At 46.7% G+C, this 72,089-nt stretch overlaps 1 protein-coding gene across 1 annotated transcript; it reads right to left on the bottom strand.

The window, feature by feature from the left end:
* Nucleotides 1-27,969: 27,969 nt before the first annotated feature.
* On the bottom strand, nt 27,970-28,458 carry LOC138283584 (uncharacterized). The gene has a single exon (XM_069221522.1). It carries the CDS (start codon nt 28,456-28,458, stop codon nt 27,970-27,972), a length of 489 nt encoding a protein of 162 aa, XP_069077623.1.
* Nucleotides 28,459-72,089: the final 43,631 nt, after the last annotated feature.

Here is a 72,089-nt window from a genome sequence, read left to right as displayed (position 1 = left end):
AGTTTGGCAGAATAAAGTTTAGAAGATGACCAATGCCAACAATGTAGAATTTTGAAATAATTAAATTTTAACCTCACATCATGAAGGCCCTGATTATGATTCTCCAGAACTTTAGCCCACTCTTTATCTGAATATGTAATATTAAGTCATGTGGACCACCATGTTTTTAAAATTTCGGATGTATCATCTGAAAAAGATTGATCTATTAATAAAGAATATAAACTGGTTACTGTCCCTTTTGAAATTTTTCCACATAAAGATATAACAAGCAATGGATGATTGTATTATAGGATCTATATTCAAGTTTGTTATGGAGTTTATATTAGAACATAATTATTAAATTGTGATTTCGGAAGTTTATACGTCTCTTGCAGTTGTGAGAATGATTTTAAGGAATTATTCTATGTGTATAAATCTGATAAAGTATTAATTTTATGATTTCTCCAGACAAACCAATTAAGTTCCTTACCTTTATTAATAATTGCAGAATTATTCCATATTGGAGCATTTAAATGAATGTAGATATTACACTTTATAATTTTATGTGCTTTTTGCCAAGCAATTTGAGAGGAATAAATGATTGAGTTTGAAGACTGTGAACATTTTGGACATTTGGGCCCATATTTATACTTTTTTAGCGCCGCTTTTGCGTCATTTGTTTGACACAAAATCGGCGCAAACTTACAAAATGCAATTGTATTTTGTACGTTTGCGCCGATTTTGTGTCATAAAATGACCCAAATGCAGCGCTAAAAAAAGTATAAATATGGGCCTTGGTATAATAAGTAGCCATGGGAGTAGTAGTTTTCAATAAAGATTGTTCCAATTTCACCCATAGGGGTGTATTATCATTTGTGGATATCATATATGTTGAGTGTGATAGTTATTGTGCTATCCAATAATTTTTTTAATGTGGGAGCCTTGGACCTTATTTTAAAGAACATGAATGCAATTTTGAGCTACTTATACGAGGATTCTTTCCTCCAGAAATAAAGCGGGATACCAAGGAGTGGTGCTTTTGAAAAAAATTGCAGTAAATGGAAGTGATAACATACTGAGCATGTAATTAAATTTTGGAATTGTATTAATTTTAATAATCTGTACTCTACCCCACAATGATAAATTTAAATGAGACCATCTTGTAAAGTCTCTTTTAAGTTAATCTATGATGGGATTCAAATTGTCTATCATAATATTCTTCAACCCAGTGTTAAGTAGAATCCCAAGATAATTAAGATGTGATGATTTCCATTTAAAAGATAAATTACCTAGTGAGGTTGGTGTAATATTATTGTTCATTGGGAGAGCTTCACATTTAGACCAATTAATCTTATATCCAGAAAATGTTGACAATTGATTTAATAGATGAATCAAAATGTTAACCGAAGATTTCGGGTTAGATAACGTTAGTAAAATATCATCTGCATAATAAAAGGCTTTTACCTCTCCCGATGAGGTAGCAATACCTTGTATATTAATATTTTTTCTAATTGCAATAGCAAGGGGTTCTAAAGCAATAAGAAATAACAATGGAGGAATTGGGCATCCTTGTCGGGTACCACAGAGAATTTTGAAAGAGAAGATGTGAGACCATTACAAGTAATAGCAGCAGTTGGGGATTGATACATTCCCTTAGTTAAAGTAATAAAATCAGTATCAATACTCATTCTATTCATGGTTCGAAATAGGTATCCCCATTCTACCCTATCAAATGCTTTTTCTTCATCCAGGGACAATATGATATTTTCTTCTGTTTTTTTACGTTGTTGCCACAGAAAATGTAAAATCGTTTGAAGATGGTTTGGGGCGGATCGAGATGGAACAAAACATACTTGAGAAGAATGAATAAGTGATGTAATGACTGAATTTAATCGTATCGCGATTATTTTAGCAAAATTTTTAATATCAGAATTTATTAGAGATATACGTCTATAACTAAAGCATTCTAATGGATCTTTGTCAGGTTTAAGAATTACAGTAATATGTGCTTGTAAAAATTCTGGGGAAAAATGACCTTTTTTTAAAGCTTAATTAAAGAAGGATTGTAACAATGGGATAATTTGAGCTTTTGTGTTTTTATAAAATGGGGAAACCGTCTTCTCCGGCGGCTTTATTTGTAGCTAGTTAGTCAATAGCTTCTGCAATCTCTTCCGTTGTTATGTGTCCCTCTAATCTTAATTTCTGTTCTTGGGTTAATTTTGGGATCTTCAAATTAGTGAAAAATCATCTTCCTCCTTAGTATCTTCACAGTTCAGTGATATATAAAGTGTTTCATAATAGGTCTGAAATTGAGCCATGACATCTGCTGGTAGTGTAAGCAAGTTATTTGAAGAATTTTTAATAACAGGTATCGTTCTGGGTGATTCCTGTTGGCATAGTTGATATGCTAAAAGACGTCCAGCTTTCTCCCCTCTTTCATAGCTACATCGGTGAATTAGAAATAGACATTTTTCGTCATGAGAAGTATGCAAGTTATTGAGTCTGAATTTGGCTGAAAGTAGATTTTTTTAAAATCTCCGGGGATTCTGATTTATTGTAGTCTTTCAAGAGTGATACAACCTCTTTTTCCAATAATATCCTTTCACTGTTCAGTTGTTTTTTAAGAATATAAGAGTCTCTCATAATCATTACTCTAATGACTGTTTGCCAGCACCCCATAATATACCAGCATCTATGACTCAGTCCTTATTCTCTTCAAGGAATTGATCAACATGTTGACATAAATTCAATTTGGCTTGAGGTGAGAAATATTGAATCTCCCATTAGGTTTGGAAGTTTGTGTTAGTCCAGTATTATTATGTATATCTATTAAATCATGATCTGAAAGGCTACAAGGAACAAATCTTGCATGTGTTATTGATTGTAACATTGCGGATGAAGTTCAAAAATAATCTATTCTAGAACGGATTAATGTGGGCAAGATGTGAACGTATAGTCTCTATCACCTGGGTGTAACAAACACCATGGCTCCTGTAATGCAAAATCTTCTGTAAGTTCTTTTAAAATATGTCTGTCACTTGTATGATAAATATCTGGCTTGCCTGATCTGTCAATGAGTGGGTCTATAGTAACATTCCAATCTCCCCTGATTATTACTCTTGTAGATCCAAAGGAAGACAGTAATCTTGGAGATAAATATCGTTTTGGAATCATTGGGTGCATATATAGTGCCTATGATCATAAAAGAATTTCTAACACAGATTTTAACAAATGCATATCTGCCTTCATCATCTAACCATGTTTGAATAATTTTGTATGTAAATTTTTAAGAAACAGAATAGCCACTCCACACTTCCGAATATACGTGCCATCCGTATTAGAATTATTTTGGGATATGCTAGCATGTATAACTTGACCAATCCAATCTCTTTTCAATTTTTCACTTTCTGAATCATTAAGATGTGTTTCTTGTAGTAAAGCTATATCTGGTTTTTGTTGTCAAAGAAAATTAATTATCTTCTTTCTCTTAATAAAATGTGTCAAACCATTAGCATTCTAAGATATAACATTCAAAGGTTTCAACTTATAAACTGGCATATTTAAATTAATAAAACATTATCAATCCAAATTCTAATAATAACAGAAAAGGATATAAACTAAAAATAAGAAGAAGAAAAAGAAAAAGAAAGGGAGGAATAAAAATAGAAATGAAAGGTTATAACATTTCAAATATGTCAGTATATAATAGTGTTAGGAATGGATTTTCAAATCAATTAAACTTTTATAATAAATCAAAATAAGGAATGATTATTGTCAAAACTATCAAATACCTAATACATTGTCCAACACTAGTGATAGGACAATTATGTACACTTAAAAACTAAAACTCTAATCTGGGGGTATCAGCCAAAGTGTCATGGAGAGGTGAATAGAGAAGAGGAAGAAAAAGCCATTTCAAGTATGAAATAAAATATTCAACATCATAAACAGATATGATCCTGTGAAGAAATATATATTAGAGGGGAAATAGGTAAAACATCATTATCTATGATTAATAATTCAACTTTGTTCAGGATTTCAATGGAGATCTAGATTTAACTCTTCGTTGATATTTTTTCCATGCTTTAAATTTACCACCATGTGTCCAATGACGTTGAACAGTCTCCCATTCACCTTGATCTATATCCTTTAGAGTGTTAGAAGGAGAAAATTATTTTGTTCGTGAGGAAGAAGAAGTCTTATGTTCCATCTCAGAATCCTTTTCATTAAGTCATTCAAAAAAGATTTCAAGTCATGAGGATCTGAGTATTCTTTGGTTTTCCCTTGAAAAGTTACAATCATAGTGGCCAGTTCCAGAAGACCATATTTTATATCTCTTTTCTTTAGTCTAGTACGTCGATTTAAAAATTGTTTCCTATTGAGATTAGTAGGTGCGGAAAATTCTGCTGTGATAATTACTTGGGATTTTTCATATTCATATGGTCCGTGTTTTTTAGCTGCCATGATAATCTGACGGGCTTGTTGATGTCGTAGACAGCGGGCTAAGTATGTCTAGGTCTTGTGGAGTGGTCCGTTCCACTTGATCGAACACGATGAGCTCTCTGAAATTCTAAAGGCATTGTAAAAGTGATGTTCGTCAGGGTTGGGATTAAAGTGGTCAAAAATCTAGAATATTATCTTTCTCTATTTGTTCTGGAAGTCCTATAATTCTAAGATTGTTCCTTCTACTCCGGTCCTCTAAATCGATCATTTTTTGCTGTAGATACCAAATATCTTGACCAGTATCAGGTGTCTTATCGAGGCGGGATCCAATATCCGTACTTCGATTGTCCATTGACAGCATGCAGGATTGAAACTTGATAACATCATTCCTTAAGCCTTGAACTTCCACAGTATTGGTAGAAACTGTATTGTCCAGGGATGCAATGGAAGATTTTATGTCTAGTAATTCTTTCAAGATAGTATCCATAGCTGTCGAAGGTGGTTCAATGGATTCAGCCATTTTATGTTTGGAACCAGTGGTATCAGGTTTGGATATTACGGCTGCACGATATGACAGCTGTTTTACAGCTTTAGGATCTGACATAGGAAGTACCTGTTATCTTCCAAAATTCTGTTTGATGGTTAATTGATTTTATTCACCATTATAATACCTACATTACAGTATGCGTTCCAACTCTATTTCAATACACTTTCCATCACAAGAACTTGTTATATATGTACAGGATGACACTAAAATATGGAGAGTAGTATGAGACAAAGTGTGCACCGCCATTTTGACTTCATCGATCAATGTAACTTACAGCATTTTTATGAACTGCAGAGCGAATGGATCACAAGTCTTAAATCGTACACCATCCCACTTGTGGGACACCCCCGCGCCGCACGGCCACCAGCTGCTGTGTGTGCCCCCTCGCCTTGCCCCTGCCTCGCTGCCTGCCTCGCTGCCGGCTGACGCCGCTGGCGTCGGTTTTGCTTGTTTTGTCTAGCATTTGTGCTTGTTTGAACTGCATTTTCCTCCGTGTTAGCAGCTTTTGCCTGACTTTTGTGCCTGTATTTTTTTCTAATCAGTTTCTTCATTTTCCTCCCGTGTTACCAGCGTTTGTCTGACTTTTGTGCCTGTATTTTTTCTAGTCAGTTTCAGCCCTTTGCGTTCTCCTGCCTGTCTGCCCACCTCCCTCCCCGCTCCCCGCTTCCCGCCACCACCGCTGACCACGCCCCTTTTTCCTTTCTGTTCCCTCCCCGCTCCCGCCTCCCAGCTGCCCCGCCCATCCGCGCACTTCGCCTTATATGGCGACCGTGCAACGCAGGTGAGTGTGACCCACTTGTGGGACACCCCCGCGCCGCACGGCCACCAGCTGCTGTGTGTGCCCCCTCGCCTTGCCCCTGCCTCGCTGCCTGCCTCGCTGCCGGCTGACGCCGCTGGCGTCGGTTTTGCTTGTTTTGTCTAGCATTTGTGCTTGTTTGAACTGCATTTTCCTCCGTGTTAGCAGCTTTTGCCTGACTTTTGTGCCTGTATTTTTTTCTAATCAGTTTCTTCATTTTCCTCCCGTGTTACCAGCGTTTGTCTGACTTTTGTGCCTGTATTTTTTCTAGTCAGTTTCAGCCCTTTGCGTTCTCCTGCCTGTCTGCCCACCTCCCTCCCCGCTCCCCGCTTCCCGCCACCACCGCTGACCACGCCCCTTTTTCCTTTCTGTTCCCTCCCCGCTCCCGCCTCCCAGCTGCCCCGCCCACCCGCGCACTTCGCCTTATATGGCGACCGTGCGAACGCGCAGCGGTCACGCGCAGCGGGCGCGCCGATGGTGCGCCGAAGGCGCGCCAAAGGTAAGCCCGTCTGCGCCCGTCCGCGACCGGATCGCGTCCAGCGCCAGGACCCCTGGCCAAAGAAGATCCAGACCGACCCGCCTGACGTACTCCGCCGCCACCCTCATCGCTCTCAACACCGGCCGACTCCCAGACTGCCACCAAGCCACACCACGACGCACCCACGGACCCTTCAGCTGCCACGCCTGCAAGTTCTCCCGCACCCAGACCAGACGCACACCAGCACCCGCCAAGTCGAACACCAGCAGCACCCACCTCAAGTGCATCCTGCTCAACACCCGCTCCATCCACAGACACGCCATCGAACTCTGGAACCTCCTAGACGCCACCGCCCCGGACGTTGCCTTCCTCACGGAGACCTGGATGAACGCCTCTTCAGCTCCCGACATCGCCATCGCTATCCCAGAGGGCTACAAGATCGTCCGGAGGGACCGAAACGCCAACCAGATGGGAGGAGGCATCGCCATCATCCACAGAAACACCATCCGGATCACGACCAGCACCGACATCACCCTGACCAGCGCCGAACACCTGCACTTCCAGATCCAGACCAACCCGAACACCACCCTCAGAGGCACCCTGATCTACCGACCCCCTGGTCCACGCACGCAATTCAGCGAGGACATCGCCGACTTCGTCAGCCCGCATGCCCTCCCCTCCGCTGACTACATCCTCTTGGGAGACCTCAACTACCATCTGGAGAACAACAACGACCACAACACCAGCACCCTGCTCGACAACCTCGCCAACCTGGGACTCAAGCAACTGGTGTCCACCCCCACCCACCTCGCCGGACACACACTCGACGCCGTCTTCTCATCCAGCACAGACATCCTCTTCAGCCACGCCACAGAGCTTCAATGGACGGACCACAGCTGCGTCCACTTCACCTTCAAGAGAACGACGACCCACCAACACCAGCAACAAGCCGCCCACAGAAGCTGGAACAAGATCACAGCAGACCAGCTCGCCACCTCCCTGAGCCAGCACCCTCCTGCCAGCTCAGCGAACCCCAGCCAGGCCGCCGACAACCTCACGAAGTGGATCAGCAACTGCGCGGACGAGCTCGCCCCGCTGAGGACCCCGCCTAGCAGACCCGGCAGCAAGAAGGCCCCATGGTTCACCGACGAACTCAAGTGCTCCAAGAAGAACCTCCGAGCCCTCGAGAAAGTCTGGAAAAGGGAACCAACACCGGACAACAGGACCTCCTACAAACTTGCCACCCGGAAACACCACCAGCTGATCCGCGCCGCCAAGAAAACAGCATTCAAGGACCGGTTGGACAACAACGCACACAACAGCAAGGAACTCTTCAACATCGTGAATGAGCTCTCCAACCCCAGCGCAGGAAACAACGAAATCACCCCATCACAAGACCTCTGCAACTCCCTCGCTTCATACTTCCACAACTAGATCGCGGACATACACAACAGCTTCAACAACCAACCAACGCACACCATGACCGAACAACCACCCCCCACCACCACCCTCCACGCCTGGACCCCGATCAGCACCGAAGACACCATCCGCACGATGAACTCCATCCACTCCGGATCACCGACCGACCCCTGCCCTCACCACGTCTTCAACAAGGCCGACGCTGTCATCGCACCCCACCTGCGAGACATCATCAACACATCCTTCGACACCACCATCTTCCCCGAGAGCTGGAAACACGCCGAACTCAGCGCTCTACTCAAGAAACCAACAGCGGACCCCACCGACCTCAAGAATCACCGCCCCATCTCGCTTCTCCCGTTTCCAGCCAAAGTCATCGAGAAGACCGTCAACAAGCAGATGGCCGCCTTCCTCGAGACGAACGGATCCCTCGACCCCTCACAGTCCGGCTTCCGAGCCAACCACAGCACCGAGACCGCCCTCATCGCCGCCACCGATGACATCCGAGCCCTGATGGACAATGGAGAAACAGCGGCCCTCATCCTCCTAGACCTCTCCGCGGCATTCGACACGGTCTGCCACCGCACCCTAGTACGGCGCCTCAGCAACATCGGAATCAAGGACAAGGCGCTGGAATGGATCATCTCCTTCCTCGACGGAAGAACACAGAGAGTCCGCCTACCACCGTACAAGTCAGAGGCCTCCGAAGTCATCTGCGGCGTCCCACAAGGATCATCTCTGAGCCCCACCCTCTTCAACGTCTACATGAGCCCCCTCGCGGCCATCGTACGCAAACACAACCTCAGCATAATCTCCTACGCCGACGACACCCAGCTGATCCTCTCCCTGACCAACGACCCCGCCGCCGCCAGAGCCAACCTGCACGAAGGGATGAAAGAGGTAGCTGAGTGGATGACGACCAGCCGCCTGAAACTGAACTCGGACAAGACGGAGGTTCTCATCCTGGGCTCTTCACCCTCCGCCTGGGACGACTCCTGGTGGCCTCCCGCCCTGGGCACCGCACCCAAACCGACAGACCATGCACGCAACCTGGGCTTCATCCTGGACTCCTCCCTCTCCATGACCAGGCAGGTCAACAACGTCTCCTCGGCGTGCTTCAACATCCTACGCACACTTCGGAAGATCTTCTGGTGGATCCCCACCGAGACCAGGAGGACCGTCACCCAGGCCCTCGTCACCAGCCGACTGGACTACGGTAACGCCCTCTACGCCGGTACCACCGCCAAGCTCCAGAAGAGACTCCAGCGGATCCAGAACGCCTCAGCCAGACTCATCCTCGACATCCCACGATCCAGCCACATCTCCGGACATCTGAGAGACCTGCACTGGCTCCCCGTCAACAAGAGAATCACCTTCCGCCTCCTCACCCACGCACACAAAGCCCTACACGACCAAGGCCCGAGCTACCTCAACAGCCGAGTCAACTTCTACGCTCCCACGCGCCACCTCCGATCAGCCAACCACGCCCTCGCCGCCGTCCCCCGCATCCGAAGAGCGACTACAGGAGGAAGGTCCTTCTCCTACCTGGCCGCCAAGAACTGGAACTCCCTCCCGACCGACCTGCGCCTGACCCAAGACCACCTCTCCTTCAGGAAGAAGCTGAAGACCTGGCTATTCGAGCAGTAGCGGCACCCCCCCCCCCAGCGCCTTGAGACCCTACGGGTATGTAGCGCGCTTTATAAGTGTCATTGATTGATTGTAGGTTTCTGACAGGTATTCTCTCATTTTCTTAAAGTATTGATATTGGATAAACATCTTTTAGCTCATTCCCCGGTCTCCGTTCTGTTCAGCTCTAAAGAATAGCGCCATCTTCTACGGCGCTTGGCTCTGCCCCCTCGGCAAGATCTAAACCAAGCTCAGAATCTCTGTCTAAGTGAAAGCGTGCATGCTGCTGTGTTATAAGGCTCAGATTTGACTGAAACCTGCTCTGCTCCAACCTGTGTTGTATGTTCTTTTATGCCTGAGATTAGCTCACATTGCAACACCCTGTCTTGCGCATTGTGGTATTTTGAGGTAGATTATCATGTTGCTGCCGGTGGTGAACATCTTCTGTTTGAGGCAAGCAGGCATTGCTCCTACCTCTGTTACATGAAATGCACTTTGAGAAATACATAAGTTGCTGCTGAAGATTGCAATGCTGCTTTTTATTGCAAATATTTTGTTTTAGAGAAGCTTGTAATTTTATTGTCTGTGTTTAATGTTTCTAGTGTTTGTGGGACAGGAACTGTCTTGTGCTGAAACATGCACTCATGTGGTTCTTTGTTTCAGTTCCATTATCACATGCTGCTGTTTGTGTTACACATGTTCTGTGTTTGAGGGGACATTGTACTGCTGCTTCCTCTGTGGCATGTTTTACATTTGAAAAAAGCTTCCACTATTGCTGTCTCCGCTGCACATATTATGTGTTTGAATGAATGAAACTTGTCATGCAGATGTCAGACATGAGCACATTCTGTTCCCTAAGGAATCTTTAACTGCTCTTTCCTGTGTAGCACATGTTGTGTTTGAGGGCTTGCTTGCTATGTTGTTAGCTGTGATTAATGTGTTTTTTGCCTGACAGATGTTGTGTATAGGTTTAGCTTATATTGCTGCTGGCTGAGGTACACATGTTCTGTTGCTGTGTGAAGCAAACACAGCTACTTGCAGTAATGCACATTTTGGCCCGTATTTATACTTTTTTTAGCGCCGCATTTGTGCCGCTTTTTGACGCAAAACGGCGCAAACCTACAAAATACAATGGCATTTTGCAAGTTTGTGCCATTTTTGCGTCAAAAAACGACGCAAATGCGGCGCAAAAAAAGTATAAATACGGGCCTTTGTGTCTGAGACAAGTTTGCACTGCTTTTCAGGGGTGGCTCTTCCATTAGGGCAGAGGAGCAGTGACCCCCGCCAGCAGAAGAAGCTGCAAAACTTTCAGAACGAGAGGATATTAAACTTGTTGTGAAAACAGCGGGGCATCTGAGATGTGGAGCTATGATGGGGAGTGCTGGGCACTCCTCCCTCACTGCACATGTATGTTTGGACGGCCGGCACGGGTCAGCCAAACACACATGTGCGGTAGGCTCTCTCCAGCCCAGCAACACAGAGAGAGACAGCACACGCTCCCAGTCTGCCTGGAAGCACCCTGGCTGGGTGCTCCGAGCCTATCCTGATGCTGCTTTGAGCAGCGTCAGGACCGGCTGCAGGGCAGGCTGGAAGCCTGCGTGTAGCCAGCAGGGAAGAGGAGCGCAGCACAGGATGGCATTGAAAAGGTAAGTGTTTATTTATTTTTTAAAATTTAATTTTGATAAGTTTTAGGTCCCTCTTAACCCCCCCCGCGCGCCGCACCGCCTCACTCCTTTTGAGAGACGTGAGACGCAACTGCTGCTGTTACGTTTTTGTATCTGAGGGAAGCCTTCAGTTCTCCTTCTTCTGTCACATGTGTTATCTGGGTTTAGCTAGCACTGGTGCCGAGTCAAAATGTTCTGTGTTTGGGGGAAGCATGAAGTCTGTCTTAAGTGTGTTTTGTGTCTGAGGATTCATACACAGCTGCCATTTGTGTTCCACGTGTTCTGTATGTGAGTAAAGCTTGTATTGCTGCTGCTTGTGTTGAGCACAAACTCTGTCTAAGTCAATCATTCATTGCTGCTGCCTCTGTTGTGGATGAATAATGCTTGCACTTCTCCTGTTTGCTTACTGCTGCTTCTTTCTTTACACATGATGTCTGCCTGAATGAACTTTGTGTCTAAAGAAGCTTACACTGATCTGATTGTTGCACATGTTATGTGTCTCAGGAAATGTTGCACTTCTGCTGCTGTGTTACACATTTTATGTCTGAGGAAAGCTTGAGCTGCTACTTTTTGGATTATATATGTTCTGTTTTTTTAGAGAAACTTTCACTGCTACTGATTGAGTCACCCATGTTCTGTGTATGTTTGAAGACAGCGATGCTGCTCCCTCTATTGTGCATTTTATGGCTGAAATAAGTTTGCACTTCCTCTGCTCGTGTTTTATGTCTAGTGTCTGATGAAAATTTACACTGCAACCTGTGTTTTGCATGCTCTGTCTGGGAGGACCTGCCACTGCTGACGCCTGCGTTCTATATGTTTGGCTTCTGTTAGAAGCTGATGCTACAGTTCTTTGTTTGGAGAATATTGCACCATTGCTGCTTGTATTGTAAAAGTTCCTGTCTTGGAGAAATTTGCACTACTTTCTGTTTTATTTACCCATCTTCAAAGTCTGAATGAAAGAAGACTAAACTGCTAACATCTGTTATGCACAAGTTACATCTAATGAATGTGTGTACTGATGCTGTTTGAGTAGCACAGGTTCTTCAGACACAGAAAGCTTGCACTGCTGCTGCCTGTGCTGAACACGTTCTAAAGTCTGCAGGAATCTTGGAATGTTTAATGTACTGCATATGTCATCCATCTAAGTGAAGCTTGCACTCCTGCTTGTGTTGCACATGCTCTTCATCTCTGTGGAGCTCACACTGCTGACTTTACTGAAAATGTTGTCCATTTCAGCGAAGCTTGCACTCCTGCTTGTATTGCATTTGCTCTCAATCTCTGTGGAGCTTGCCTGGCTGACTATATTGCACATATTGTTCATCTGAGTGAAGCATGGACTGCTGCTCGTGTTGCACATGTTGCCCATCTCAGTGGAAGTTGCACTGCTGCTTGTGTTGTACAATCTCCCCATCACAGTGAAGCTTGCACTGCTGCTTGTGTTGCACATGCTGCCTAGCTCACTGGAACTTGCACTGCTGTTTGAGTTGCATATGCTCTCTATCTCACTGAAGCTTGTACTGCTTTTTGTGTTGCACATGCTGCCCTCCTCAGTGGAACTTGCACTGCTGTTTGAGTTTCATATGCTCTCTATCTCACTGAAGCTTGCACTGCTACTCATCTTGCCCATGATCGCCATCTCAGTGAAGCTTGCACTGCTGCTTGTGTTGCACATGCTGCTCATCTCAGTTAAGCTTGCACTTCTGTTTGTGCTTTACATGCTGCTGATCTCAGTGAAGCTTGCACTGCTGCTTGTGTTGCACATGCTGCTCATTTCAGTGAAGCTTGCACTGCTGTTTGTGTTTCATGGGCTGCCCAGCTGCCCATCTCATTGACTCCTGCAGTGCTACTTGTGTCGCACATGCTCTCCATCTCAGTGAAGCTTGCACTGGTGCTTGTGTTGCACACATTGCCCACATCACTGGAACTTGCACTGCTGTTTGAGTTGCATATGCTCTCTATCTCACTGAAGCTTGTACTGCTGCTTGTGTTGCACATGCTGCCCTCCTCAGTAGAACTTGCACTGCTGTTTGAGTTTCATATGCTCTCTATCTCACTGAAGCTTGCACTGCTGCTCGTGTTGCACATGATCGCCATCTCAGTGAAGCTTGCACTGTTGCTTGTGTTGCACATGCTGCGATCTGAGTGAAGCTTGCAATGCTGCGTGTGTTGCACATGCTGCTCATCTCAGTTAAGCTTGCACTTCTGTTTGTGCTTTACATGCTGCCGATCTCAGTGAAGCTTGCACCGCTGCTTGTGTTGCACATGCTTCTCATTTCAGTGAAGCTTGCACTGCTGTTTGTGTTTCACGGACTGCCAAGCTGCCCATCTCATTGACTCTTGCAGTGTTACTTGTGTTGCACATGCTGTCCATCTCAGTGAATCTTGTGCTGCTACTTGTGTTGCACATGCTGCGATCTCAGTGAAGCTTGCACTGCTGCTTGTGTTGCACATGCTGCTCATCTCAGTTAAGCTTGCACTTCTGTTTGTGTTTTACATGCTGCCGATCTCAGTGAAGCTTGCACTGCTGCTTGTGTTGCACATGCTGCTCATTTCAGTGAAGCTTGCACTGCTGCTTGTGTTGCACATGCTGCCCACCTCAGTGGAAACCACACTCCTGCTTGTGCACATGCTCTCCATCTCCATGAAGCTTGCACTGCTGCTTGTGTTGCAAATGCTACCCTTCTCAGTGAAGCTTGCACTGTTGCTTGTGTTGTACTTGCTGCCTATCTCAGTGAAGCTTGCACTGTTGCTTCGTGAGTTGCCTAAAATCATTATCTTGAAGGCATCTTGACCTGCTGCCTTTAATTGTTTATCTCTAACATAATCTTACAGTGATGTTGCCATTATTCCACTAGTTCTTACATTTAAGGAAGCTTGCACTACTGAAAAATGTGTTGCAAATGCTCTGTGCTGATGGAAGCTTACACTGCTACTTCCCGGTTTACACATGATGTGCCTAAGCAAGAACCTTCCACTACTAATGTCTATGTCTTATGTGTGTACCACATGGGGAACGCTTACACTTGAGCTCCTAGTGCTGCTCATACACTGCATCTTGAGGGTAGAGTGGACTGCTAATGCTTGTGAGGGACTTGATCTATATCTTGACGGATGCTGGCACTGCTGGTACCTCTGTTGGCACATTCTCTGTCTCAGAGAAGGACGTCTGTACTGATGGTGCATGTTTTGTACAAGGTCAGTGTCTGAAGGAAAAAACCTTGCATGGCTGCTGCTTTGTTGCACACGGTCTATTTCTGAGTCCTGCTGGCATTTAATTTATTCTGTGTCTTGAGGGAAATTGGCACTGCTGCTGCCTACGGTGAGTGCCATTTGTTTGATGGGCACTTGGAATGTTGCAGCCTGTATTCCTTCTGTTCTGTGTCTTGAAGGAAGCTTACACTGCTAGTGTCTACTTCACACTTGTTCCATATCTGAGGGAAGCTTGCCCTGGTGCTGTATATGTTGAACGTGCTCTGTGTCTAAGAGAATAAAGGTAACACAACTGATTCTTTGGTTACTTACATGTCGTGTCTTGAGAGGGATTGTTCTGCTTGTGCCTGTCTTGCACTCTCTGTGACTGAGGGAAGCTTGGCCTGCAGCTCTCTGTGCAGCATGTTCAATTGATTTGAAGAAGCCTGTACTGCTGGTTCCTGCAGCGAACATGTTCTGTGTCCAAGGAATGAATCGTGCACTGATGCTGTGTGTGTGGCACCTGCTCTGTTTCTGGAGGCACTTGCACTGTTACTTCCTGTACTACACGTGTTGTGTCTGAGTAATGCTTGTGTGCACTACTGCTGATTGTGCTCCACATGCTTTGATTCTTTATTAATCTTTCACTTCTGCTTCCCATGCTCCGTGTTGGAAAGGACCTTGAACAGCTCCTGTCACCGCTGCAAATACTACGTGTCTTCACCATTGTGTGCACTGCTACTGCCTGTGGTGACAATGATCTCTGTCTAAAGGAAAGAAACTTGCACTGTGCTGCCTGAGCTACACATTTTCTGTGGCCAAGGGAAGCCTGCAATGCTACTTCCTGGGAGGGATACTTTGTGCGTCTGAGCGAATCCTGCACTGTGGCTACTTGTATATCACATGTTGTGTGTCATAGAAGAAACACGCATTACATTTGTCTTATTTGACCATGTTCTGTGTCTGCTTGAAGTTTAAATTCCTATTAATGCGTCGCATGCTGTAGCCAAGAGATGTGTGCACTGCTGCTCGTTGAATATCACAAGTTCCACATCAGAGGGAAACTTGCACTGTTTCTGCCTTTACTAAAAATGTTCGATCTCTGAATTCAGCTTTCACTGTTGCTACCTGTGTTGCACATACTGCCCATCCGAGGGAATCTTGTACTGCTGCTTCTCAGTCTGCTTATCGTCGGTGCCAAGAGGCATTCTGAAAATACTGCTGTCTGTGTGTATTTATTTCGGAAAGAAACTTACACGGAGGTTGCCATTCCTGCACCACTTCTTTGCCTCAGGGAAGCCTGATCTACTCCTATGCTTTTATCATAGGCATCGTTGCACCGCTGCTGCCTTCGTTGCATCTTCCCGATGTCTTAGCAAATCTTGAACTGCTGCCTGTGGTGTGTGTTTTATGCATGGAAGCAGCTTGCACGGCTGCTGCTTGTGACACAGAAGATCTGTATCTAAAGGGAAGCTTGTACTGATAGGACCTGCATTGAATCCGTTCTGTCTGTAAGAATGACGCTTGCACCTTCCCTTCCTGTACTGCAAATGTCCTGCATCTTGATGGTGACTTTACCCTCGGCTCTATATGTTGTCTGAGTGATGTCTGACTTGCTGCTTCCTATATTATACGTGCTGTTCATAAGGGAAACTTTCATGGCTGCTACCTTGAATTTGTGTGGCCTATAAAGAAGCTTAGACTGCTCTTGCCTGTGTTGCATGTCCTGTAGTTGAGAGTAGATTGCACTGCTGTTACCTGTGTTGAATGTGTTTTGGGTGTACTGGACACTTGCACTGCTAGTGCATGGGTTGAACATATTTTGTGTCTAAGGGAATGAAGCTTGCGGTATTGCTGCTTGTGTTGCATGTTGTGTGTCTTCAGGAACACTAGCATTGCTGCTGCTCCTGTTACACATTTTGTTGCAGAGGGAAGCTGGCACTGCTGCTGCTAAGACTTGAGGAAACCATGCACTGTTGCCATCTGAGGTGCAGCCATTCTTTACCAGAGGGAAGTGTGCACTGCTGGTGCCTTTGTTGAACTTATTCTGTCTCTAAGAGAAGGAAGCTTGAACTACTGTGTCTTCAGTGGTGCTTGCACTGCTGGTGCCTTTGTTTTCCTTGCATCTGATAAAAGCTTGCGCTACTGCTGCCACTGTTGCACAAGTTCTGCCCTTGAAGGGAAGCTTGCACTGCTGGTCTTGGATTGCACAGTTTTCATCTGAGGGAGACATGCATGCCCTGGCCTATGTTGAACGTCTTTTCTATCAGAGGGACATGTAAAATGTTTTGAGGGAAGCTTGCACTGTTGCTGCCTGTTCTGAACAAGTTGTCTCAGACAAGAAATATTGAACGTGTACTCTGACTGGGAGAAGGAAGCTTGCACTGTTGCTGCTTGTGTTGTATTTTTGTCCATATGGGAGAATCTTGCACTGCTTCCTATTTTGCATATATTCTGCGTCTTGAAGAATTCTTGGACTCGTGCCGCTCATGTGTAACAGTACATCTATAGGACAAACTTACACTGTTGCAGCTTTTGTTGCATGTTGTTTCACCCAAGCATGCACTACTGCTGAATGAGCTGCACATGATCTGCATCTGACGGACCCTTGCACTGGTGCTTCCTGTGTGGCTGTGAAGGCATGTGTGTTATATGACATAGAACAGGTTGCACGACTGCTGCTTGTACCACACAGCACTGTACCCTAAGGGATACTTGTACTAATGGTGCCTGTATTGATCATCTTCTGTCCATTTGTGTTAAGCTTGCACTGTTGATGCCTGTGTTGCACTTTGTCGGTCTTGAGGGAAACTGATTATATGTCGTATGTTCTTTGTCTGAGGGAAAGGAGTTTGCACTCAGGGCGCACTAATACTGTTTGAGTTGTGCATGTTTTGCACCTGAGGGAAGGCTACACGGCTGTGTCCTGTATTGCAGATGTTTTTCCTAAGGGAACCCTACTCTGATAGTACCTACATTGAACATATCTTGTCTCTAAAGAAGCTTACGCTGTTCCTTCCTGTGCTGCACATGGTCTGTGAATGAGTGAGGACTGCACCACTGATGCCTTTCTTGAACATCCCTCGTGGCTGCTTGTGCTGCTGGTTGCTGCCTTGCACATGTTGCGTCAGAGTGAAGCACTCACTGCTGCTGAGTTGCACATGTTGTGTCAGAATGAAGGATGCACTGCTGCTGAGTTGCACATGTTGTGTCAGAATGAAGGATGCACTGCTGCTGAGTAGCACATGTTGTTTCAGAGTGAAGCACTCACTGCTGCTGAGTTGCACATGTTGCGTCAGAGTGAAGTACGCACTGCTGCTGAGTTGCCCATGTTGCCCCAGAGTTAAGGATGCACTGCTGCTGAGTTGCACGTGTTGTGTCAGAGTGAAGGATGCACATCTGCTGAGTTGAACATGTTGTTTTAGAGTGAAGCACTCACTGCTGCTGAGTTGCACATGTTGCGTCAGAGTGAAGCACGCACTGTTGCTGAGTTGCACATGTTGCGTCAGTGTGAAGAATGCACTGCTGCTGAGGTGTGCATGTTGTATCAGAGTGAAGCACGCATTGCTGCTGAGTTGCCCATGTTGCGTCAGAGTGAAGGATGCACGACTGCTGAGTTTCACATGTTGTGTCAGAGTGAAGGATGCACTGCTGCTGAGTTGCACGTGTTGTTTCAGAGTGAAGCACTCACTGCTGCTGAGTTGCACATGTTGCGTCAGAGTGAAGCACACGCTGCTGCTGAGTTGCACATGTTGTGTCAGAGTGAAGGATGCACTGCTGCTGAGTTACACATGTTGCCTCAGAGTGAAGCAGGCACTCCTGCTGAGTTGTAAATCCTCAGTGCCTAGGTGGAACTTGTACTGCTGATTCCTTTCCGCACACGTTGCATCTCTTTTGAGTCTGTGGGACACTTTCAGTGATGATGCATGTGATGAACATATTGTGTATCTGAGGGAAGTGCGATTGCACTGCTATTTGCACGATATACACATTCTTTGCCTTGAAGGATGCTTGCTCTGCTGGCGCATGGTTCTCTGTCTCAAAGAAGGGAGGGTGCATTCTGCTGTTTGTGATGCAGAAACTATGTGCCTGCTGAAACATCGTACTCTTGTTCCCTGTGCAGGAGAGCCAACAAATTAACAGAGAGAGCCGAGCCAGACTGAGTCACAGGTTTGCCTTGACTCGAAGATCCCATGAATGACCAGAGCCATGAAAATGTTTAGCAGAATAAATATTTAATAAACATGATGTGAAAATGTGATAAAGTCGCTTCAAATTTGAAAAAGTGAATATCTTTTACTTGTCTAAGTATTTGACCTTAGTTAGCGACATTCTCCTACTGCATTGAGAGGCATTCGTTAAAAGAGACCTTTTTTGTACATGCAAATACAAATATTCTGGATGATAAAGCCATTAGCCAACTAAGACAGAAGTCAGTCCCACGCATTGTCTATATTCATATTATTCTTGGAGGAACTTTATAGATTATAAAATCGAATAAAAGTGGTTTTTGTGCAGCAACCATCTTGAGCTCATATTGAAAGGTGCTTTTGGACATGCCAATAAACAGGAAATAAAAATAAAAGAAGGTGAAATAAAACAGGGCCACACTATTTGCTCAAGAGAGGAAGCCAGGATTGATCCCCGGTTTTCTGGTTTCACATCATCCAGTTCAGTGAATATAGCAGTAGTTCCTTCTCTCTCTTGTTTTATGTCAAAGGTTAGGGTTTGTCTTTTATTCTTGGCATGTAGGTTACAACCTGGTTATCAGATAGATGTTACACGAAAGCTCGGCTTGCTTTGGACTCGAAGATCCTAGAGAAACCTGAGCTGAGAGAAGGCCAGGCATCTGGCCAGACTTTCAGTGGCTCGCCTACCTCTACTGAGCAGGGTGCGATTTGCATTTAACACAAGCTTGCAGTGCTCCCGTGATACACACATTCTGCATTTGAGGTAATGAAGCTTGCACTTCTGCTGTCTGTTTTGCACATGTTCTGTTTCAGATGGAACATTGCAGTGCTCCTGCCTGTACCGAACATTTTCTTTTTTTAGGGGAACATGCACTGATTCTGTTTCATTTGCATGTTATGGGGTTTCTGAGGGACATCTTGGACTGCTGCTTGAGCTGTACATGCGCTGTGCCTAAGGGAAGCTTGCACTGCTTTTATAATTGCACATACTTTGTCAGAGGGAAGCTTGATTTACTACTGTCTTTTTTTAATATGTCTTGTGTCTGTGAGACGTGATCTGTGTCGTAAGGGAAATCTGTGATCAAGTTCTGTCTCAGACATAAGCTTGACAGCTGCTGCTTGTGTTGCATAGGTTATGTATTTCAGAGAAGCTTGCACTACTAATGCATGTGTTGCACATGCTCCTTGTTTCAGGAAATGCTCTACTGCAGTGCCTTGCACGTGTTTTACACAAAGGGAAGCATCCACTGTTGTATGCTCCACATTTGAGGGAATGCTGCTGGCACCATTGATCTGATCTGATTTGTGCAAATTCTCTGTCTATAAGGATGCTTTCACTGCTTTGGCTTGTGTGGTACATATAGTGTTTGAGGGTTGTTTACAATATTGTTCAATTCTCCTTCCTCTGTTACACACGTTGAACATGGGTTTAGCTGGCACTGATGCAGAGTCATAAATGTTTGGTATATGAAAGAAGCATGAATAGGTGCTCAGTGTGTTAAATATATGTTGTGCATGAGGAAGCTTACTTACCTGCTACTTGTATTTCACCGCTAAGTATCTGGGTGAAGCTTGCACTGCTGCTACTTATGCAGAGGCTGAATTCTTTTTGGGGTTATCATGAACTGATGCTTGCTGTGTTGCACTTGCTGCGCCTGGGGGATGCTTGAACTGCTCCTATCTGCATCATAAGGGAACTGTGCACTGCTGCTGTTTGATTGCACAAATACTGTGTATTAGACACTTGTTCCATGTATATACGAAGCCAGGGCTGCTCTGCTTCATATATTGCTCATTTTGTATCTGAGAGAAGTTTGCAATGCCTCTGCCTGTGTTAATTGTCTTGTGTCTGATGGAAGCTTACACTGCTGCAAACTATGCGGTGCATGCTCTGTCTGAGAGGACCTAACATTGCTATTTCTGAGTCATATGTGTTTATTGTCTGGTGGAAGCTTACACTAGTTTTGTTTGCTTGAGAGAATATTGCACTGTTGCTACTTGTTTCACACATTCTCTATGCCTTAGAAAAAATCTCCACCACTTTTGTCTGATTTACCCATCTTCGATGTCTGAATGAAAGAAGACTAGACAGCTGATGTATGCATTGTACGATATATCTGATGGAAGTGTACACTGTTGCTGTTTAAGTAGCCCATGTTCTACATCTGAAGGAAGCTTGCACTGCTGACTGTGCTGAACATGCTTCAGTGTTTGAGAGCAGAAAGCTTGCACTGCTACCTGTATTGCACTTTTTCAATCGCAGTGAAGCTTGTACTGCTGTTTGTGGCGCACATGCTGTCCATCTCAGTGAAGCGTGCACTGCTGCTTATGTTGCACATGCAGTCTACCTCAGTGAAGCTTGCACTGCTGCTTGTGTTGCACATGCTGCTCATCTCAGCGAGGCTTGCACTGTTGCTTGTGGTGCACATGCTGTCTACCTAAGTTGAGCTTGAACTACTGTTTGTGTTGCACATGCTCTCCATCTCAGTGGAACTTGCACTGCTGCTTGTGTTGCACATGGTGCCCAACTCAGTGGAGTTTGCACCGCAGCTTGTGTTGCACATAGCATCCATCTCAGTGAAGCTTGCACTGGTGCTTGTGTTGCACATGCTTCCTACTTCGGTAGATCTTGCACTGCTGCTTGTGTTGCACATGCTATCAATCTCAGTGAAGCTTGTGTTGCACATGCTTCCCACCTCAATGGAGCTTGCACTGCTGCTTGTGTTGAACATGATGCCCAACTCAGTGGAGCTTGCACTGCTGCTTGAATTGCAAATCCTGGCTCTCTTAGTAAAGCTTGCACTGTTCTGTGTGTTGCACATGGTGCCCAACTCAGTGGAGTTTGCACCGCAGCTTGTGTTGCACATAGCATCCATCTCAGTGAAGCTTGCACTGGTGCTTGTGTTGCACATGCTTCCTACTTCGGTAGATCTTGCACTGCTGTTTGTTCTGCACATTCTGTCCATCTCAGTGAAGCTTGCACTGCTGCTTGTGGTGCATATGCTGGCAACCTCAGTGAGACTTGCACTGCTGTTTGTGTTGAATGCTGTTCATCTCACTGGAACTTGCACTGTTACTTGTGTTGCACATGCTGCTCATCTCAGAGAAGCTTGCACTGCTGCTTGTGTTGCATATGCTGTCTATCTCAGTGAAACTTGCACTGCTGCTTGTGTTGCATATGCTGTCCCACGCAGTGAAACTTGCACTGTTGCTTGTGGTTCACATGCTATTCACCTCATTAGACCTTGAACTACAGTTTGTGTTGCCCATGGTCTCCATTACAGTGAAGCTTCCACTGCTGCTTGTGGTGCACATGCTGTCCATCTCAGTGAAACGTGCAGTGCTGTTTGTTGTGCACATGCTGACCACCTCAATGGAGCTTGCACTGCTACTTGTGGTGCACATGCTGTCCATCTCAGTGAAGCTTGCCCTGCTGCTTGAAGTGCATATGCTGGCAACCTCAGTGAGTCATGCACTGCTGTTTGTGTTGAATGCTGTTCATCTCACTAGAACTTGCACTGTTACTTGTGTTGCACATGCTGCTCATTTCAGCGAAGCTTGCACTGCTGCTTGCATTGCATATGCTGTCCATCTGAGTGACACTTGCACTGCTGCTTGTGTTGCATATGCTGTCCATCTCAGTGAAACTTGCACTATTGCTTGTGGTGCACATGCTATTCACCTCATAAAACCTTGGGCTACAGTTTGTGTTGCATGTTGTCCATCTCAGTAGAACTTGCACTGCTGCTTGTGTTGCACATGGTGCCCAACTCAGTGGAGTTTGCACCGCTGCTTGTGTTGCACATAGCGTCCATCTCAGTGAAGCTTGCACTGGTGCGTGTTGTACATGCTTCCCACTTCGGTAGAGCTTGCACTGCTGCTTGTGTTGCACATGCTATCAATCTCAGTGAAGCTTGTTTTGCACGATCTGCCCACCTGAGAGGAGCTTGCACTGCTGCTTGCATTGAACATGCTGCCCACCTCAGTGGAGCTTCCATTGCTTCTTGTGTTGCACATGCTCTCCATCTCAGTGAAGCTTGCACTGCTGCTTGTGTTGCACATGCTGCCAATCTCAGTGAAGCTTGCACTGATGCCTGTGTTGCACATACGGTCAACCTCAGTGAAGCTTGCACTGATGCTAGTTTTGCACATACTGTCAATCTTGGTGAAGCTTAAACTGCAGTTTGTGTTCCACATACAATCTACCTTAGTGAAGCTTGCACTGCTGCTTGTGTTGCACATTCAGTTATGTCTGTGAAACTTGCATTGCTTCTTGTGTAGCACATGCTGTCCATCTCAGTGAAGCTTGGACTGCTGCTTGTGTTGCATATGCTGCCCAACTCAGTGGAACTTGCACTGCTGCGTGTGTTGCACATGCAGTTATCTCTGTGAAACTTGCACTGCTTCTTGTGTAGCACATTCTGTCATTCTCAGTAAAGCTTGGACTGCTGCTTGTGTTGCATATGCTGCCCACCTCAGTGAAGCTTGCACTGCTGCTTTTGGTGCACATGTTGTCCATCTCAGTGACACTTGCACTGCTGCTTGCAGTGCACATGTGGTCCACCTCAGTGAAGCTTGCACTGCTGTTTGAGTTGCACATACTGCCCATCTAAGTTAAGCTAGCACTGCTGCTTGTGTTGCACATGCTGCCCTCCTCAGTGAAGGTTGCATGGCTGCATGTGTTGCACATGATGCCCACCTCAGTGAAGGTTGCATGGCTGCTTGTATTGCACATGGTGTCCATTTCAGTGAAGCTTGCACTGCTGCTTGTGTGTTGCACATGCTGGCCACCTCATTAGAGCTTGCACTGCTGCTCGTGTTTGCTTGCTGCCCACCTCAGTGGAGCTTGCACCGCTGATTGTGTTGAACATGGTGCCCACCTCAGTGGAGATTACACTGCTGCTTGTGTTGCACATGCTATCCATCTTAATGTATCTTGCACTGCTGTTTGTGTTACTCACGGTCTCCATCTCAGTGAAGCTTGCACTGCTGCTTGTGTTGCACATGCTGCCTATCTCACTGGAACTTGCACTGCTGCTCGAGTTGCACATGCTGTTCATGTCAGTGAAGTTTGCACTGTCACTTTTAATGTGCATGCTGTCCATCTCAGTTAAGCTTGCATTGCTGTTTGTGTTGCATATGCTACCCACCTCATTGAAGCTTGAACTGCTGCTTGTGGTGCACATGCTGTCCATCTCAGTGAAGCTTGTACTGTTGTTTGTGTTGCACATGCTGCCCATCTCAATCAAGCTAGCACTGATGCTTGTGTTCCACATGGTGCCCACCTCAGTGAAGGTTGCATGGTTGCTTGTGTTGCACATGGTGTCCATCTCAGTAAAGCATGCACTGCTGCTTGTGTGTTGCACATGCTGCCAACCTCATTAGAGCTTGCACTGTTGCTCGTGTTGCACATGCTGCCCACCTCAGTGGAGCTTGCACCGCTGCTTGTGTTAAACATGGTTCCCACCTCAGTGGTGCTTGCAATGCTGCTTGTGTTGCACATGCTGTCCATCTTAATGAATCTTGCACTGCTGTTTGTGTTACTCGTGGTCTCCAACTCAGTGAAGTTTGCACTGGTGCGTGTGTTGCACATGCTGCCCATCTTACTGGAACTTGTACTGCTGCTCAAGTTGCACATGCTGTTCATCTCAGTGACGTTTGTACTGTCACTTGTAATGCTCATGCTGTCCATATCAATTAAGCTTGCACTGCTGCTGTTGTTGCACATGCTGCCCACCTTAGTGAATCTTGCATTGCTGCTTGTGGTGCACATGCTGTCATCTCAATGGAACTTGCACTGCTGCTTGGATTGCACAAGGAGTCCATCTCACTGGAGTTTGCATTGCCGTTTATGATGCACCTGCTGCCCATCTCAGTGGAGATTGTACTGCTATTTTTGTTACACATTGTGTCCATTCCAGGGAACGTTGCACATGCTGCCCATCACAGTTAAGCTTGCACTGCTACTTGTGTTGCACATGCTAATCATCTCAGCGATGCTTGCACTGTTGCCTGTGGTGCACATGCTGTCTACCTAAGTGGAGCTTGCACTACTGTTTGTGTTGCACATGCTGTCCATCTCAGTGGAACTTGCACTGCTGCGTGCGTTGCACATGCAGTTATCTCTGTGAAACTTGCACTGCTGCTTGTGAAGCACATGCTGTCCATCTCAGTGAAGCTTGGACTGCTGCTTGTGTTGTGTCTGCTGCTCATCTCAGTGAAGCTTGCACTGCTGCTTTTGGTGCACATGTTGTCCATCTCAGTGACGCTTGCACTGCTGCTTGCAGCGCACATGTCGTCCACCTCAGTGAAGCTTGCACTGCTGTTTGTGTTGTTGCACATGCTGCCCATCTCAGTTAAGCTAGCACTGCTGCTTGTGTTTCACATGCTGCCCTGCTCAGTGAAGGTTGCATGGCTGCTTGTGTTGCACATGGTACCCACCTCACTGAAGGTTGCATGGCTGCTTGTGTTGCACATGGTGTTCATCTTAGTGAAGGCTGCAATGCTGCTTATGTGTTGCACATGCTGCCCACCTCATTAGAGCTTTCACTACTGCTCATGTTCGCTTGCTGTCCACCTCAGTGGAGCTTGCACCGCTGCTTGTGTTGAACATGGTGCCCACCTCAGTGGAGCTTGCACTGCTGTTTCTGTTGCACATGCTATCCATCTTAATGTATCTTGCAATGCTGTTTGTGTTACCCATGGTCTCCAACTCAGTTAAACTTGCACTGCTGCTTGTGTTGAACATGGTGCCCACCTCAGTGGAGCTTGTACTGCTGCTTGTGTTGCACATGCTATCCATCTTAATGTATCTTGCACTGCTGTTTGTGTTACTCATGGTCTCCATCTCAGTGAAGCTTGCACTGCTGCCTGTGTTGCACATGCTGCCCATCTCACTGGAACTTGCACTGCTGCTCGAGTTGCACATGCTGAACATCTCAATGAAGGTTGCATGGCTGCTGGTGTTGCACATGGTCCCCACCTCAGTGAAGGTTGGATGGCTGCTTGTGTTGCACATGGTGTTAATCTCTGTGAAGCTTGCACTGCTGCTTATGTGTTGCACATGCTGCCCACCTCATTAGAGCTTGCACTACTGCTTGTGTTAGCTTGCTGTCCACCTCAGTGGAGCTTGCACCGCTGCTTGTGGTGAAAATGGTGCCCACCTCAGTGGAGCTTGCACTGCTGCTTGTGTTGCACATGCTATCCATCTTAATGTATCTTGCACTGCTGTTTGTGTTACTCCTGGTCTCCATTTCAGTGAAGCTTGCACTGCTGCTTGTGTTGCACATGCTGCCCATCTTACTGGAACTTGCACTGCTGCTCGAGTTGCACATGCTGTTCATCTCAGTGAAGTTTGCACTGTCATTTGTAATGCGCAACTTGTCCATCTCAGTCAAGCTTGCACTGCTGTTTGTGTTGCTTATGCTGTCCACCTCAGTGAAGCTTGCACTGTTGTTTGTGTTGCACATGCTGCCCATCTCAATCAAGCCAGCACTGCTGTTTGTGTTGCACATGGTGCCCACCTCAGTGAAGGGTGCATGGCTGCTTGTGTTGCACATGGTTTTCATCTCTGTGAAGCTTGCATTGCTGCTTATGTGTTGCACATGCTGCCCACCTCATTAGAGCTTGCACTACTGCTTGTGTTCGCTTGCTGTCCACCTCAGTGGAGTTTGCACCGCTGCTTGTGTTTAAAATGGTGCCCACCTCAGTAGAGCGTGCACTGCTGCTTGTGTTGCACATGCTATCCATCTTAATGTATCTTGCACTGCTGTTTGTGTTACTCATGGTCTCCATCTCAGTGAAGCTTGCACTGCTGCTTGTGTTGCACATGCTGCCCATCTTACTGGAACTTGCACTGCTGCTCGAGTTGCACATGCTGTTCATCTCAGTGAAGTTTGCACTGTCACTTGTAATGCACAAGCTGTCCATCTCAGTTAAGCTTGCACTGCTGTTTGTGTTGCTTATGCTGTCCACCTCAGTGAAGCTTGCACTGTTGTTTGTGTTGCACATGCTGCCCATCTCAATCAAGCTAGCACTGCTGCTTGTGTTGCACATGGTGCCCACCTCAGTGAAGGGTGCATGGCTGCTTGTGTTGCACATGCTGCCCACCTCATTAGAGCTTGCACTGCTACGCGTGTTGACCATGATGCCCACCTCAGTGGAGCTTGCACCGCTGCTTGTGTTAAACATGGTTCCCACCTCAGTGGAGCTTGCAATGCTGCTTGTGTTGCACATGCTGTCCATCTTAATGAATCTTGCACTGCTGTTTATGTTACTCGTGGTCTCCAACTCAGTGAAGCTTGCACTGGTTCTTGTGTTGCACACGCTACCATCTCACTGGAACTTGCACTGCTGCTCGAGTTGCACATGCTGTTCATCTCAGTGAAGTTTGCACTCTCACTTGTAATGCTCATGCTGTCCATCTCAATTAAGCTTGCACTGCTGCTGTTGTTGCACATGCTACCCGCCTCAGTGAATCTTGCATTGCTGCTTGTGGTGCACATGCCGTCCATCTCAGTGAAGCTTACACTGCTGCTTGTGGTGGACATGCTGGCCACCTCTGTGAAGCTTTCACTGTTGTCTGTTTTTCACATGCTGTCATCTCAATGGAACTTGCACTGCTGCTTGTGTTGCACATTGAGTCCATCTCAGTGGAGCTTGCATTACCATTTATGATGCACCTGCTGCCCATCTCAGTGGAGATTGCACTGCTACTTTTGTTACACATGGTGTCCATCCCAGGAAACCTTGCACTCCTGCTAGTCTTGCACATGCTGCCCATCGCAGTGGAGCTTGCACTGCTGCTTGTGTTGCACCTGCTGCCCACCTCAGTTAAACTTGCACTGCTGCTTGTGTTGCACATGCTGCTCATCTCAGCAAAACTTGCACTGTTGCTTGTGGTGCACATGCTGTCTACCTAAGTGGAGCTTGCACTACTGTTTGTGTTGCACATGCTCTCCATCTTAGTGGAACTTGCACTGCTGCTTGTGTTGCACATGGTGCCCAACTCAGTAGAGTTTGCACTGCTGCTTGTGTTGCACAGTGTCCATCTCAGTGAAGCTTGCACTGGTGCTTGTGTTGAACATGCTGCCCACCTCAGTGGAGCTTGCACTGCTGCTTGAATTGCAAATGCTGGCTCTCTTAGTAAAGCTTGCACTGCTCTTTGTGTTGTGCATGCTCTCCATCTCAGTGAATCATGCACTACCTTAGTGAAGCTTGCACTGCTGCTTGTGGTGTATATGCTGTCCATCTCAGTGAAGCGTGCACTGCTGTGTGTGGTGCATATGCTGGCAACCTCAGTGAGGATTGCACTGCTGTTTCAGTTGAATGCTGTTCATCTCAGTGGAACTTGCACTGTTTCTTGCGTTGCAAATGCTGTTCATCTCAGCGAAGCTTGCACTGCTGCCTGTGTTGCATATGCTATCCATCTCAGTGAAACTTGCACTGTTGCTTGTGTTGCACATGCTATTCACCTCATTAGAACTTGCACTACTGTTTGTGTTGCACAGGTTGTCCATCTCAGTGGAACTTGTACTGCTGATTGTGTTGCACATGGTGCCCAACTCAGTGGAGTTTGCACAGCTGCTTGTGTTGCACATAGTGTCCATCTCAGTGAATCTTGCACTGCTACTTGTGTTTCACATGCTTCCCACTTCAGTAGAGCTTGCACTGCTGCTTGTGTTGCACATGGTATCAGTCTCAGTGAAGCTTGTGTTGCACATGCTGCCGACCTCAGAGGAGCTTGCACTACTGCTTGCATTGAACATGCTGCCCACCTCAGTGGAGCTCCTATTGCTGCTTGTGTTGCAAATGATGGCTATCTTAGTAAAGCTTGCACTGTTCTTTGTGTTGCACATGCTCTCCATCTCAATGAAGCTTGCACTGCTGCTTGGTTTACACCTGCTGCCCATCACAGTGGAGCTTGCATTGCTGTTTCTGTTGCACATGCTGGCCATCTCAGTGAAGCTTGCACTGATGCCTGTGTTGCACATACTGGCAACCTCAGTGAAGCTTGCACTGCTGCTAGTTTTGCAAATACTGTCAATCTTGGTGATGCTTGAACTGCAGTTTGTGTTGCACATACAATCTACCTTAGTGAAGCTTGCACTGCTACTTGTGTTGCACATGCTGCCTAACTCAGTGGAACTTGCACTGCTGTGTGTGTTGCACATGCAGTTATCTCTGTGAAGCGTGCCCTGCTGCTTGTGTAGCACATGCTGTCCATCTCAGTGAAGCTTGTACTGCCGCTTGTGTTGCATATGCTGCCCACCGTAGTGAAGCTTGCACTGCTACTTTTGGTGCACATGTTGTCCATCTCAGTGATGCCTGGACTTCTGCTTGCAGTGCACATGCTGTCCACCTCAGTGAAGCTTGCATTGCTGTTTGTGTTGCACATGCTGCCCATCTCAGTCAAGCTAGCACTGCTGCTTGTGTTGCACATGGTGCCCACCTAAGTGAAGGTAGCATGGTTGCTTGTGTTGCACATGGTGTCCTGCTCAGTAAAGCTTGCACTGTTGCTCATGTATGCATGCTGCCCACCTCAGTGAGGCTTGCACTGCTGCTTGTGTTGCACATGTTGTCCATCTCATTGAAGCTTGCACTGTTGTTTGTGTTGCACATGCTGCCCATCTCATTAGAGCTTGCACTGCTGCTCGTGTTGCACATGCTGCCCACCGCAGTGGAGCTTTCACCGCAGCTTGTATTGAACATGCAGCCCACCTCAATGGAGCTTGCAATGCTGCTTGTGTTGCACATGCTGTCCATCTTAATGAAGCTTGCACTGCTGTTTATGTTACTCAGGGTCTCCATCTCAGTGAAGTTTGACTGTTGGTTGTGTGGTACATGCTGCCCATCTCACTGGAACTTGCACTGATGCTCGAGTTGCACATACAGTTCATCTCAGTGAAGTTTGCACTGTCGCTTGTAATGCGCATGCTGTCCACCTCAATTAAGCTTGCACTGCTGCTTGTGTTGCTCATGGTGCCCAACTCAGTGGAGTTTTCACCGCTGCTTGGGTTGCACATAGTGTCCATCTCAGTGAAGCTTTCACTGCTGCTTGTGTTGCACATGCTTCCCACTTCAGTAGAGCTTGCACTGTTGCTTGTGTTGCACATGCTATCAATCTAAGTGGAGCTTGCACTGCTGTTTCTGTTGCTCATTTATCTCTGAGAGAATCCTACACTGATATACACATTAGTCAGCTGGGTCTTCAACATAGTGATGCCTGTACTTTTGCTGAATAGGCTGCAAATACTGAGAGACAGAGGGATTGTTTCACTGTTGTTGACTGTGTTGCATTTGCTTTATGTCTTAGCAAACCTTGCACTGCTGCCTGGTTATATCTGCTTTATTTCTGAGAGTAGTTTGGACTGCTGCTGCTTGCGACAATCACCATCTGGCTCTTAATGGAAGCTTGTGCTGGGGGCATCTGTACTGACTATGTATTGACTGTGAGAGGGAAGCTTGCACTGCAGCTGCCTCTATTAAAATGTGTTCTTTGACTTGCGGAAAACATCCACTTCTGCTGTCTGAGCAGAAGGTGTTACACGTCTGAGAGAAGGAAGCTTGCAATCCTGCTGTACTTGTGCTGCTTGGGTTGTGCATGTTCCATGTCTGAGGGAAGCTTGACCTGCTGCTTCCTTTATTGCACACATGTGCATGAGGGTCGCTTATGATGCGCCTACCCTTGTTGAATGTGTGTCAACACTGAATATGCTCACTATGCTCCTGTTGTGTTTTGCACAAGTCCTGTGACTGAGAGAAGCAGGCAGTTCTGCTCCATTTGTCAACAAATTTTGTGTGAGTGAAGCAAATGTTGCTACTCCCTGTGCTGAACGTGTTTCGGGCTAGGTGGCACTGCTGATGCACGTCTTGAACGTGCTCTGTGGCTGAGTGAATGAAGCTTGCATTTTTGTTGCACATGTCCTATATGTTGAAGGAACCTTGCGCTACAGATACCTGTGTTTTTTCTTTCCATACTTGAGGGATGCCTATACTGCTGCTGCCACTGAATGGGATAGTCTGTGTCCTGAGGGAACCTGTTACTGTACTAAGCTGAGCTGAAAACCCTCTGTGTCTGAAGGAGCTTGTTCTGTTGCTGCCTTTCTTGAACCTGTTCTATTGCTAGCTGAAGGGATCTTGAACTGCTTTGCCAATGCTCCCACACTCTGTGCCTTGTGGGGATCTTCAACTGTTGCTGTTGCCCATGCTCCGCAAGTCTCAGAAATGAAAGCTTGCATGTTGGTGCTTGCGTTTCACATGGTGGCTGTCTGAGGGAGCCTTGCACTTCTCCTCCCTGGTCGGTATGTGTACTACATCTGAGTGAAGTTCGCGCCGCTCTTGCGTGTGTTCCACCCATTCTGCCTTCGAAGGAATGAAGCTTCTCTACTGCTGTCGGATATGCACACCTTCTGTGCCCACGGTGGACTTTTTGCCTAAAGAAAACCTCTAATACAGCTTCTTCTGTATAACACGTTGCACATGAGGTAAGTTTACACAGGTTCAGAATCGCAAATATTCTGTGTCTGAGGGAAACTGCTCCAACCTGTGTTAAAGGAGCTTTGTGTCTGAAGGACTGTGTGCTGCTACTGATTGTGTTCCACATGTTTCATGTTTGATGAACGCTTACCTGACTGTTCCCTGCTCTCTGCCAGAAGGAATCTTGCTCTGTTGCTGTCTGTATTGTACTTGTAGCGCCTCAACGATGTTCATAATCCTATCTGTGTTGCATTTTGTCTGTGCCTTGAGGGAAACTACACTGTTCTTGTTTGCGTTGCGCAAGTACTGTGTCAGTGGGATGCCTGCACCCCTCTTTCTTTTATTGCACAATTGTGTCTGAGGAAAGATTCTGCTGCTGTTCTTGTGGATGTGGTTTGTTTCTAAGGAAACATGCATACAGCTGCTGCCTGTGTTGAATATGTTCTTTGACTGAGAGGATTTTTCACTTCTGCTAGTGTGCAATATCGAAGTGAAGTTTGCTTTACTACTGGCAGTGTTGTACATATCCTGCCCTTTGAGGGAAACTTTCACTTCTGATGTCTGTTTTGTGTATGAGGGAAGCCCGCGATGCAACGTCCTATATTACTCAGTTTGTGAATGAAAACGTTTTGCTCCGCTGATTCCTGTGTTGAATGTGTTGAATGTGCCTTGAGTCTGGTGGAAGCTCACACTGTGATTTCCTGTGTTACTCATGTCTTAGGGGACCTTTCACCTTTGATGCCTTTGTGCTATGTGTTTCCCACCCGGGGAAACTTGCACTTGAGCTCCTCGCACTGCACATAATCTGTGCTTTGTAGATAGTGTGGACTGCTGATGCCTGTGAGGGACATGATCAATGCCTTGGATGATGAGTACTCCACTGGCACCTGTCTTGGAAAAGTTCTGAGTCTCCGAAAAGGAAGCTTGTATTGCTGGTGCGTCGTTGCCGTTCAAGGATCTCTCCAACGCAAAGCATGTATGTAGGAAGTTGGCTCTGTATGTACTGTTTCAAAGTAAGAAATAGCATTCACAGAGTTCAAGGGTTCCCCTTAGAGGTAAGATAGTGGCAAAAACAGATAATTCTAATTCTCTATTTTGCAGTAGTGTGGGCGAGCAGTAGGCTTATCAGAGGGTCGTGTTAAGCATTTGTTGTACACACACAGGCAATAAATGGGGAACACACACTCAAAGACAATTCCAGGCCAATAGATTTTTATGTAGAAAAATATATTTTCTTAGTTTATTTTAAGAACCACAGGTTCAAGATTTACAAACAATACTTTAAGTGAAAGGTATTTCACTTAGGAACTTTAGGAACTTTGAATTAGCAAAATAGCATATACAGTTTTCACACAAATGGCAATAAGCTATTTTAAAACTGGACACAGTGCAATTTTCAACAGTTCCTGAGGGGAGGTAAGTGTTTGTTAGTTTTGCAGGTAAGTAAACCACCTACAGGGTTCAAAGTTGGGCCCAAGTTAGCCCACCGTTGGGGGTTCAGGGCGACCCCAAAGTTACCACACCAGCAACTCAGGGCCGGTCAGGTGCAGAGGTCAAAGTGGTGCCCAAAACGCATAGTCTTCAATGGAGAAGGGGGTGCCCCGGTTCCAGTCTGCCAGCAGGTAAGTACCCGCATCTTTGGAGGGTAGACCAGTGGGGTTTTGTAGGGCACCGGGGGGAACACAAGTCAGCACAAAAGGTACACCCTCAGCGGCATGGGGGCGGCCGGGTGCAGTGTGCAAACAGGCGTCGGGTTTGCAATGAAGTTCAATGGGAGACCTAGGGGTCTCTTCAATGATGCAGGCATGTAAGGGGGGGGGCTCCTCGGGGTAGTCACCAACTGGGCAAGGGAGAGGGCCACCTGGGGGTCGCTCCTGCACTGGAGGTCGGATCCTTCAGGTCCTGGGGGCTGCGGGTGCAGTGTCCTTACCAGGCGTCGGGTTCTTAGAAGCAGGCAGTTGCGGTCAGGGGGAGTCTCTGGATTCCCCCTGCAGGCGTCGCTGTGGGGGCTCAGGGGGGGTCAACTCTGGCTACTCACGGTCTCGCAGTTGCCGGGGAGTCCTCCCTGTAGTGTTGGTTCTCCACAAGTCGAGCCGGGGGCATCGGGTGCAGAGTGCAAAGTCTCACACTTCCGGCGGGAAACGTGTGTTCTTTCAAAGTTGCTTCTTTGTTGCAAAGATGCTTCTTTCTTGGAGCAGAGCCGCTGTCCTCGAGAGTTCTTGGTCCTTTTAGATGCAGGGCAGTCCTCTGAGGCTTCAGAGGTCGCTGGACCCTGTGGAACGCATCGCTGGAGCAGTTCTTTTGAAGTGGGGAGACAGGCGGTAGAGCTGGGGACAAAGCAGTTGGTGTCTCCGTCTTCTCTGCAGGTTTTTCAGCTCAGCAGTCCTTCTTCGTCTTAGGTTGCAGGAATCTAGTTTCCTAGGTTCTGGGGAGCCCCTAAATACTGAATTTAGAGGTGTGTTTAGGTCTGGGAGGGCAGTAGCCAATGGCTACTGTCCTTGAGGGTGGCTACACCCTCTTTGTGCCTCTTCCCTGAGGGGAGGGGGGCACATCCCTATTCCTATTGGGGGAATCCTCCAAAATCAAGATGGAAGATTTCTAAAGGCAGGGGTCATCTCAGCTCAAGACACCTAAGGGGCTGTCCTGACTGGTGGGTGACTCCTCCTTGTTTTTCTCATTATCTCCCCTGGACTTGCCACCAAAAGTGGGGGCTGTGTCCAGGGGGTGGGCATCTCCACTAGCTGGAGTGCCCTGGGGCATTGTAACACGAAGCCTGAGTCTTTGAGGCTCACTGCTAGGTGTTACAGTTCCTGCAGGGGGGAGGTGTGAAGCACCTCCACTCAGAGCAGGCTTTTGTTTCTGTCCTCAGAGAGCACAAAGGCCCTCACCACATGGGGTCAGAAACTCGTCTCTCAGCAGCAGGCTGGCACAGACCAGTCAGTCTTGCACTGAACAATTGGGTAAAATACAGTGGGCATCTCTAAGATGTCCTCTGTGTGCATTTTTAAATAAATCCAACACTGGCATCAATGTGGGTTTAATATTCTGAGAAGTTTGATACCAAACTTCCTAGTATTCAGTGCAGCCATTATGGAGCTGTGGAGTTCGTTTTTGACAGACTCCCAGACCATATATTCTTATGGCTACCCTGCACTTACAATGTCTAAGGTTTTGCTTGAACACTGTAGGGGCATAGTGCTCATGCACCTATGCCCTCACCTGTGGTAGAGTTCACCCTGCCTAAGGGATGTAAGGCCTGCTAGAGGGGTGACTTACCTGTGCCACAGGCAGTGTGAGGTTGGCATGGCACCCTGAGGGGAGTGCCATGTTGACTTAGTCATTTTCTACCCACCAGCACACACAAGCTGGCAAGCAGTGTGTCTGTGCTGAGTGAGGGGTTGCTAGGGTGGTATAAGACATGCTGCAGCCCTTAGAGACCTTCCCTGGCATCAGTGCCCTTGGTACCAGGGGTACCAGTTACAAGGGACTTACCTGGGTGCCAGGGTTGTGCCAATTGTGGAGACAATGGTACATTTTAGGTGAAAGAACACTGGTGCTGGGGCCTGGTTAGCAGGGTCCCAGCACACTTCTCAGTCAAGTCAGCATCAGTATCAGGCAAAAAGAGGGGGGTAATTGCAACAGGGAGTCATTTCCTTACAATGTACATCATGAACTATGTCTGAGGGCTTCTATGCTGAACTTAATGCAAAGTAATCACTGCTTCTGCCTGTGACTGATATATTTCATTTGAGGGACATTTGTCCTGCTGCTACATGAGATGCCTATGTTCTGTGTTTTGAGGCGCGCTTACACCGTTGTTGTCTAATGAACATTGGTTCCTTGTCTGATCAAAGCTTATACACCTGCTGTATGTGTTGAACGTGTTATTTGTCTAAGGGAATATAGCTAGCATAACTGCTCCCTTTCATACACATGTTCTGTATCTTGAGAGAGGTTACCCTGCTGTTACCAGTGTTGCACTTTCTGTGCTGCAAGTGCTGTAGATCTGAGGAAAACTTGTACATCTGGTCTCTAAATAAACATGTTCTGGATCTGAAGGAATGAGTCTTGAACTGTTTCTGCCTATGCTGTATGTGTTCTGTTTCTGAAGCGCACATGCACTTCTGCTTTCCGTATTGCACATATTGTGTCTGAGTGAAGCTTGTGCTGCCTGTGTGCTGTACTGCTGCTTAGGCTGCACATTGTTAGAAATTGGGTTTCTGGTTAGCAGAGGTATGCATCCTGTCCAAGCAGGAACCACAATGCTTGTTAGGGTCAGGCAGTTACACACCATAAATTAGCCTGTGCTCACCTTCTGGTAGCTTGGCACAGAGCAGGTGGGCTTAAATTAGGACTCAATGTGTAAAGCATTTGTGCAACACTTGAAACAGTAGCACAGTACAAGCACCACAAAAAGACTCCACACCCAGTTTGAAAAATAGATTATGTTTTTATAGTAAAACAAGGCCAAAACGACAAAAATCCTATAAGTAGAAGTTGAAATATGCATTTTTAATGAATATCTGCAAATGTAGTGCTTAGAAGTTTAAATCGAAAACGGGGCTATCTGGTCACACTAGACTGGGGTAAATCCAAAAGTTCACACCAACTGCGATGGAGCACAGGCTGGCTAAAGGAACCAACCTTGTCCCACTGAAAAAGTACCTTGTGTGGAGGGTTCCGTTGACTATCAAGATCCAATGCAAGGAGCAAAGGAACGATGCAAAGGCTATGCACCAGAACTGATCCCCACAGTCAGGAATGCATTATCATCGTGCCCTACAATCATTGATGTGAAGTCCTCAAACAGTGGTGGGGCAGTTAACCTTTTTGAGATGAAGGTGATGCATTGCCATCGAGCTGCGCAGCCGGCCATGTGATGTCTGTGTCCTCAGTAGCGGCAGCAATGCGGAAGCATCGTGGAAAGATGCATTGGTTACGACTAGTGCAACAATGGCGATGCATGGATTTTAGCGGAAAACAGCTGAAGAACCCGCCATCCATGGGCCCAGGACTGGATTAGAACCACTTGGCAGGGCAGGGCTCACAGTTGGCAGAGTCCAGAAGCTGTAGCAGGGAGGAGAGAAGTCTTTGATGTCCCTGAGACTTTAGAACAGGAGGCACTCTAGCAAGCCCCTGGAGTCACTTTATTTCAGGAAATGCAGAGATGCAGACTCAGTCCTTCTTACTCCGAGGAAAGGAGGGCAGCAGGCAGCAGGGTACGCACAGCAAGCAGGATTCCAACAAAGTCCAGCAGAGTTTCAGCAGACTGATAGTCCATTCAGCACAGCCGTCCTTCATTCTGGCACAATGTCCTCAGGTCCAGAAGTGTACTGATTTGGTGGGGTCAGAAGTCCAGTTCTTATATCGAGTGGTGCCTTTGAAGTAAGGGAGACCTCAAAGAGAGGCCTTTGAAGTGCACAACCCTTTGGCCATCCTGCCCTGGCTCCAGACATTCTATGGGGGGGGTATGCAGCTCTTTGTGTGGGGACAGACACAGCCCATTCAGGTGTCAGCTCCACCCTCCCATCCTGGACGGGATGGCCAATCAAGATGTTAATGGCCCATCAGGCACACTTAGGCTCCCTTTGTGTGTGGCTGTCTAGAAGAAATGCACAAATTCCAGCTGTCACCCACCCCAGATGTGAATTAGGGGGTTGATTTAAGAAAACTTTCCTTGCACCCCTTAGCACCCCCACCTCACCGTATTTAAAATATGGTGCACCATGGCGCAGGGTAGGAGGAAATAACATCAGAATTCCTGACACTATTAAGTACATAGGGGCCCATTGTATTCAATGGCATGCCCCCTTTTAACACTTGCTCTGAGCAGGAATTAAAGTGCAGAAAAACATAGTGTAAGGAAATCTCTTAGATTCCCTCACAATGTTTTTTGGACCCCCTAATGGGGGAAAGCTCCCCTTGCATACATTATGCCTGGCACTGGCATAATGTGGTGCAAGGGTTTACAGAGTGGCGCAATGTATGCATTGTAAATATGGTGCGTGTAAAAAGCCACTTTAGCACCGCCTTAGTGTTAATAAAATTACTCCATGGCGGTGCTAAGGTGGCGCTAGGGCCTTTTAAATCAGGCCCTTGATAATTTAAAGTAAGAAACTGCCAACTTTCTAAAAGTGGCATTTTGGGGAATTACAATTTAAAATCTGACTTCATCATCAGTTGTTATTTTAAATTGTGATTCCAGAGACACTAAATGTGGGGCTCCCATCTCTTCCCAATTGGAAATTACACTTATGAAATGTAGTGAGCCAATCAAAATGTCAACCTATGGGAGAGATAGGCCCTGCAGTAATGAAAAAACACATTTCAGAGTTGTTAACTACCTGGATATGTAAAACAAAAAAGTACATGTCCAACTTTTTAAATACACTGCACCCTGTGCTTGGGGCTGTCCAGGGCCTACCTTAGGGGTGACATAAGTATTAAAAAGGAAGTCTTGGGCCTTGCAAGTGAGTTAAGTTGCCAAATGTAACATACATGCTCTCTTTCTTTGTGTATCTTGCACTGCCACTGCCCATGTTGTACTTGTTCTGTGTTGGAAAGAACTTTGCACAGCTCTTGCCTCCATCACAAATGTCCATTTCTTTAGCTTTGTTTGCACTGCTGCTGCCTGCTGTGAAAATGATTTGTGCCAGCAGAAAATTAACTTGCACTATTCTGCCTGAGCTATACATTTTCTGTATCTGAGGGACGCCTTCAAAGCTGCCTCCAGGGATGCATAATATCTGTGTCTGAGAGAATCTTGCCCTGTGGTTACCTGTAATTTACATGCTGTGCACCTTTGAAGAAACATTCACAATTTCTTTCTTATTTGTCTATGTTCGGTGTCTGATTGAAGCTTATACTCCTGTTTGTGTCACACATACTGTGTCATAGAGATGTGTGCACTGCTGCTCTTTAGAGCAGCACAGATTCTGCATCTGCCTTTGTTGAATATGTGCTATTTCTAAAGATATGTTGCACTGCTGCTGCATGCCTTGAGAATTTTATGTGAGAGAGTAAGCTTGCAATGCTGATCAATATGTGGCACATGTTGTTCATTTGAGGGAATCTTGCACTGCTGTTTTTCGGTCGCAAATGTTCAGTACCTAGAGGGATTCTTGAAATACTGCTGCCTGTCATTAATTTTTTAACTCTGAAAGAAGCAGATGTTGGTGTTGCAATTGCCCTAGGATGCTTGTTTCTAGTCCAGGGATGTTCTGGCCTGGCAGTTCAGGCTGGACTGTTCCCATGGGGACAAAGGTCAAGACTGAATTTCCATATGGCTTGGTCCAAACTGTGGTGGCATAGTGACCAAAAAATACAATGGATTAAATCCTGATCTCTGTGTCTGGGGGTGAAAGCTTACATTATTCAGCATTCTGTCCATCATCTGTTCTTTTTGCCTTTAAAAATTTGGCATATCCTTGCCTTAGCCATCCGGTGCCTGTAGCCTCTCTCTGGTGACATGACTGGTTGTAGTTGGCAACTTGGCTTTGTGTATTCCTCCCAGACAGTCACATACAATGGGAGCTTAGGTATGACTTAATGAATCATCCTGGGCTGGATGAGAAGGATTAGCTGGTCACAGCCTCACTTACACCTAAATAGGATGTGCCCTGTCCACAAACAAATGGCTTAACAGCACAGCATTGTCACTCCAGCCTGCTTGAAACAGAGCAGGGGGAAAGGGCATTCCTTACACTTCCAAGACACTGTTTGGAAGCTTCTCTCACCTTCCAGAACAAGAGCACTGAAGTATAAACACTGCACCTCAAACACCACTGGTTCAGTACACTTTTAGACCTGTGGATATTCTGCCTGGAAGAAGGACTGCTATGCTGCTAAGGGACTGCCACCCTGCTGGACTGCTGTTTTGCAGAACTCCTGCTCTGCTGTACTGACTTGTGCCTGCTGCCCTCTTGCCTGGGACTGAGAAGGGAAGGACCAGCATCTTCCAACCTTGAACCCAGTGTGACTCGAAGGGCTAGCTGACTGGTCTCCTGTTCAGAAGTCTCAGGGACATGAAAGACTTCCAATCACTCTGCACCTGGAGTCTGAAATCTGTGAGTCTGCCCTGCCGAGTAGTGCCACCCTAGTCCTGGGCCCTTGGAAGTGGGCCTAGGGTGTTTGCTCCAGTGGACCTGACGCATCCTCTGCTGCAGTAGAAGAGCTGACACATTTCGCTGTTGCGAGGAATGGAACCAATGCTTCACGGCTACTGTATGGGTCAGAACCAATGTAAGAAGACTTGCATCACTACTACAGCCCACATCTTGGGACCATAGCATTGCCTTCAGGACCACCACTACTACAAATCTTTCCCCGGCACAAGCTCCTCACATCCCTCATCAACAGTAGCCGTGACAGTGATGTTAAACCTCTTGTAGGAAGTTAAAAGCTCCATGTTGTTTTTATAAGGAAAGAATCCGCATAAGAACCGGAACAGACTGTGTAGTCACTTTATTCAAGAAGAAAGATCCACGACGGCAGGCAGCACCCTGTCAAGTCCCAAGCCAGTCACCAACTGACAAGAGCTGGCTCTAGAACCTCACAAAGCACAGACGCAGTCATGGAACATAGCACAACAAAAATAGAACAGATGAGTTAAAGGGAAAGAACATAGTATTACATCACTGCATTGCCGCTAATGCATGGATCGGAACCAAGGCATTCCATCGACTGCACCACACATCCTTAACACCAGTCTTTGCATCACAAGACCCGTTGACAGGATCCTGAACATTGACACATCAGGGTCTCACACAGCAGCCTTGGCTGCATGACACATCTTTGCTTCAGACCCTTATAACACTCCACAACCAGGATTTAAGTTACTTTGGTTCTGCTGGCTTATCTGGGCCCCTGTAGCTGGCCTGTGCTCTATCTCGGCCAGCCTGAACTATTGACTTTGTCTCTATCCGGTGCAACCAGTTATCCCCAGTTATCTCTTCTTGCTTCTAAGAGCTATTTTAGAGTTTAGTCTTTAAAAATTCATATTTCAAGTTCTACCTATTGGATTTGTGTAATTTTTGTCTTGTTGTATTTATTGCAATCTATTCTACATTTCCAACCTAGTATTGGATCCTTTGTGCGTGGTGTTTTCATTGTTTTACTGTTTGAAGTGTTACACATAGCCTTCAAGTTAATTTGGAGTTTGCTTATGCCTTACCCTGACTAAGATTGTGGTTGCTGCTTGACCAGGGCTCACACCCCAGTAAACTAGCAAAACAGTTTGTAACACAACACACATGCTCCGTATCTTGATGCAACTTCCACTTCTTCTGCTTGAGTTGTACATGTTCTGTGTCTGAGTGAAGCCAGGCATAATGTATGCAAAATGTGCGTTCACCCGTTAGGAGGGCTGAAAAAATGGTGCAACGAAATCTAACAGATTTCCTTGCGTCATTTTTGTCAGCACTTTTAATGCGTGATCAGAGCAGGCGTTAGAATTGGGCACACCATTGTTTACAATGGGCTCCTACGTACTCTGCAGAAGTAGAGCCAAAATTTGGGCACTACTTCTGCAGAGTATAACAATGGCGTCAGAGAAAATTGCACTATTGCCCTACCCTGCGCCATGGTGTGCCATATTTTAAATATAGGGCTAACATGGTGGCAGTAGGGGAGCAGTAAAGGGTGCAAGAAAAGTGACGCTACACTGTGTGCAGTGCCACTTTTCTTAAATATGCCCCTGATTTGCACCGGATTTGCGTCATGTTTTTATGCAAATATGGTGCAAACTTAACTCCATATTTATATTTTGACACTAAACCTGTCTAGCACCAAAATATTGGAGTTAAAGTAATTCTTTGCAAGCAGAAAACGACCTTGCGTCAATGAGATGCAAGGTAGGCGTTCCCGGGCAAAAAATGACTCAAAGGCCCTAGCGCCTTAATTATCCTCCCGTGCAAAAATCATGCACGGGAGGAGGAGGGCCTTAAATAATGGTGCTAAGCCTGCTTAGCACCATTATTTAACGCCTGGGTCAGGGCAGGCTTTAGGGGACCTGTGGGCCTATTTACATGGTCAGAGACCATGGAAACAGCCCAAAGATGCCCTTCTCTGCCCCCAGGGACACCCCCACCCACCCCCACACCTGGAGGACATCTAAGGATGGAGGGACCCATCCCAGGTAAGTATTTGTTTTTTTTGCAAAGTGCAATAGGGGGCCTAACTTGGGCCCCCTACATGGCACTGTGCCCAATGGCCATGCCCAGGGGACTTAAGTCTACTGGGCATGGCCATTGGGCTGGAGGGCATGGCATGACTTCTGTCTTTACTTAGGTAGGCAGGAGTTATGCCCATGGGAGGTTGTGCGTGGTAATAATGACGCTAATCAGGTTAGAGACATTTTTTTTTACTCTAACTTGACTAGCGCCATTCTTTCATGCACAATCTCCAGTATCCCCTACACCCCGCCCAACCCGGTCAGCATCAATAATTTTGACGCTAACTGGGCTTTACATCCGGTTAGCATCATAGCTTAAATATGACACCCGGCTGGTGTCCAGGAATGGCGCTAGCCGGAGGTATACTTTTGAAGCAAACCTGCGCTAACGGCCCATATTTATACTTGGTTTGCACTTCATTAGTGTCATTTTTTACGCTAATTCAGCACATCCTAACTCCATATTTATACTTTGGCACTAAACACGTCTAGCGCGAAAGTAATGGAGTTTAAGTAGTTTTCTGGAGTGGAAAGCCTACCTTGTGTCAAGGAGATGCAAGGTAGGCGTTCCCGCCCAGAAAAGGACCTTTACGCCATATTTATCCCCCTTGCTAAAATCCAGCACGGGGGATGGGAGCCTTAAATAATGACCGCCATTGTTTAACGCCTGTGTCTGGGTAGGCGTAAGGGGACAAGTAGGCAGATTTCCATTTGTCGGAGACCCTTGAAATTGCCCACAGGTGCCCTTCCCTGGCACCAAGGATACCCCCACCCACCCCTACCCACACCAGGAGCTCACCAAAGGATGGGAGACCCAGCCAAGATAAGTCCAGGTGAGTATTTTTTATTTTTTTTGCCAAATACCACTCTGGGGCACTGACTTGGGGCCCCATACACGGCACTGGCCCCAATGGCCATGCCCAGGGGACATTCGTCCCCTGGGCTTGGCCACTGGGGTGGTGGGCATGGCTCCTGTCTTTACTAAGACAGAAGCCCTGTCCATGGGCTTGTGCACCAGAAAATGGCGCTACACTGCCTAGAGGCCAATTTTTTGCCTCGAAACAGTGTAGCACCAAAATTTGGCGCACAAGCCGCTGTTTCCCCTATGCCTCCCTGGTCCTATTAGCATCCCTTACAAGGACGCTAACAGGGCCTTAGCACAGGCTTGCGCCATTCCAAAAATATGGCGGCCGGCATCATGGAATGGCGGTAGCTGGCGGTGTACTTTTTAACACAATCCTGTGCTAACGCAGGTTCGCATCAAAAAGTATAAATCTGCCCTTGGGGGCATATTCATACTTGTTGTGCGCTGAATTTGCACCATATGTTTTTATGCAAATTCAGTGCAAAACTAACTCTATACTTATACTTTGGTGCTAGACACTTCTAACGTCATATTTATGGAGTTAAAGTCATTTTTGGGACGTGGAAACCTAAGTTGCCTTAATGATATGCATGGTAGGTGTTCAAGTGCAAAAAATTACTCTATGGCCTTAGTGCCACCCAAACCCACACCAAAGGGACAGCGGAGGATGGGGATCCCATCCCAGGTAAGTATAGGTAAGTACAGGTTTTTTTTTTTTTTTTAAGTGCCATTGGGTTGGCCCTGGGTGTAATGGCCATGCCCAGGGGACCCTGGTCCTCTGTGCTGGCCATTGGGGTGGTGGGCATGACTTCTGTCTTTTCTAATACAGGGGTCTTGTGATATGGATGGTTTTGCGTCAGAAAATTATTCTAGACAGGTTAGAGTCATTTTTTTAATGCTAACCTGCCTAACGTAATTTTTTGGTACAAAACCCCCTTCTTCCAGACCGCCAGCCCCACCTGACTAAAGTCATTTTTTTTACACTAGCCTACCCTTTGCACCGGCCTGCACCATTCCATAAATATAGTGTCCAGCTGGTGCACAGAAATGGTGCAAGCCTGTGCTAAACTTTTTGGTGCAAAACTGCGTTAGGGCAGTTTTGCACTAAAGAGTATAAATCAGGGGCTAAGTGTGCAGCACTGCTGTACTTAGTGTAAATGTTCTGTGTCTGCGGTAAGAATGCAATAATAACCACAGTGTACAGGTTGCACTTGAGAGAAGTGAACTGACCTTCATGCAGTTATTATGATTGCGTTATTTGAAATGAAGCAAACAAAGCCTGAATTTTATCTCCCTCTGCCGTGTAAAACGGGTTGGTTAAAGACCCCCCCTTCTTTCATCCAGATATATTTGACAGAAAAAGAAAGTGAGATACCCATTTCTATGCTTTCCGCAAATCCCTTGTACGCTGGTCTTCTACTGTCAAGTTAATTATTCAGTTGCCTTTTACAAGTTATAAAAAAGGACTTGAAAGAGAACAACTTCTAAAGAAGGAAATAATAAAAGAAGCAGCTTCCGTTGGAATCGAGTCACTGCGGTATCTTAGGCGCCGCCTTTACACAGGAGGCACATTTCAAGTATTTTACGTAAACTTGAAGTGAATTGACGTGTCCATCGTAGAGGTGCGTTAGTGGCACCCTGTTTCTAATTACTAAAAATCTCTTGAAAGGGGTAGCGTTTCGGTCCTCACTTCAGATAAATTAGTTACATAAAAAGATGTTTCGAGGAAAAATACATAACACTGGAAATTGTTGTTACAACTTTGCCAATTAAGAAGTTTACTTTTAGTTGTATTTTTCAGTGAACTGTCTTGTTTGGATGTGCAATCAGCGCAGGGGGTCTGGTCATTTGCCAGAAGATCCTTCCCCCTGAGCTTACAAGATCCTATTCGAAGGAGTGGGAGCTCGATAATTTATTGGTTAAGCAAAGCCAAACACAAATACGTATATAAGCCTAATACTGCTAGGCGCGGGGTCTCGACTTTATTACAGTGACTGGCTGAGGAAATAAAAGGTGGTCGCAAACAGTGACACTAGATAACGTGGAGAACAACGTTTTGTACAATAAAAATCGTGCATACCACTAACGAATGTGCGCCACACTACAACTCCCAGAATTCTTAGCGTCAGATCTGTTCCACTTAGATTACAGACTGGTTTTTAAAAACAGCGGCACACCGGCATTTTACTCCTAACCCAACCTATCCCAAAGAGCACATGATGTGTTTGCTCAGACGAGGATAGAATGCAAGCACTGAATTCCTTGATCGAGATCGTATTCTCACAACAGCGTAGCCTACAATATACCCGGAGCCATAGCCTGAACGTGCATTCTTCTCTTGCTGTGTTCAGTGCCTCAAAAACAGTAAGGAGGTTCAATTTCACCATCCACGACCGCACCTATTTCTGTGTCCCTCAATGGGGTTGGTGCGCTGTCCCAGCCCGCGGTGCTGAAACAGCAGACGGCTGGAAAAATGTAAACAGTGATCGTGAGGGAAAGGGGTTCTCCTTTGTACGCCTTATTTGGAAAGTTTGTAGGGAAAAACATATAGAATTGGACGAGCCACTAAAAGTTAGTGGTACGCAGCGAGCTCCGCGCCACTGGCGGGGCAAATGGAGTTTCTGGCACATCGTTGCCCATAACTCCCGCACTTGGCACACTACAGAGCAAGCATTATGGAACCATATATCATGCAATTCCTTAAATATGGCATACTGACATACATGCATGAGAACAGACTTTGAAAACGTCTCATGTAGTGAATAACATTTGGCTGCTTTATTAATGTGGACAAACGTGCGACTGCCCATGATAGCATATATTGATCATGAGACCCAATCACTGTCAATCAACATTTGTACTTATGACAATAAAACATCAGCTTGTTCCTTTAATACATCTAAGTTCTAACTTTTCACAAATTGCAGTGAGTGACTGGTGGGCCCTCAAGTCCTGGCCTCCGGTTGTCTCGCCTCCTTTTGCCCTTCGATTGTATAGGCAGTCCCACCTTTCGTTTTTGGAGGGGGTCACTCCAATAGAGTTTTGTTTTACCATGTTGTTTTAGGGGGTAGCTTCAAGTTCTTTGGATTATGCCCAACTCGCTACCTGGCGTGTCCTATGCCCTGCCATCCAACGTGGCAGGTCTGGGCTGCGAGTGCCGTGTTCCGCTTACTACCCTTACTTGGCCATCTTACACCCTGCCGTAAGGCATCCCCAGGTGTGTGGCTTTTGTTCGCACACCCCCTTACTAGGCGTGTCTTCTGATCAATTATTTGGTAAAACCTTGTTTATTTTCTGTTCGCCCCTTGTATCTGTCCGGCATTGCGGCTGGATGCATTCTCGTCGGGGTGGGAGGGTGGTGTTTTTCTTCCTCAGGAATGCGAGCGTGTTATCCCGATCACAAATGAAACCCCAACGGGACCCGCGCTCTTTAAATGCACCTTCTTCGCCCCCTATTTTTTCATTTGCCACTTCGATTGGGGGATTTGAGGAATAGTAAACCCCCCCATTCGTCGTTTTGTTCTTGACCTCCCCCCCCTGTTGGCAACAACGGGAGTGGGGGTGCGCCACCACCTAGTTGGCGCGCATCTTCCCCAAAAACCGGTTTAACTGGTCCCTTCCGGGCCAAGGCAGCCGTTACTGCGCCGGACCTTTATGCCCCCTACAGGGGCAGCCTTTGCACTAACTCCAACACTTGCCACACTACAGAGCAAGCAATATGGAACCATATATCATGCAATTCCTTAAATATGGCATACTGACATACATGCATGAGAACAGACTTTGACAACGTCTTATGTAGTGGATAACATTTGGCCACTTTATTAATGTGGACAAGCGTGCGACTGCCCATGATAGCATATATTGAGCATGAGACCCAATCACTGTCAATCAACATTTGTACTTATGACAATAAAACATCAGCTTGTTCCTTTAATACATCTAAGTTCTAACTTTTCACAAATTGCAGTGAGTGACTGGTGGGCCCTCAAGTCCTGGCCTCCATTTGTCACGCCTCCTTTTGCCCTTCGATTGTTTAGGCAGTACTACCTTTTGTTTTTGGAGGGGGTCACTCCAATAGAGTTTTGTTTTACCATGTTGTTTTAGGGGGTAGCTTCAAGTTCTTTGGATTAGGCCCAACTCGCTACCTGGCATGTCCTATGCCCTGCCATCTGACTTGGCGGGTCTGGGCTGCGAGTGCCGTGTTCCGTTTGCTCCCCTTACTTGGCCATCTTACACCCTGCCGTAAGGCATCCCCAGGTGTGTGGCTTTTGTTCGCACAGCCCCTTACTAGGTGTGTCTTCTGATCAATTATTTGGTAAAACCTTGTTTATTTTCGCCACGCTGCCAGTGAGGCTCACGTCTCCTGGCAGTCCCCCGTTTCCCCCAATTTTTTTTTTTGGACCAGAAGATGCCCATCCCTTCTGCTGACAAATGTACGCAGTCCGGCGCATAGAGCTCTAGTCGCCTGGGGTGGATCAAGCCATGGCGGATGGTTTCCAAACCGTTAAATTTACAGTACTTGGTGACCGCGATGTTCAGCTTCCTCCTGGAGTTATCTACTGCTTTGTCCGATGTTGCCCCCCGCCATGTGATTCTGGGGATTATTACTGACCAAATGATGGTGGTTTTCCCACAAAGCCTAGTAAGGCTCCACAGCGCTTTCCTGATGTCATTCAGGAGTACCTTTCTTCCCAACGTGGTCAGATCGTTCCCCCCCCAGGTATATGATTAATGTACTTGGGTGTTTTTGCACGGACTCTAATAGTTTGTGCAGGGTCGGTTGGAGCTGTGACCATTTCATGCCTGGGAAACCCATCCATCTGATCGAATCTGCTAGTCTTTCTCCTATGCTGAACTTCTTGTTTTGCTTCCACCATGCTTGTAGTCTGGAAATGAATGAGTGCCCTATTACCCATATAAGTTTGGGAGGTGCACCTGCCACTGTAATGACAGGATACCATCACAATAGGTGTGGTCGAACGTAACCTTTATAAGCTTACGACCGCCATCTGCCAACCGCTTTGATTGCGTTTGGATCTAAGCCTAAACTGGTGGCTGTGGTGGCTGCCCCGATGCAAAATGAATGTGAACTAAAATCTGATGGGAGCAGGCCTCCCTTCCCTATTGTTTTCCGCATGACAGCAGTAAATTGAAATCTGCTCAGGTAGTCCCCATTGGCATGTCTGAACAGAGGGCCTGATCCCAGCGGACGTACCTCTAAATATTCCCTTATGCTGCACACCGGGCAATCCTTTGTCTGATCTATACATTTTAGAACAATGTCGGTGCCCCTGCCCAATTGGTCCGTTTTGGATCGTCTCAGGGTTAAGCGCACCCCTTCAGATTCTAAGTGACAATCCTCTATTTGCAGGCAAGTGTTGCCCCCTGAATTTCTCGCTGATGCCACCAGCTCGCCCACTCTAAACGAAGAAGGCTGTGGCGAACGCTGATCTGAAAACTAACAGTTCATACCGGTTCTCTACTATGGATTGAAGTGAATCTATTAAGAGGCTCAATTTGTTAAAATCAATGGGGTGTCTGGTGTCTTTTTTGTGCCCTTCGAGGTGTTTCCAACCTTTCATTGCTGTTTTGATGTAATGCGAGGCAGTGGGATCTGTGCCCGTTTGTAGCTTCGAATAGTGGGCCACTGCCGCCAGGTGAGCTTGTGCCCAGGACTTTGTCTTCCCCTGCTTGAAAGCCGACATGATGAATTGTTCCGATGCTGCTCTGGTTGCTAACGGGTCGGTTAGGGACTCTAGCCCCCGACGTCCATGAGGACCTTGGCGTATTTATTAAATCTCTGTTGCGTCTCTGGTGTGAGTGCGCTCTGTACTAATATGGACAGGTCTGTTCCGCCAGATCCCATAGCTCTGCGGTAAAAGGTGTCATCCTGCTGCTTGCTTCCGGGGCGAGCTTCCTGAATTTGTCCATCTGGGAACGAGAAAGGGCATCCACCCGTGAGTGCTTTATGCCCTGGACATGTCTGTCCCTGATGTCTAGGTTGCCTTTGAGCTGGATGTGTACCAGACGCCTAAAAAGCCTCAGCGTGTTGGGGCATGAAGCGGGCCCTTTGTTTATTGCCATGACCACACCTAGATTATCGTACCACAAAGTTATTTTTAAGTTTTGCAACTGGGTTTTCCAGATTGTCAAGGCTACCGCGATGGGTAATAACTCCAGAAATTTGATGTTTCTGATGATCCCTAATTCGTACCACCTAGGCGGCCACTTGCCTGCGCACCATTCCCTACCTAGAAAGGCCCGAAACCGCAGCCCCCTGCGGCGTTTGTGTAAAGCGAGGTCTCTCTAGCTGATATCCAGCCATCTCTCCAGATGAGCCTACCATTAAATTCCTCTAGAAAAGAGTGCCACATGGCGAGGTCTCCTTTGGCCCCTCCTCCCAGTCTCACGTGGTGGTGTTTCTCATGCAGACCTGCTGTCAGCCTGCTTAGCCGCCTGGCAAAAACCCTGCCTGCTGGGATCACTCTGGTTGCGAAATTGAGTTTGCCAACCATGCTCTGCAATTCCCCAAGGGTTGCTTTCTGTTTACCTAGCAAGGACTTGATGTCTGCTCTTAGGTCTGCCACTTTCTCATCTGGTAATCTGAAGGTTCCGGCGACTGTGTCTAGCTCTATGCCTAGGAATACTAGTGATGGGCCTACCGTCTTATCTCCTGCTAAGGGGACACCCATCTCTTCCATCAGTGAGTGAAAGGCTTTCAGTAGGCTGGCACATGTTCCATCATCAGCCCCCCCTACAAATAGGAAATCGTCCAGATAGTGCATTTTTCCCCCATCGGGTGCCTCCTGTGTAATGTCCATTCCGTAAATGTGCTGAATTGTTCAAAATACGCGCATGCGATGGAGCAACCCATTGGCATGGCCTTGTCCACGGACACCTGTCCCTTGTGTTGGAAACCTAACAAGTGAAAACTATCTGGGTGTACTGGCAGTAATCGGAATGCTGACTCAATGTCCGCCCTTGCTAATAGTGCCCTTTTGCCTGCTGCTTTCATCATGTCGATTGCATCGTCCAGTGTGGCATAACCCACGTACATGCTTCTTCTGGGATGCTATCATTTACTGATTTGCCTTCAGGGAATAATAGGTGGTGTATTAGTCTGAATTGGCCAGGCTCCTTCTTGGGTACCACCCCCTAATGGTGAGATGATTAGGTCTATGGGGAGGGGGCGGGGAGAGGGCCCTCAATGCGCCCAAGCCTCAATTCCTTCTCAACTTTTTGGAGGACTACCTGTGGGTGTTCTCTGGCAGATTTCAAATTCTTGGGGGTCCCTCCAGCTATCTGCCCTTTCACTGGGATAATGAAACCTTCCTCAAAGCCTTTCACTAGTGTGCTCGCATCTTTTTTGTTATAGTATTCGTTTGCTAGTTTTCTCAGGATTTTTGTATTGATTGGAGACTTGGCCAGTTTCAGTTTCAATTGGTTAGTTTTAAGATTGGCAGGAGGGTTGGCACTACTTTTTCTTTTTCTTATCTTTTCTGTCTGACTTGTGCCTGTGTTTTCTACATGTTGACGCTGGGTGTTCGCCCCCACAAGAAGAGCAGATGTGTCTAAATTTGCGATTCTGCCCCCAGGAACACTTGTCTGTCTCAAACTTCCAGCATATAGCCTCCGGGCCCTTGCCACCCTGCGTTTTGGCGCTGTGCCAGGTTTTGTGTCTATGTGATGCTTTGTATTTGTCATGCCTCCCCTTGTTATGGGCATTCCGAAAGGACTGGTCCCCTTTGTCTGCCCATGAGCTCGCTGCTCTTGCGACCATCATTTTGTGGTTGTAGCTGGAGACATCCTCTTGGTTCCACTCCATCTCTGGGTTGGCCTGCATCTTTAGCCTAAAACTCTTGTCGTACGCTAGCCAGGCATCCCCTGGGAATTGGCGGTGTGCTTCATGTATTTTAGATACGTACAACCAGAGGTCAGCGGCGCTGCGTGGGAATTTTTCTACTATGAGATAGGCCATAATTCTGAAAGCGTCTAACCAGTTCTCAAAATTCCTCTCCTTCCTAGCTCTCTTCCTCTCCCTTCTGTCATCTTCTTTTTTGTCGCATACAGTAAGATCTACCCCTTCTAGTTGTATTTCTAGCAGTGTAAAAATATCTATAAATTATTGCCTCCATATACGTTCTTTTACTGTCAGCGGGATGGCTGTTGCAAGGCCTGCGGCTCTGGTTGTCATGGAGGGGGGACCCATGGATGGTCTTATGTAAGATTCGGGTGGGGTTCCCATATTTAGTGTTGTATCTATTACCTTTGTTGTCGCGCTTCAAGCTGTTAGGGAGTCCCCAGGGGAAGGGCGCTCTTTGGCAACTGCATGGGTGCTTGCCTGCCTGTCTATGGGTGCAATCCCCTCTGTGACTGGCCTCGCCCCATTACCCCGCAACAACAGTGGCGCAAATGATTTAAAGCATTCTTTAAATATCGCGTTTAAATGCTCACCCTCTGCCAGCGCTCGTGCTAAGCTGGACTCCGGTGTTGCCGATGTGTCCTCCTCGGTGTTCCGGACCCCAACCCTTGATTTTTTGGCTGTCTTCCTTGCAGGTTTTCCCTCAGACCTCTGACGCTTGTTTGCCTTCTGCGGTGGGGACGAACTCTGATCTGCTGCTCCCGCTTCGTCCGGTAAATTCGCAAGTGCTGTGGCTTCCAAAACCTGAGCTCGAGATTCTTCGCTTGTATCCACCATCTTTGCACGCAGCCAGTCCTTGCCGTGCTTTAATGCCTCTGCCAGGATATGAGCAATTATCCTTTCTAAGTCATCTTGCTGTTCAACCACTTGATCTTCCTCCATGGTGGGCAGGCTCAAAGGGAAAGTTGCTTGCCCTCTGACTTAGGTGATCAACAGTGTCTTGTTAGAGGCTGCGTTGACTTAGGGGATCAACAGTGTCTTGTTAGAGGCTGCATTTTGTATGAGAGCTGTGACCTCTCAGGGCGATGATCTGGTGTGTACTGGAGCTGTATGGTCCACGTGTGAAATTGGGCAGTAAGACCCGCCCACTCACTGTTCTCGGAAATTAAAATCCTAGGTTAGCGCCCACTCCCTTCGCCTTCAGTTGTTACTGCTGACGTCCTGGGGGGTAGGGGGGATAAGGTGCTGCCTGTTGGGGCTCTGCGGGGTTGCGTCGGGCAGATGCGCTGTCCACCGGAGCTCTGGTGCAGGAGCTTCTCCTAGGGTGAAGTGGAAAAATCCCTGGGGTGCCCTTAGTCCCAACCGGAATAGCTTGCTGGTTCTGGGCGTGTGCGCTGTTCCTGCCGATGCCGGGACTCCATGGCTACTTGTGGGTGCTCAGCGGGGTCGCATCACACAACTGTGCTGTCCCCCGGAGCAAGTGGCCTCTTTGTAGGTGCTCTGCGGGGTTGCGTTGCAGAGCTGTGCTTTCCCCCGGAGCACGAAGGGTCGTCGGCGCCTCTTGTCAGGGGGGAGTTTACTTGAAAGGCCCTTTCCCGCTGCAGGAAGGGCATGATGATACTTGAATGTGGTCGCATAACCCGCATCCGCCTCGCTTCAAGCAGTCCCACCTGTCGAGGAAAGGACCTTCGGCACTTCAAACGTGCCAGTGCCGAGGTTTACTGCGGGGTCGCGTTGCTTAGTGTAAAGCGGTCCCCCGCAGGAACGGCGCCTGATTGCATTTGGTCCGGATGCGAGGAGAAGAAGGGGGTGCCAGCGAGTGGGTGAGGCGTGCCGGTGCAAAGATCTTTGGCGGCAGGGAGACAAAAGGTGCCAGGGTCTCCGTGGGGTCGTGACGCCCCGATGCACGTTCCCCCAGAAACATTTTGCCCGAGTGCGTCCTTCCACTCACGTGCTGGCCAGCGATGATCAATACAGGGTCACGTCGCTCTTTGCAGCGGTCCACCAGGGAAAGCTGGAGCCGGTCGGGTGGACTGGAGGTACGCCGCTGGAACAGGTCTACTGGCCTGGAGATCTGATGTCGGTGGTCCGATGGCTGATACTGCAGGGTCGCGTCGCTTGGGGTGAGCGGTCCCCTTGCAGCAATCAACTCAGGACTCAAGCCTTGGTAGGTGATGTTGTCCGGTCCTCGTGGTGGTGTCGTCCTGTTTTTCTTTCTCAGGAATGCGAGCGGGTTGTCCAAATCACAAATGAAACCCCAATCAGACCCGCGCTCTTTAAATTCATCTTCTCCACCCCCCTATTTTTTAATTCGCCACTTCGATTGGGGGGTTCGAGGAATAGCAACCACCCCCATTGGTCGTTTTGTTCTTGACCTTCCCCCCCGTTGGCAACAACGGGGGTGGGGGTGCGCCGCCACCTAGTTGGCACGCATCCTCCTGGAAAACCGGTTTAACCGGTCCCTTCTGGGCCAAGGCAGCCGTTCGGCACCAGCCCTTTAAGCCCCCTGCGGGGGCGGCCTTTGCACAAACTCCGCTAGCCTCGCCAGCGGAGCAGAGCTTGCTGCATGCACACTGCAGCCCAGTTATGGGCTATATAGCGCAAGCACAGTCTGTGCTTGCACTATGTAGCCCATAACCGGGCTGCAGTGAGAACTCTAGGGCCGACCAACATTGGTGCAGCAGCATGGAGCTGCTGCCGGCACCAGCTCCTATCCTCCAAGACTCCAGCAGCACAGGCCAGGCCCGGGAGCAGGTAGCAGAGGGAGGTAGAGCACCAGACCTCTGGCACAAGGACCCAGGTGAGCCCTCGTTTATTTTTGATTTTTCGCACACTTGTGCACAACTTTCGCTGCCTACGGCCCTGGCCTAAATTCAGGCCCAGGCCGTAGGCAGCAAAAGCTACAATTACAGACCTCTTGTGAACCAGCCTGCCCAGGCCTCGCCAGTGCACAATAGGCCCGAAACTGCAGCTTTCACTGCCTATGGCCCTCTCCTTAATGTGCCCGATCTTGGAAGTGCTAAGCAGGGTCGGGCCTGGCTAACCAAGCACAACCCTGCTTAGTGCTTCCGAAAACGAGTGAATTTGGGAGAGGGTGCCACACTGCCACTCCACGGCACACTGAACTCTGCTTCCACAGAATTCCATGGAGTTTTTTATCAACGCATCAAAATTCAGCGGAGTGGATCTCTTTGAACAATGCCCAGGCCTACTGAAAGCTCAACAGAGGTATCAGTCTCTGGCTCTGCCCTAAATTCTCTGTAAGGCTCTGCACAAAATGAGCTGCGTTTTTGTTTTGCATTTTGATTATAGGTTCCTCAAAATACAAAAAGACTGTGATGTTGGCGTGTGCATCTTCTACTGAATAGCATACATACACACATTCACACATGCACACATCAAACATTAAAAAGCAAAACTTACCCCCTTACCAGCATTTCAAGCATGAAGCCTTGGTTGGTCCAGAGAGTTAAAACTGCTGCTTTCTCTCATGGGCTGAGCTTAGGTCATTCAATGAGAGGAGGTGGCAGTCTCTCACTCATCATAGAGTGCGATGGACTCAGTGAGACTGCTGACCCACCCAACTCAGTGATGAGGAGTCAATGATAGACCCCCGTTCCTGGGCACGTCAGGGCTGAAAACGGAGGTGTCCAGATCCGAGGCTATCAGTGATGTTCACTCTCTTCATGAGGGGGAGGTTCTCGAGGTGCTTTGCCAGGCTGAAGAGGTCCCACCCACTGGGCTGTGTCATCTTGAACCAGCAAAGTTCAGCTCAGGCAGCCAGGCATCTGTAGATTTGGCACATGTATAGTGTTTGGCTGACTGACCTGAACAAGAAGAGTGCCTGGCAGACTGACTTTTGCTCAGCCTGACAGACACTGTTCCTTTCAGGGGAAAATGTTTGTGTGGGGGAAGGGCCCCTCCACCCTAAAGGATAGGCCACTGCTGGTCTGCACTACAGCCATTAACCCTGGCACGCCATGCCCAACATACATCCCTTCTGCCTGATTCTCAATACCCCTCGATTAGCAAGTGACTTGATAATTTGTTTTATGTAGCACTTAATTTAGCACTTCTGCTATTTCAAAGGGCTATAAATAATTAATACTATTTCCCAAATTATGGTACTTAATTTACCGACCCTAGAAAGATGGCAGGCTGATGACCACAAAACCCACAAGTTTATCAGCTACATTAGGTAACCATACTAAGTCCAAGCTTCTTTATGACACCTGGCATCCCAGACTGGCACCAAAGCACCTTTGCTGGACTAGTAGGCCTATTCCATAAACTCTGAACCAAGATCAATAGATATCAGTGGTCAAGATGAACCTCGATTCTCTATGTAGAAGTATTAAAAATGCACTAGAGCCCCCTTTCTGACTCATGCTTCAACCACAGCATTCTTTGCCCTTCTTTGTCCTCTAACTTAATATCTCATGACCCTCATCATCAGTACCCTGCACTTCAACACCCTATGCCCAACACTCAGCTTGAATTTCCGTTGCCCACTGGGGAGTACCTCACACAGCTGAACTGTAAGGTTAGAATTGCACCCTAGAGGATGAATAGTGAGTTGAATTTGGGCAGAATCACATGGTACACACCATTGGTTGAAGGACCGATGCTTAGATAGGGGCAGGGAAACAGGGCAGAGGATACACTATGAGAATTGTGAGAACTCTTTAATTGGCCCTGAAAGACACTAAGTAAATACTCAGTCCCCACTTACTGTGGCCTCTCTTACTGCTAGAGCACAGTAGCAACAGGTGGGAGACAGATTGCTGGTGCATCAGTGTCGCCATGTCGGACTCCAGCGCATACTGCTGGAGGCGGCTATTGATATGTAGGAGGGGAGATTACTTTATCATAATGTTGGCAGAGGTAAGCTCCAGGAGGCGGGGCCAAGGTTGAGGGGTGAGCCTGACCAAAAGATACTGAATTAGAGGCCAGAGAGCTGGGCTGAAGGGTGGCACGAAGAACGGGGGGAGGTTGAATGAGTTTGACAGGGTGGAGGATTGAGATTAGAGGTTCAGGGATATGGGATACTGCAGTGACTTGTTGGAACTGCCAGTGGATGGTACATGATGGAGACGGCAACGTTTATGCGCATCCTAGATTAAAACCACCTCTTCTTTCCTTGTGCCTTAGCAATGGTTGAGGCTAAAGAGAGGCACACAAATGCCATAAAGGAAACATTACAATGTCCCTCAGCCAAACCCTCTTCAACACTTACATGACCCCCCTGGCTATCACCATCAGATCACATGGACTCAACATCATCTCCTACGCCGACGACACACAGCTTATCCTCTCACTGTCCGAAGATCCCTCCACCACAAAAGCAAACTTCCACAGATGCATGATGAACATAATGGACTGGATGAAGGACAACTGTCTCAAACTCAACACCGAAAAAATGGAAGCCCTTATCTTTGGGAACAACACCTCACCATGGATTACACATGGTGGCCCACAGACCTCAGCACACCCCTTGCCCCAACAGACCACACCTGCAACCTCAGCATCGTCCTGGATAGCAAGCTATCCATGAAGAAACAAGCCACAATGTGCTATAGCTGCCTTCTCTGAGGCAAATAATTACCTCTAGTATGCCAGCTCTTGCATTTTGCCATAGGTGCCCCCATTGTCAATTAGTACTTCCTGTATTTCATGGTCTGCATTTTGTCTTGGGTGTACTACCTTATGCCAATAATTGCCTGAAATATTACAGCATCATGCCAAGAATTTCCTCCAATAAGCAAGCACAAGCATTTTTTTCAAGGGCCCCCTATGCCAAGAATAACGTCTAGTAATTCAGGGTCTACATTTTGCCAGTGGGTGCCTTCCCTATGCCAGAACATATCTCCAGTATGACAGTGCCAGCATGTTACCTGGGGTGCAACCATAAATCCATAATCATTGAGTATACCACGGCCAGCAGCAGACTGACAATCATAAATCATGCAAACACACTCTTATTTATGGACACTTGCTCACTGTCACTCATGCTCACTCACCAAACATTAATTTTAAAAGATCACACACACACACTCATTCTTTCACACACACATGCACTCAAGCACATCCATTAACAACACTCATAACATTCAAACATGCACGCACGCACCAAACATTTATTTTAAAAGATCACACACACACACACACACATACACACACACACACTTACCTCGGGCCTCGGAGGTCCCAGGAGGGTTGAGACTGCTGCTTTCCCTCATTGGCTGACCTCAGGTCAGCCAATGAGGAAAGGGAGCAGTCCCAGCCTCGTCACAGAGTGAGATGGGGTCTGTGAGACTGCTGACCCCCTCCCACTCTGTGAGGAAGTGTCACTGATTGACACACCCCCTGGGCGCTTCAGGGCTTAAACCTGAAGCGCCCATGTCGAAGTCAATGGGTGACGCTTTCCTCGTCAACCATGGAAGGGCCTCGGGGCACCTTTGCTGAACCAAGGAGGTCACGCCCATCTGAGCTGTGTCCTCCTCAGCCCAGCAAGGTTCAGGTCAGGCAGCCAGGAGTCTGCACAAATCGTGCATGTCTTCTCCTGGCTGCCTGACCTGAACATGAAGAGTGTCTGTCAGGCTGGCCTTTGCTTCATTATATTATTTTAACAATAGCCACATTTGCGGCCTTGTTTTATTTTCTCTGTCTAGCTGTTCTTCGCCTAGATCAGCACTGCATTCTTAAACAAGACATTTCTTTCACTCTGTGCTTTTCTCAAGGCTTTCGTAAGATAGGTTTCCGACAAAAGCAGTGCGCTTTGTCTCCGATGTTCACAGAAACATACACACTCTTACGTGGGGATCTTTCTTGGAACATCAGCTGTTTTGTTATAAAAACACTACTTTGATCCATGTACATTAGAGGGAGATTCCAGCCAGATGACCAGGACTGTATGCTGATTGCTGAGTGCTTTGCTGCAGCTGCTTATGCATACTACAGGCCTCTTGCTCAGGTATGAGGGATTATGTCTTCCCGAGTGAACCTGAAGGGCAGAATTAGAGCTTAACATGCTGTGCTCTTATATAGCCTAGGTAGGACCCTTCCTTAAAAACCTTAGTGACAACATGGTAGCATTATTCTTGTGTTTTACTCTCCTTGTCACAATTTTAATCCTATTGTGCTTCATCGTCCTACTTATTGCAATACATGCTTTATTTTCTAAGATGCAGTTAGTTAAATAAAACTTTATTGAACTATACTCTGCCTCTGATTGTCCTTGCATATGTGAGACTTTTAATATAACTGAGAGAATGCGTTGAGATCTGAGTAACCACGATTTCCCTGAAGGGTCATTTATGTCATGAGCCCGGTTGCCCAATCATCCCTGTTCTTGGATGGAGATGAGGCACTGGGAGTTAGCTGGAACAAACCCAGATAAGGCGGCAGGCGTCATATGGTGTGGGTTCAGACTCAGCCCCCCGCAGTACAGGTGATTCTGCTACCCAAATCCAGTAGTCACATTAGGATAATGAAAACCTACATGACAGTATACTCTGCCCTCTGAATGATCAACTCTTTCTTTACAAATTACAATTTCTTGTTCCAGTTGGCTGCGTACATCACTACGATACAAATATGATACCAAGGAAATTGTACATTTAAAGTATCTAGAGGATTACTGACTTGTGCACTCCAGCTCGGGACAGCAGTCTTTTTTTATTCTCAATATTCCTTCCTCTAGATTATTGTAATTAAATGGCTTTCTTGTGGCCAGGATTTATTCCCATAAACCATCACTTGATGTCAGCTCCAAGCAAGGATTTTTGGACACCTGGACAAACGTCCATTTTGCTATCTGGATGCTCCTTTTATTTCTTAGAATGAATGCTTTTTTGTTGCCTTTTTAGCAAGCAGGGGACCTTTTACGCTTACAGGGAGTGCAGAATTATTAGGCAAATGAGTATTTTGACCACATCATCCTCTTTATGCATGTTGTCTTACTCCAAGCTGTATAGGCTCGAAAGCCTACTACCAATTAAGCATATTAGGTAATGTGCATCTCTGTAATGAGAAGGGGTGTGGTCTAATGACATCAACACCCTATATCAGGTGTGCAGAATTATTAGGCAACTTCCTTTCCTTTGGCAAAATGGACTCAGTGAGACTGCTGACCCACCCAACTCAGTGATGAGGAGTCAATGATAGACCCCCGTTCCTGGGCACGTCAGGGCTGAAAACGGAGGTGTCCAGATCCGAGGCTATCAGTGATGTTCACTCTCTTCATGAGGGGGAGGTTCTCGAGGTGCTTTGCCAGGCTGAAGAGGTCCCACCCACTGGGCTGTGTCATCTTGAACCAGCAAAGTTCAGCTCAGGCAGCCAGGCATCTGTAGATTTGGCACATGTATAGTGTTTGGCTGACTGACCTGAACAAGAAGAGTGCCTGGCAGACTGACTTTTGCTCAGCCTGACAGACACTGTTCCTTTCAGGGGAAAATGTTTGTGTGGGGGAAGGGCCCCTCCACCCTAAAGGATAGGCCACTGCTGGTCTGCACTACAGCCATTAACCCTGGCACGCCATGCCCAACATACATCCCTTCTGCCTGATTCTCAATACCCCTCGATTAGCAAGTGACTTGATAATTTGTTTTATGTAGCACTTAATTTAGCACTTCTGCTATTTCAAAGGGCTATAAATAATTAATACTATTTCCCAAATTATGGTACTTAATTTACCGACCCTAGAAAGATGGCAGGCTGATGACCACAAAACCCACAAGTTTATCAGCTACATTAGGTAACCATACTAAGTCCAAGCTTCTTTATGACACCTGGCATCCCAGACTGGCACCAAAGCACCTTTGCTGGACTAGTAGGCCTATTCCATAAACTCTGAACCAAGATCAATAGATATCAGTGGTCAAGATGAACCTCGATTCTCTATGTAGAAGTATTAAAAATGCACTAGAGCCCCCTTTCTGACTCATGCTTCAACCACAGCATTCTTTGCCCTTCTTTGTCCTCTAACTTAATATCTCATGACCCTCATCATCAGTACCCTGCACTTCAACACCCTATGCCCAACACTCAGCTTGAATTTCCGTTGCCCACTGGGGAGTACCTCACACAGCTGAACTGTAAGGTTAGAATTGCACCCTAGAGGATGAATAGTGAGTTGAATTCGGGCAGAATCACATGGTACACACCATTGGTTGAAGGACCGATGCTTAGATAGGGGCAGGGAAACAGGGCAGAGGATACACTATGAGAATTGTGAGAACTCTTTAATTGGCCCTGAAAGACACTAAGTAAATACTCAGTCCCCACTTACTGTGGCCTCTCTTACTGCTAGAGCACAGTAGCAACAGGTGGGAGACAGATTGCTGGTGCATCAGTGTCGCCATGTCGGACTCCAGCGCATACTGCTGGAGGCGGCTATTGATATGTAGGAGGGGAGATTACTTTATCATAATGTTGGCAGAGGTAAGCTCCAGGAGGCGGGGCCAAGGTTGAGGGGTGAGCCTGACCAAAAGATACTGAATTAGAGGCGAGAGAGCTGGGCTGAAGGGTGGCACGAAGAACGGGGGGAGGTTGAATGAGTTTGACAGGGTGGAGGATTGAGATTAGAGGTTCAGGGATATGGGATACTGCAGTGACTTGTTGGAACTGCCAGTGGATGGTACTTGATGGAGACGGCAACGTTTATGCGCATCCTAGATTAAAACCACCTCTTCTTTCCTTGTGCCTTAGCAATGGTTGAGGCTAAAGAGAGGCACACAAATGCCATAAAGGAAACATTACAATGTCCCTCAGCCAAACCCTCTTCAACACTTACATGACCCCCCTGGCTATCACCATCAGATCACATGGACTCAACATCATCTCCTACGCCGACGACACACAGCTTATCCTCTCACTGTCCGAAGATCCCTCCACCACAAAAGCAATCTTCCACAGATGCATGATGAACATAATGGACTGGATGAAGGACAACTGTCTCAAACTCAACACCGAAAAAATGGAAGCCCTTATCTTTGGGAACAACACCTCACCATGGATTACACATGGTGGCCCACAGACCTCAGCACACCCCTTGCCCCAACAGACCACACCTGCAACCTCAGCATCGTCCTGGATAGCAAGCTATCCATGAAGAAACAAGCCACAATGTGCTATAGCTGCCTTCTCTGAGGCAAATAATTACCTCTAGTATGCCAGCTCTTGCATTTTGCCATAGGTGCCCCCATTGTCAATTAGTACTTCCTGTATTTCATGGTCTGCATTTTGTCTTGGGTGTACTACCTTATGCCAATAATTGCCTGAAATATTACAGCATCATGCCAAGAATTTCCTCCAATAAGCAAGCACAAGCATTTCTTTCAAGGGCCCCCTATGCCAAGAATAACGTCTAGTAATTCAGGGTCTACATTTTGCCAGTGGGTGCCTTCCCTATGCCAGAACATATCTCCAGTATGACAGTGGCAGCATGTTACCTGGGGTGCAACCATAAATCCATAATCATTGAGTATACCACGGCCAGCAGCAGACTGACAATCATAAATCATGCAAACACACTCTTATTTATGGACACTTGCTCACTGTCACTCATGCTCACTCACCAAACATTAATTTTAAAAGATCACACACACACACTCATTCTTTCACACACACATGCACTCAAGCACATCCATTAACAACACTCATAACATTCAAACATGCACGCACGCACCAAACATTTATTTTAAAAGATCACACACACACACACACACATACACACACACACACTTACCTCGGGCCTCGGAGGTCCCAGGAGGGTTGAGACTGCTGCTTTCCCTCATTGGCTGACCTCAGGTCAGCCAATGAGGAAAGGGAGCAGTCCCAGCCTCGTCACAGAGTGAGATGGGGTCTGTGAGACTGCTGACCCCCTCCCACTCTGTGAGGAAGTGTCACTGATTGACACACCCCCTGGGCGCTTCAGGGCTTAAACCTGAAGCGCCCATGTCGAAGTCAATGGGTGACGCTTTCCTCGTCAACCATGGAAGGGCCTCGGGGCACCTTTGCTGAACCAAGGAGGTCACGCCCATATGAGCTGTGTCCTCCTCAGCCCAGCAAGGTTCAGGTCAGGCAGCCAGGAGTCTGCACAAATCGTGCATGTCTTCTCCTGGCTGCCTGACCTGAACATGAAGAGTGTCTGTCAGGCTGGCCTTTGCTTCATTATATTATTTTAACAATAGCCACATTTGCGGACTTGTTTTATTTTCTCTGTCTAGCTGTTCTTCGCCTAGATCAGCACTGCATTCTTAAACAAGACATTTCTTTCACTCTGTGCTTTTCTCAAGGCTTTCGTAAGATAGGTTTCCGACAAAAGCAGTGCGCTTTGTCTCCGATGTTCACAGAAACATACACACTCTTACGTGGGGATCTTTCTTGGAACATCAGCTGTTTTGTTATAAAAACACTACTTTGATCCATGTACATTAGAGGGAGATTCCAGCCAGATGACCAGGACTGTATGCTGATTGCTGAGTGCTTTGCTGCAGCTGCTTATGCATACTACAGGCCTCTTGCTCAGGTATGAGGGATTATGTCTTCCCGAGTGAACCTGAAGGGCAGAATTAGAGCTTAACATGCTGTGCTCTTATATAGCCTAGGTAGGACCCATCCTTAAAAACCTTAGTGACAACATGGTAGCATTATTCTTGTGTTTTACTCTCCTTGTCACAATTTTAATCCTATTGTGCTTCATCGTCCTACTTATTGCAATACATGCTTTATTTTCTAAGATGCAGTTAGTTAAATAAAACTTTATTGAACTATACTCTGCCTCTGATTGTCCTTGCATATGTGAGACTTTTAATATAACTGAGAGAATGCGTTGAGATCTGAGTAACCACGATTTCCCTGAAGGGTCATTTATGTCATGAGCCCGGTTGCCCAATCATCCCTGTTCTTGGATGGAGATGAGGCACTGGGAGTTAGCTGGAACAAACCCAGATAAGGCGGCAGGCGTCATATGGTGTGGGTTCAGACTCAGCCCCCCGCAGTACAGGTGATTCTGCTACCCAAATCCAGTAGTCACATTAGGATAATGAAAACCTACATGACAGTATACTCTGCCCTCTGAATGATCAACTCTTTCTTTACAAATTACAATTTCTTGTTCCAGTTGGCTGCGTACATCACTACGATACAAATATGATACCAAGGAAATTGTACATTTAAAGTATCTAGAGGATTACTGACTTGTGCACTCCAGCTCGGGACAGCAGTCTTTTTTTATTCTCAATATTCCTTCCTCTAGATTATTGTAATTAAATGGCTTTCTTGTGGCCAGGATTTATTCCCATAAACCATCACTTGATGTCAGCTCCAAGCAAGGATTTTTGGACACCTGGACAAACGTCCATTTTGCTATCTGGATGCTCCTTTTATTTCTTAGAATGAATGCTTTTTTGTTGCCTTTTTAGCAAGCAGGGGACCTTTTACGCTTACAGGGAGTGCAGAATTATTAGGCAAATGAGTATTTTGACCACATCATCCTCTTTATGCATGTTGTCTTACTCCAAGCTGTATAGGCTCGAAAGCCTACTACCAATTAAGCATATTAGGTAATGTGCATCTCTGTAATGAGAAGGGGTGTGGTCTAATGACATCAACACCCTATATCAGGTGTGCAGAATTATTAGGCAACTTCCTTTCCTTTGGCAAAATGGACTCAGTGAGACTGCTGACCCACCCAACTCAGTGATGAGGAGTCAATGATAGACCCCCGTTCCTGGGCACGTCAGGGCTGAAAACTGAGGTGTCCAGATCCGAGGCTATCAGTGATGTTCACTCTCTTCATGAGGGGGAGGTTCTCGAGGTGCTTTGCCAGGCTGAAGAGGTCCCACCCACTGGGCTGTGTCATCTTGAACCAGCAAAGTTCAGCTCAGGCAGCCAGGCATCTGTAGATTTGGCACATGTATAGTGTTTGGCTGACTGACCTGAACAAGAAGAGTGCCTGGCAGACTGACTTTTGCTCAGCCTGACAGACACTGTTCCTTTCAGGGGAAAATGTTTGTGTGGGGGAAGGGCCCCTCCACCCTAAAGGATAGGCCACTGCTGGTCTGCACTACAGCCATTAACCCTGGCACGCCATGCCCAACATACATCCCTTCTGCCTGATTCTCAATACCCCTCGATTAGCAAGTGACTTGATAATTTGTTTTATGTAGCACTTAATTTAGCACTTCTGCTATTTCAAAGGGCTATAAATAATTAATACTATTTCCCAAATTATGGTACTTAATTTACCGACCCTAGAAAGATGGCAGGCTGATGACCACAAAACCCACAAGTTTATCAGCTACATTAGGTAACCATACTAAGTCCAAGCTTCTTTATGACACCTGGCATCCCAGACTGGCACCAAAGCACCTTTGCTGGACTAGTAGGCCTATTCCATAAACTCTGAACCAAGATCAATAGATATCAGTGGTCAAGATGAACCTCGATTCTCTATGTAGAAGTATTAAAAATGCACTAGAGCCCCCTTTCTGACTCATGCTTCAACCACAGCATTCTTTGCCCTTCTTTGTCCTCTAACTTAATATCTCATGACCCTCATCATCAGTACCCTGCACTTCAACACCCTATGCCCAACACTCAGCTTGAATTTCCGTTGCCCACTGGGGAGTACCTCACACAGCTGAACTGTAAGGTTAGAATTGCACCCTAGAGGATGAATAGTGAGTTGAATTCGGGCAGAATCACATGGTACACACCATTGGTTGAAGGACCGATGCTTAGATAGGGGCAGGGAAACAGGGCAGAGGATACACTATGAGAATTGTGAGAACTCTTTAATTGGCCCTGAAAGACACTAAGTAAATACTCAGTCCCCACTTACTGTGGCCTCTCTTACTGCTAGAGCACAGTAGCAACAGGTGGGAGACAGATTGCTGGTGCATCAGTGTCGCCATGTCGGACTCCAGCGCATACTGCTGGAGGCGGCTATTGATATGTAGGAGGGGAGATTACTTTATCATAATGTTGGCAGAGGTAAGCTCCAGGAGGCGGGGCCAAGGTTGAGGGGTGAGCCTGACCAAAAGATACTGAATTAGAGGCTAGAGAGCTGGGCTGAAGGGTGGCACGAAGAACGGGGGGAGGTTGAATGAGTTTGACAGGGTGGAGGATTGAGATTAGAGGTTCAGGGATATGGGATACTGCAGTGACTTGTTGGAACTGCCAGTGGATGGTACATGATGGAGACGGCAACGTTTATGCGCATCCTAGATTAAAACCACCTCTTCTTTCCTTGTGCCTTAGCAATGGTTGAGGCTAAAGAGAGGCACACAAATGCCATAAAGGAAACATTACAATGTCCCTCAGCCAAACCCTCTTCAACACTTACATGACCCCCCTGGCTATCACCATCAGATCACATGGACTCAACATCATCTCCTACGCCGACGACACACAGCTTATCCTCTCACTGTCCGAAGATCCCTCCACCACAAAAGCAAACTTCCACAGATGCATGATGAACATAATGGACTGGATGAAGGACAACTGTCTCAAACTCAACACCGAAAAAATGGAAGCCCTTATCTTTGGGAACAACACCTCACCATGGATTACACATGGTGGCCCACAGACCTCAGCACACCCCTTGCCCCAACAGACCACACCTGCAACCTCAGCATCGTCCTGGATAGCAAGCTATCCATGAAGAAACAAGCCACAATGTGCTATAGCTGCCTTCTCTGAGGCAAATAATTACCTCTAGTATGCCAGCTCTTGCATTTTGCCATAGGTGCCCCCATTGTCAATTAGTACTTCCTGTATTTCATGGTCTGCATTTTGTCTTGGGTGTACTACCTTATGCCAATAATTGCCTGAAATATTACAGCATCATGGCAAGAATTTCCTCCAATAAGCAAGCACAAGCATTTTTTTCAAGGGCCCCCTATGCCAAGAATAACGTCTAGTAATTCAGGGTCTACATTTTGCCAGTGGGTGCCTTCCCTATGCCAGAACATATCTCCAGTATGACAGTGGCAGCATGTTACCTGGGGTGCAACCATAAATCCATAATCATTGAGTATACCACGGCCAGCAGCAGACTGACAATCATAAATCATGCAAACACACTCTTATTTATGGACACTTGCTCACTGTCACTCATGCTCACTCACCAAACATTAATTTTAAAAGATCACACACACACACTCATTCTTTCACACACACATGCACTCAAGCACATCCATTAACAACACTCATAACATTCAAACATGCACGCACGCACCAAACATTTATTTTAAAAGATCACACACACACACACACACATACACACACACACACTTACCTTCAGCCTCGGAGGTCCCAGGAGGGTTGAGACTGCTGCTTTCCCTCATTGGCTGACCTCAGGTCAGCCAATGAGGAAAGGGAGCAGTCCCAGCCTCGTCACAGAGTGAGATGGGGTCTGTGAGACTGCTGACCCCCTCCCACTCTGTGAGGAAGTGTCACTGATTGACACACCCCCTGGGCGCTTCAGGGCTTAAACCTGAAGCGCCCATGTTGAAGTCAATGGGTGACGCTTTCCTCGTCAACCATGGAAGGGCCTCGGGGCACCTTTGCTGAACCAAGGAGGTCACGCCCATATGAGCTGTGTCCTCCTCAGCCCAGCAAGGTTCAGGTCAGGCAGCCAGGAGTCTGCACAAATCGTGCATGTCTTCTCCTGGCTGCCTGACCTGAACATGAAGAGTGTCTGTCAGGCTGGCCTTTGCTTCATTATATTATTTTAACAATAGCCACATTTGCGGACTTGTTTTATTTTCTCTGTCTAGCTGTTCTTCGCCTAGATCAGCACTGCATTCTTAAACAAGACATTTCTTTCACTCTGTGCTTTTCTCAAGGCTTTCGTAAGATAGGTTTCCGACAAAAGCAGTGCGCTTTGTCTCCGATGTTCACAGAAACATACACACTCTTACGTGGGGATCTTTCTTGGAACATCAGCTGTTTTGTTATAAAAACACTACTTTGATCCATGTACATTAGAGGGAGATTCCAGCCAGATGACCAGGACTGTATGCTGATTGCTGAGTGCTTTGCTGCAGCTGCTTATGCATACTACAGGCCTCTTGCTCAGGTATGAGGGATTATGTCTTCCCGAGTGAACCTGAAGGGCAGAATTAGAGCTTAACATGCTGTGCTCTTACATAGCCTAGGTAGGACCCATCCTTAAAAACCTTAGTGACAACATGGTAGCATTATTCTTGTGTTTTACTCTCCTTGTCACAATTTTAATCCTATTGTGCTTCATCGTCCTACTTATTGCAATACATGCTTTATTTTCTAAGATGCAGTTAGTTAAATAAAACTTTATTGAACTATACTCTGCCTCTGATTGTCCTTGCATATGTGAGACTTTTAATATAACTGAGAGAATGCGTTGAGATCTGAGTAACCACGATTTCCCTGAAGGGTCATTTATGTCATGAGCCCGGTTGCCCAATCATCCCTGTTCTTGGATGGAGATGAGGCACTGGGAGTTAGCTGGAACAAACCCAGATAAGGCGGCAGGCGTCATATGGTGTGGGTTCAGACTCAGCCCCCCGCAGTACAGGTGATTCTGCTACCCAAATCCAGTAGTCACATTAGGATAATGAAAACCTACATGACAGTATACTCTGCCCTCTGAATGATCAACTCTTTCTTTACAAATTACAATTTCTTGTTCCAGTTGGCTGCGTACATCACTACGATACAAATATGATACCAAGGAAATTGTACATTTAAAGTATCTAGAGGATTACTGACTTGTGCACTCCAGCTCGGGACAGCAGTCTTTTTTTATTCTCAATATTCCTTCCTCTAGATTATTGTAATTAAATGGCTTTCTTGTGGCCAGGATTTATTCCCATAAACCATCACTTGATGTCAGCTCCAAGCAAGGATTTTTGGACACCTGGACAAACGTCCATTTTGCTATCTGGATGCTCCTTTTATTTCTTAGAATGAATGCTTTTTTGTTGCCTTTTTAGCAAGCAGGGGACCTTTTACGCTTACAGGGAGTGCAGAATTATTAGGCAAATGAGTATTTTCACCACATCATCCTATTTATGCATGTTGTCTTACTCCAAGCTGTATAGGCTCGAAAGCCTACTACCAATTAAGCATATTAGGTAATGTGCATCTCTGTAATGAGAAGGGGTGTGGTCTAATGACATCAACACCCTATATCAGGTGTGCAGAATTATTAGGCAACTTCCTTTCCTTTGGCAAAATGGACTCAGTGAGACTGCTGACCCACCCAACTCAGTGATGAGGAGTCAATGATAGACCCCCGTTCCTGGGCACGTCAGGGCTGAAAACTGAGGTGTCCAGATCCGAGGCTATCAGTGATGTTCACTCTCTTCATGAGGGGGAGGTTCTCGAGGTGCTTTGCCAGGCTGAAGAGGTCCCACCCACTGGGCTGTGTCATCTTGAACCAGCAAAGTTCAGCTCAGGCAGCCAGGCATCTGTAGATTTGGCACATGTATAGTGTTTGGCTGACTGACCTGAACAAGAAGAGTGCCTGGCAGACTGACTTTTGCTCAGCCTGACAGACACTGTTCCTTTCAGGGGAAAATGTTTGTGTGGGGGAAGGGCCCCTCCACCCTAAAGGATAGGCCACTGCTGGTCTGCACTACAGCCATTAACTCTGGCACGCCATGCCCAACATACATCCCTTCTGCCTGATTCTCAATACCCCTCGATTAGCAAGTGACTTGATAATTTGTTTTATGTAGCACTTAATTTAGCACTTCTGCTATTTCAAAGGGCTATAAATAATTAATACTATTTCCCAAATTATGGTACTTAATTTACCGACCCTAGAAAGATGGCAGGCTGATGACCACAAAACCCACAAGTTTATCAGCTACATTAGGTAACCATACTAAGTCCAAGCTTCTTTATGACACCTGGCATCCCAGACTGGCACCAAAGCACCTTTGCTGGACTAGTAGGCCTATTCCATAAACTCTGAACCAAGATCAATAGATATCAGTGGTCAAGATGAACCTCGATTCTCTATGTAGAAGTATTAAAAATGCACTAGAGCCCCCTTTCTGACTCATGCTTCAACCACAGCATTCTTTGCCCTTCTTTGTCCTCTAACTTAATATCTCATGACCCTCATCATCAGTACCCTGCACTTCAACACCCTATGCCCAACACTCAGCTTGAATTTCCGTTGCCCACTGGGGAGTACCTCACACAGCTGAACTGTAAGGTTAGAATTGCACCCTAGAGGATGAATAGTGAGTTGAATTCGGGCAGAATCACATGGTACACACCATTGGTTGAAGGACCGATGCTTAGATAGGGGCAGGGAAACAGGGCAGAGGATACACTATGAGAATTTTGAGAACTCTTTAATTGGCCTTGAAAGACACTAAGTAAATACTCAGTCCCCACTTACTGTGGCCTCTCTTACTGCTAGAGCACAGTAGCAACAGGTGGGAGACAGATTGCTGGTGCATCAGTGTCGCCATGTCGGACTCCAGCGCATACTGCTGGAGGCGGCTATTGATATGTAGGAGGGGAGATTACTTTATCATAATGTTGGCAGAGGTAAGCTCCAGGAGGCGGGGCCAAGGTTGAGGGGTGAGCCTGACCAAAAGATACTGAATTAGAGGCTAGAGAGCTGGGCTGAAGGGTGGCACGAAGAACGGGGGGAGGTTGAATGAGTTTGACAGGGTGGAGGATTGAGATTAGAGGTTCAGGGATATGGGATACTGCAGTGACTTGTTGGAACTGCCAGTGGATGGTACATGATGGAGACGGCAACGTTTATGCGCATCCTAGATTAAAACCACCTCTTCTTTCCTTGTGCCTTAGCAATGGTTGAGGCTAAAGAGAGGCACACAAATGCCATAAAGGAAACATTACAATGTCCCTCAGCCAAACCCTCTTCAACACTTACATGACCCCCCTGGCTATCACCATCAGATCACATGGACTCAACATCATCTCCTACGCCGACGACACACAGCTTATCCTCTCACTGTCCGAAGATCCCTCCACCACAAAAGCAAACTTCCACAGATGCATGATGAACATAATGGACTGGATGAAGGACAACTGTCTCAAATTCAACACCGAAAAAATTGAAGCCCTTATCTTTGGGAACAACACCTCACCATGGATTACACATGGTGGCCCACAGACCTCAGCACACCCCTTGCCCCAACAGACCACACCTGCAACCTCAGCATCGTCCTGGATAGCAAGCTATCCATGAAGAAACAAGCCACAATGTGCTATAGCTGCCTTCTCTGAGGCAAATAATTACCTCTAGTATGCCAGCTCTTGCATTTTGCCATAGGTGCCCCCATTGTCAATTAGTACTTCCTGTATTTCATGGTCTGCATTTTGTCTTGGGTGTACTACCTTATGCCAATAATTGCCTGAAATATTACAGCATCATGCCAAGAATTTCCTCCAATAAGCAAGCACAAGCATTTTTTTCAAGGGCCCCCTATGCCAAGAATAACGTCTAGTAATTCAGGGTCTACATTTTGCCAGTGGGTGCCTTCCCTATGCCAGAACATATCGCCAGTATGACAGTGGCAGCATGTTACCTAGGGTGCAACCATAAATCCATAATCATTGAGTATACCACAGCCAGCAGCAGACTGACAATCATAAATCATGCAAACACACTCTTTTTTATGGACACTTGCTCACTGTCACTCATGCTCACTCACCAAACATTAATTTTAAAAGATCACACACACACACTCATTCTTTCACACACACATGCACTCAAGCACATCCATTAACAACACTCATAACATTCAAACATGCACGCACGCACCAAACATTTATTTTAAAAGATCACACACACACACACACACATACACACACACACACTTACCTTCAGCCTTGGAGGTCCCAGGAGGGTTGAGACTGCTGCTTTCCCTCATTGGCTGACCTCAGGTCAGCCAATGAGGAAAGGGAGCAGTCCCAGCCTCGTCACAGAGTGAGATGGGGTCTGTGAGACTGCTGACCCCCTCCCACTCTGTGAGGAAGTGTCACTGATTGATACACCCCCTGGGCGCTTCAGGGCTTAAACCTGAAGCGCCCATGTCGAAGTCAATGGGTGACGCTTTCCTCGTCAACCATGGAAGGGCCTCGGGCACCTTTGCTGAACCAAGGAGGTCACGCCCATATGAGCTGTGTCCTCCTCAGCCCAGCAAGGTTCAGGTCAGGCAGCCAGGAGTCTGCACAAATAGTGCATGTCTTCTCCTGGCTGCCTGACCTGAACATGAAGAGTGTCTGTCAGGCTGGCCTTTGCTTCATTATATTATTTTAACAATAGCCACATTTGCGGACTTGTTTTATTTTCTCTGTCTAGCTGTTCTTCGCCTAGATCAGCACTGCATTCTTAAACAAGACATTTCTTTCACTCTGTGCTTTTCTCAAGGCTTTCGTAAGATAGGTTTCCGACAAAAGCAGTGCGCTTTGTCTCCGATGTTCACAGAAACATACACACTCTTACGTGGGGATCTTTCTTGGAACATCAGCTGTTTTGTTATAAAAACACTACTTTGATCCATGTACATTAGAGGGAGATTCCAGCCAGATGACCAGGACTGTATGCTGATTGCTGAGTGCTTTGCTGCAGCTGCTTATGCATACTACAGGCCTCTTGCTCAGGTATGAGGGATTATGTCTTCCCGAGTGAACCTGAAGGGCAGAATTAGAGCTTAACATGCTGTGCTCTTACATAGCCTAGGTAGGACCCATCCTTAAAAACCTTAGTGACAACATGGTAGCATTATTCTTGTGTTTTACTCTCCTTGTCACAATTTTAATCCTATTGTGCTTCATCGTCCTACTTATTGCAATACATGCTTTATTTTCTAAGATGCAGTTAGTTAAATAAAACTTTATTGAACTATACTCTGCCTCTGATTGTCCTTGCATATGTGAGACTTTTAATATAACTGAGAGAATGCGTTGAGATCTGAGTAACCACGATTTCCCTGAAGGGTCATTTATGTCATGAGCCCGGTTGCCCAATCATCCCTGTTCTTGGATGGAGATGAGGCACTGGGAGTTAGCTGGAACAAACCCAGATAAGGCGGCAGGCGTCATATGGTGTGGGTTCAGACTCAGCCCCCCGCAGTACAGGTGATTCTGCTACCAAAATCCAGTAGTCACATTAGGATAATGAAAACCTACATGACAGTATACTCTGCCCTCTGAATGATCAACTCTTTCTTTACAAATTACAATTTCTTGTTCCAGTTGGCTGCGTACATCACTACGATACAAATATGATACCAAGGAAATTGTACATTTAAAGTATCTAGAGGATTACTGACTTGTGCACTCCAGCTCGGGACAGCAGTCTTTTTTTATTCTCAATATTCCTTCCTCTAGATTATTGTAATTAAATGGCTTTCTTGTGGCCAGGATTTATTCCCATAAACCATCACTTGATGTCAGCTCCAAGCAAGGATTTTTGGACACCTGGACAAACGTCCATTTTGCTATCTGGATGCTCCTTTTATTTCTTAGAATGAATGCTTTTTTGTTGCCTTTTTAGCAAGCAGGGGACCTTTTACGCTTACAGGGAGTGCAGAATTATTAGGCAAATGAGTATTTTGACCACATCATCCTCTTTATGCATGTTGTCTTACTCCAAGCTGTATAGGCTCGAAAGCCTACTACCAATTAAGCATATTAGGTAATGTGCATCTCTGTAATGAGAAGGGGTGTGGTCTAATGACATCAACACCCTATATCAGGTGTGCAGAATTATTAGGCAACTTCCTTTCCTTTGGCAAAATGGACTCAGTGAGACTGCTGACCCACCCAACTCAGTGATGAGGAGTCAATGATAGACCCCCGTTCCTGGGCACGTCAGGGCTGAAAACTGAGGTGTCCAGATCCGAGGCTATCAGTGATGTTCACTCTCTTCATGAGGGGGAGGTTCTCGAGGTGCTTTGCCAGGCTGAAGAGGTCCCACCCACTGGGCTGTGTCATCTTGAACCAGCAAAGTTCAGCTCAGGCAGCCAGGCATCTGTAGATTTGGCACATGTATAGTGTTTGGCTGACTGACCTGAACAAGAAGAGTGCCTGGCAGACTGACTTTTGCTCAGCCTGACAGACACTGTTCCTTTCAGGGGAAAATGTTTGTGTGGGGGAAGGGCCCCTCCACCCTAAAGGATAGGCCACTGCTGGTCTGCACTACAGCCATTAACCCTGGCACGCCATGCCCAACATACATCCCTTCTGCCTGATTCTCAATACCCCTCGATTAGCAAGTGACTTGATAATTTGTTTTATGTAGCACTTAATTTAGCACTTCTGCTATTTCAAAGGGCTATAAATAATTAATACTATTTCCCAAATTATGGTACTTAATTTACCGACCCTAGAAAGATGG

Source organism: Pleurodeles waltl, chromosome 3_1, assembly GCF_031143425.1.
Source record: "Pleurodeles waltl isolate 20211129_DDA chromosome 3_1, aPleWal1.hap1.20221129, whole genome shotgun sequence".
NCBI classification, from domain to species: Eukaryota; Metazoa; Chordata; class Amphibia; order Caudata; family Salamandridae; genus Pleurodeles; species Pleurodeles waltl.
The sequence above is the reverse complement of the archived record's forward strand: the minus strand, read 5'-3'. Positions and strand labels throughout refer to the sequence as shown.

What these genes read in the sequence shown, in the direction of transcription:
- LOC138283584 (XM_069221522.1), bottom strand. Translation starts at nt 28,458, where the DNA reads ATGTGCAACACAAGTAGCAGTGCAAGCTTCACTAAGGTAGATTGTATG.